This window comes from Columba livia, unplaced genomic scaffold (genome assembly GCF_036013475.1).
Source record: "Columba livia isolate bColLiv1 breed racing homer unplaced genomic scaffold, bColLiv1.pat.W.v2 Scaffold_133, whole genome shotgun sequence".
Taxonomy (NCBI): domain Eukaryota; kingdom Metazoa; phylum Chordata; class Aves; order Columbiformes; family Columbidae; genus Columba; species Columba livia.
The window spans coordinates 57,676-127,798 of record NW_027043029.1 but is presented as its reverse complement, the minus strand read 5'-3'; the positions used below and the strand labels follow the sequence as shown (position 1 = coordinate 127,798).

General features: G+C 54.4%; 2 protein-coding genes across 2 annotated transcripts; both read right to left on the bottom strand.

The window, feature by feature from the left end:
- Nucleotides 1-43,929: 43,929 nt before the first annotated feature.
- LOC135577670 (cilia- and flagella-associated protein 52-like) lies at nucleotides 43,930-53,389 on the bottom strand. The gene is made up of 6 exons (XM_065047798.1): nucleotides 53,340-53,389; nucleotides 52,748-52,847; nucleotides 52,176-52,292; nucleotides 45,650-45,750; nucleotides 44,530-44,700; nucleotides 43,930-44,113 (listed from the first exon to the last, which is right to left on the bottom strand). Exons 1-6 carry the CDS (start codon nucleotides 53,387-53,389, stop codon nucleotides 43,930-43,932), a joined length of 723 nt encoding a protein of 240 aa, XP_064903870.1.
- A 362-nt stretch (nucleotides 53,390-53,751) lies between these two features.
- Nucleotides 53,752-67,426, bottom strand: LOC135577682 (cilia- and flagella-associated protein 52-like). The gene is made up of 5 exons (XM_065047805.1): nucleotides 67,053-67,426; nucleotides 60,225-60,255; nucleotides 55,274-55,534; nucleotides 54,406-54,542; nucleotides 53,752-53,884 (listed from the first exon to the last, which is right to left on the bottom strand). Exons 1-5 carry the CDS (start codon nucleotides 67,424-67,426, stop codon nucleotides 53,752-53,754), a joined length of 936 nt encoding a protein of 311 aa, XP_064903877.1.
- Between the last annotated feature and the right edge of the window lie 2,697 nt (nucleotides 67,427-70,123).

The following is a 70,123-nucleotide window of genomic DNA, read 5'->3' as shown; positions in this document are numbered from 1 at the left end:
GGGCACAGAGAGGCAAACAAACCCGACCAAACAGAAAAAAACACCCCAAACTTGCAGCCTTTGCTTTGAATTTCCTCCCTTCGGGTGGTTTTCTGCATCTGCCATGAACTGCCACCTGATTTTAATTTTATTTAACCTGTCTAAACAAGATGTTAAAAATGAGAAGCGAGTCCGTGGCTCATGTTGTTTGAAGGCCATCGGGGGTGGCCTTGCTCCTTCTGCTGCCAGGAGAGCGGGGCTGGGACAGGCGAGGTGGTGGCCAGAGGGGTCTTGGCTCTGGGGGGTCCCGGGGGTGCTGGAGCTCTGAGCCCTGCCCTGACGTGCTGGTTTGTGCTTTCTCTGTTGGCTCTGAGCAGCTGCTGCCAGCCCAGGCTTGGAGACAGGTCCTTGGGGAGCCCAAGCTCTGCCTTTTGGGGAGCTCCATGGGGAGATGGGGGCAGAATGCTCTGGGGAACCCTGTCAGCAGCTGGGGACGCCCTGAGGGGCTGGGGGGAAGGAGGAGAGGGGACAAGGAGGGGGCAGCCTCGGGGAGGGGGAGCTGGCAGGGCTTTGGGTGGAGGGGCAGAGCTTGGCAGGGCAGGCAGCACCCCAGCACTGTGTGGCAGAATGCAAACCCCCCTCCCTCCTTCAGTACGGCACATCTCCCCCTTTTCTCTGCTACTTGAGGCTAACAGCTTCTTTTGTTTGGCCCGGAGCACCCTGGCTCCTGGGCCATTGGGAGAGGGGAGTGCCGAGCCGCTGGGCGCCAGCGGCCAGGGTAAGGCTTCAGGGGCACCTGCAGCCAGTGTGGGGGTGCAGAGCAGCTTCTAGAGTGCCTACAGTCAGATCTGATCAGATAAAAACGGGACGCTCGTCGAGACCCGGCCCCATTTTGTGTGGGGGTCTCTCGGAGTACGAGCTCAGCCACTGCCGCCAGGAGAGCCCCCTCCCTGGGATGGAGACTCCGCTTGCCTCGCCGCTGTTCTAGTTGAATTGAGTTTTGTGGGCTGGGCTGTGTTTCTGATTCTGTAGACCATATCCAGGATTCCTACCTTATCGTAAAAGCTCTGCGAGTTGTATACGAGCTCATATTGTAGAGAACTGAAAATTAGTCCTGTTAGTTCTCAGTAAGTTCTTATCTTATCTTGAAAGTGCTGAGAAGGTACATTTGCTATCATCCAAGAATTTGTATAATTTTATACGAAGTGCGCATGTGCAGTGACGAAAGGTGAAAAGTACACTAGTGATGAAGACTACTTACTTCATCCTGAAGACCCCCTGAACGACCACCAGAGGACACTGCGCATGCTTAGAGTAGTTCCAAGGTGTTGCAACTGATATTGTGAAATAATTGTGTAACCTAATGAATATGCAATATACACGTTGTAACTTCAATGAATATGTATGTAACCAAATTGTATAGAATGGTGAAGTTTGAATCAGTGGTCGGAACCAGCTTTGGGTGCGAGCCCCTGGTTTCCCAGCGCTGAAATAAAGCACCGCATATAACTACGCCCGTGGTTCTGTGTCCTGAATGCTGACACCGCCACGGGTGTAAGTAAAACTTCTCGCAGGATTGCGAGTATATTTATACTTTCCGTGCACATATGCACGTATAACTTTCCGCGCTCCATTTGAGCACGTATAAATTGACCCTCGCCGAATCGCGGGTGTATTTTCCTCCTGTGCACATATGCACGAGTAACTTTCCGTGCGCATTTGCACGCGTACTTTATCTCTTTAAAATAATCCCGCACCGTGTTAGGCAAGTGTGTACTTCTCCGGGACTCAGGGCCAGCTCCGGCATTTGTTTTGAGTGAAGCCCCGTGTGTGCACGCTGTGCACCGCCTGATTGGTTGTATCAGTTGCTGCCCCTCAAATAATTTTCCTCAGCTGATATCCGAACCTTTATTTAAGTCACTTTGGAGTGCTAAAACCCTGTTCCTCGCCGGTTTAATGAAAGTTGTTTTGGACTCTGTTGTCCCTTAAATGAAGCTGCGAGGACTCTCCGTGACACACCGCCCTTGGGGGCCTGGTGGGAACCCCCTGGCACGTGGCTCCATCAGGGACATGTCTGGTCCACTCCCCGGTCTCAGCTGCTCCGCTTCAGTTGGAGAGTGCAGAGTGCCAGCTCTGCTGGGCTGAGCATCCCCGGTTTTGGGATGCAGGAGGTTTGCTCAGGGGCTTTCCTCCTGCCTGTGCAGGCAGGGCAGGCAGGGCTGGCAGCTCCCCTGCCCACGGGCCACACTTTTGCTTGGCTCTATGAACAGCCCTTGTCTCTTGTAGGGCCTTGGGTGGCTGGGCTGGCACCGCCGGCATCGCCTGGCTGGGGAAACTGAGCGCCCAGCAACTCGAGCTGCCCGGTGCTTTCCTGCGACTGCAAAGCGCTGCGACACGGCGGCTGTGGGCACCCCGGGGCGGGGCACGAAGCTGCTGCGTCCCCCCAGTTCTGGATCCCCCGACCCAGAGCAAAGCGCTCCCCTCCTCCGGCTGCCGACAGCCAGCCCGGCTTCTTGCACAGCCCTCTGGCTCCCCCCTCACCCCGTCCCCCCAGTTAGTGCCAGGGGGTGCTTCTGAAGCCCATGGACACCTCAGCCCCAGCCGGGGTGCAGGATGGGCCTCTGCTGGCTCTGCCCTGGTGCCCACTGGTTTGCTCCCCGTGCTCCCTCTGGGGACCCTGGATACCACTGGATCCACCTGGGCACCCCAAAGCGCCTTTTTAGCACTTATTTTTCTCCTGGAAAAGCAAACACAGGGGGCTTTCTGCCATCCTGCCCCAGGGACCCCCACTCAGACCACAGCGGCGCTTGGTTGCCCATCGCCATTTATTGCAGCCGCTGCCTGCTCAGCGCCCGGGGCGGTGGGACCGGGGCCGGGACCCCCGTCCTGCCCGGCTGTCAGGGGGTTGTTTCGCTGCGGGGGGGCTGGATGGGCGGCAGCAGCTTCGGTGCCTGGGTGAGGCGTCCGGGAGATGAGGCTGGTCGGCGCTTCAGCACGGCTAACAGCAGCGGGGAGGCGGTGCCTGGGGGCGAGGGGCAGGGTCAGCCACAGACACCCACCAACAGGGTCCTGCCCCCACCCTGAAGCACACAGGCTGTTGTCCCACACTGCCCAGCACCACCCCACATGTCCCCCCAGCTCCCTCCAGCTCCACCACAGGGACCGGCTGCCCCAGCAGCCAGTGCTGCCCCCACAGCCCAGCCCAGAGCCCAGACCCCCGTCCAACCCTGCCCAGCTGTGGGCACAGACCCGTCCCCCCAGACAGCGGGGTGTCCTCTGCCCCCCGGTGCCCTGACAGGGCCATACTTTTCTGGCTCGTTGAGGTCTCTGGGGTGGCCGTTGGTGTTGTGGGCAGCTGAGAGCCCCCCATCATGGAGAGCTGCTCGTCCTGCCGCTTCCCATCAGTGCCGTCCTGGCCCGACAGCTGCATCGCGTCCTTCTGGGAAGGGGAGAGCGTGTGACCCAAACACGGGGCCCCGTTCCGCATCCCCCAGCAACCCTCCCCCAGCCAGCTCTCCCCGGGGAAACTGAGGCACAGATCCCCCCGCAGGCTCAGCATCCCCCTCCCCACCTCTGTCATCCCTACCTTGTTGGGGCGGCGGGCGCTGGATGTGGACGGCCGTGGGGTGCTGGGCGGTTGGGGCTGGAAGCGCGGGGGCGTGACGGTGTGTGGGCCCCCGCAGCTCCGCGGAACAGTGGGGTATCTGCACTCGCCCGTCCGCTCCCTGTGGGACAGGACATGGGGGTGCTCAGGGCCCGGCAGGTGGCACCCCATGTGTCACTCGACGCCAGGGAGGGGTCGGGGGGTGCTCCCTGTTCGGGGGGCAGTTACTCACGGTCCAGGCGCCAGCATGTTGAGGGGCCGGTCACAGGACAGGCAATGGAAACCAGGCAGCAGCTGCCTGGAGGGGGGAGAAAAGGGCTGGGGAGCTCCTGGGGGGCACAGCCCCACCTGCACACCAGCCACAAAAAGCCTCTGCACCCACCCCCCAAGACTGGTTGAGGAGGGCTCCTCCCACACGTGCCCCTCATTGTGCCGCCTCTATCGCTGCGAAGCTGCAGCTGGCAGGAGCACAAGGCACAGCCACTTGCTCAGCATCCCCAGGGGCGCTGCCCACATGGCTCCCACGCCAGGTACCACACCGGCACGAGCCGGGACAGCCAGCAGGAACAGGGCCAGCACTGCCAAAGCCGCCACTGTCCCCATGGCACTCACTTCCTAATCCCAGCGGCATTGTCACGCTCTGCCTGCAGCGCCTGCTCCTGGAGCTGCCCGCTGAGGCTCTTCCACCGCTCCTCCTGCTGCTTCCGGAACGCCCCCAGCTCCCGGCGGTCCAGCTGTGGACGGGTGACACCCTCAGCCAGCTACCCCAGGATGGGACATGGCGGTCCCCGGGGGCACAGCCGGGAGGGGGGACCCTCGCAAGGATGCTGCCTTAGGCTGCCAGGCCCCAAGGTGCCAGTGCTGCGTGGAGGGGACGAGCCCTCACCTTGCAGTCCATCTGTCTCTGCAGCTCTTTCTGGAACTGGAGCCAGCCGTTCTCCTGGCCCGTCACCCGGCTCGTCACCTCCTCCATCATCTTGGTCAGCCGCTCCACGCACGCCTCAAGCTGGCTGCGACTGACTTTGTCAGCCAGGGCGGCTTTGTCTGCTTTCTAGCAACAGGGAAAGGCAGGAGAGCGGTGGGGACAGGATGCAGAGACAACAGGAGAGGGGAAGTGGCTACGTGGTCCTGTTCACCCCATCACCCCCGTGGCGTTGGACCCACCAGCCGAAGGGACTCGGGGTCACAGAGGGACCTGGCAAGGGACCTGCAGCCGGGCTAGAAATCCTCCCTCCCCCTGGCTGGTTCTGCCAGCCGGCACCCAAGGGTCAAGGGGTGTTTGTCACCCTGCCCGGGACACCCTTGACTGGCACCGGGGCCCCTTGAGCCCGTACCTCATCGATTCCCAGCACCAGCAGCTCCTCCTTGTCTGCTTGCTTCTTCTCCAGCCTCCCCAGGGCCTGGGACAGAGCCTTCCAAGGCAGACAGCAGCCCGTGATGCCACGGCAGGGTCGGAGCTGCCCCCGGCCAGCCGAGCACCCCCTGCCTCCCCACCCCATCAGAAACCTCCAGGAAAGGCATGGGGAAGCTGTGCAGGGCTGCGAGCAGGTGGCAGGGGGACAGACCCCTTGGGGTCCCAGCCTGGGCTCTGCCTGCGCGTTACAGCCACCCACCTTGACGTCATTCTGCTCCTGCTGGCGATCCTGCTGCAGGTTTGCAAGGTCCGAGCTCAACTTCTCGTAGCCTTTTTGGAGCTGCACGATGCTGGTCTGGAGGCACTTGAGCTGCTCGTCCTGCTGCAGGGACTAAGAGGACAAGGCGGTGCTGAGCAAGGGGGTGGCTGCCCCACGGGGGCAGACCCAGGGTATTTTGGCTGATGGCCACGGGCCCTCAGTGCAAGCAGGACATTTGCTCCAAGCCTTTAATTCCCTTCCGTGCTGCTGACTCCGACAAGCCAATTAGGGGGGCAGCGAGGGGCTCCCCCACGTTAGAGCAAAGCAGAAATGCCTGGGGGGTCCTGGCAGCTCAAGCCCCCTACACCGCATCTCCTTACCTGTCTCCTCCACTTTGGATAACTGTCCACCTTGCCGCCCACCTTCTGGGCCAGGGACTCCACCTGCTCCTCGAGCTTCTCGCAGCGCTGGAGGAGCTTCCCCAGCAGCACCCTGGTGTCCGGGCTGCAGAAGTGGCACCCTGCGTGCTCGTGTCCCCCGCTCTGCACCGTCGCCCTCGGCTCGTCCGACTGCTGGCAGGGGAGGAGGAATCAGCTCTGAGCCGGGCTGGATGCCGCCCACAAGCCCAGGTGCCGTGGAGGCTCCATGGCCCCATCCAGCCAGGGGACGTGGCCGGGACCCCGCCAGGACTCCCCCCGAGCCAGCGGGGGCTGGGAGCGCTGCCCCCGGGCCTCACCTCTGCCTGCAGCTGCTGCGCTGTCTCCATCACCAACTTATTCACGTACTTGGCCGCAAACTGCTCCAGCTCGGCCTGGGTCGGCTCCGGCTGCTTCCCCATCTCCTTCCGCTCTGCCTTGACCTTCTGTCCCTTGGGCCTGGACAGCGAGACAGGGGCAGGGGCAGGCTTAGCCTTCGTGGGGGTGTCCCTCGGCCCCCAAACTGGGATGCTCCCAGACCCCAGGATCCCTCGCAGCCCTGCGGGGTAGGAAACCCTCTCCCATCCTTTTACCGTGGCTGTCGGGTCATCTGGCCGCTGCCGGCTGCTTTTCTGCCGGCTCCAGCCCCCCTCGTCTTTCTGGGAGCATCCTCCACCTTGCTGATCTGGGAACGGCAGTGGGGGCGGTGAGGGCACAGCCCCCTGTGTCATTCCGGCACGGGGACCCTTCGGCTGCCCCCTCCCTGCCCAAACTGGCATCCCCGCAGCCCCTCGGGGACTGCTGCCGGCTCACCTTCTCCTCCTCCCCGTGCAGGGCCCTGGCCATGTCTTGTAGGAAGGACACCTGGCACCTGAGGTCGGCCAGGATGCTGGTGATGCTCTCCCGGCCTAGAGGGACATGGTGCAAGGGGATGTGCTGTCGGTGAGGGGGTCTCTGAGCATGACGAGCCCCTGACCCAGGGTGACCCCACGCCAAACAACCCCCGCCAGTCCTCCCGTGCTCTCACCTCCCTTCGGGAAGAGCCGGCGCAAGTTCTCAAGATCCGCATGTTCTGCTTTGGTAGATTTAAGCTGCTCCACCTGCTCCTTCAGACCAGTGCAGAGGTGGCCGAGCTGCCCAACCTGGGAGAGAACCTCCCGCATCTCCGACTCGTAGCTGGAGGTGCTGGTGGAGCCCCAGGGCTTGGCCGGCTCTTGGGCATCCCCTGGGATGGTGGCTTGGGAGCTGGAGGACCCAGGCTGCACCCCAGGGGTGCTGGTGTGGGTCCCAGGGGATCCTGGCTGCATCCCCGAGGTGCTGGCCTGGGCATCAGGGGCCCCTGGCTGTGTCCCCAGGCAGGTCCTGGCCTGGGTGCCTCGGGATCCTGGTTCCAGCCCCGAGGTGCTGGCCTGGGTGCCCCGGGATCCTGCCTGCATCCCCGCGGTGGTGGTGCCGGCACCAATAGACCTCGTGTGATCAGAGGGAGTGCCTGACAACTTCACAGGGGTCGCTGGTTCCCCCTGTGTCCCTGCTCGCATCCCCAGGGAGCCAGACCCTGCAGTCCCCTTGCCGGTCTCCATCCCAGGCCGTGTCCCACGTCCCTTCGGCCCCAGTGCTGAGCTCTTCCTGGCCTGGCTGTCCATGGCCACCTGGGTGGGCTCAGCAGGGGCAGACTGGCCCCCACCGCCCTCCTGGGAAGAAGAGGCAAAGGGCAGCAGGTTTACTGGCAGCTGGGCAGCCGTGAGGACAGACCCCAGAACCCCCCGCCATGTCCCCAGTCCCTGTCCCCAAACCACCATCTCACAGGGCCAAACTCGTGTTGAACATGAGAGCCCAAATGCAAAGGGATCACGGGGTCAGCCCAGCCATGGAGCTGGGGGGATGGGACACCCAGGGATGGGACCCGCAGCATCACTGCCCAGCACCCCACCCCACAGGCTGTGCCCCGAGGCAGGAGGGCTGGTGTCCCCGAGGGAGCGGGGGACGCAGCCGCCTCCTGTCCCTGCGCAGCCCGGCAGCGTCCTGGGGCTTCCCCTGGAGCTGGGCGAGGAGAGGGACACCCGTTCAGATGTGGGAGCGGGATTTAAAGAGTATCCCCAAATGAACTGGGGCAGGAGACAGAGGGACGCTGGGCAGGGCTGTGCCTGGGGGCCGTGGCTGAATTGCACGGGCAGAGCTTTATCTCCCCTCCTTCCCCTCCCCTGGATCTGTTTTGAGGGCTCTCTAGTTCAAAAGTGCCTTAGCGACTCCTGGGACACCCTTCCCACTCTTCCCTCCTGCTGCCCTTCACGCTGCTGACACCGATGGCCGTGGGGCACGGGCACAGTGTGACAGGGCAGCAGGAGCGGGGAGGGACGAGGGCCCAGCTCCCTCCCGGGGCACCAGGGGATGCTCACCAGGCCAAGCGTCTCCTGGATCTCCTGGATGTCCTCGGCCAGGCCGGAATGCGCCTCCTGCAGGGCATGCATGTCCTCTGCCAGGCCGACATGCGCCTCCTTCATCTCCTGGATGTCCTGGGCCATTCCAGAATGCGCCTTTCGCATGGCCTCCTGCATCTCCCGCATGTCCTGTGCCATTCCAGAATGCGCCTTCTGCATGGCCTCCTGCATCTCCCGCATGTCCTCTGCCATGCCAGAGTGCGCCTTCTGCATGGCCCGCACGTCCTCTGCCAGGCCGCACTGCGCCTCCTTAAACTTGTTGATCTCCTCCCACAGGTGCTGGAGCGAAGCCCTTTTCTGGGAGAGCGGGTGGGGGGTGAGCCCAGGGGAGGGTCCCTGGGGACCTGGGCCCCGCTGTGCTCTGCTGCGGGAGCTCGGGCTTAACCCAGCCCTTGGGCTGAGGGCGGCACGACGGCAGCGCGGAGCCCGGAGGAGGGGGCGTCTCGTGGGGGAGCACCCAGGGACCAGCAAGAGCATCTACCTTGGAGACGGCTCTCTCCTCCTCTTCGGTTGTTGTTGGCATCAGCTCCTTGGCCATGGAGGAGACCTCGGAGTTGCTCCCGGTCCCCTCCAGCTGCTCCTCTGGTTTCCAGAGCTGCTGCCCTGTGCCCAGGGCTCCGTCCTCCTCCTTCTCCTGGCCAGGCTGGTCCTTGCTGTCCTGGTCCTTTGCCAGGCCGGGGGCCGGGCTCTGCCCTGGCTCCAGGACAGACAGCTGCTGCTGGCCCAGCTGCCCGATGATGGCCTCGAGCAACTTGTGAAGCGCCACGAAGTCAACAACCCCCAAATTGGGTGTCCCGATGGCGGCGTTCAGCATCTCCAGCAGACCGAGTGTGGCCATCGCTGCTGCTCTGCCGGAAAACACGGAGCCTGATGTGGGAAGACGGGAGCTTTTCTGTCCGGAGGTGATCTTGGAGGGATGGGCAGCCAGCAGCCTTTCTCCTGCTCCTTCTTGCCACAGAAAGCAATCAGTCACCAAAACAGATCCAAGTGCCGAAAGCAATCCGAGTGATGAAAGCGATCCAGTCACCAAAGCGATCCGAGTGCCGAAAGTGATCAAACCACCAAAAGCGGTTCAACCACCAAAAGCGATTCCACCACCAAAAGTGATCCCACCACCAGAAGTGATGCAACCACCAAAAGCGATCAAACCACCAAAAGTGATGCAACCACCAGTAGTGATCCCACCACCAAAAGCGATCCAACTGCCAAAATGAGTCCACCACCACAGTGATCCCACCACGGCAAGTGATCCCACCACGGCCAGTGACCAAATGGGCGAGGGGCACAGGTGACAGGGGACAATATAGTGTCTCTGTTGCCCGGCAACAGCCGCCCCAGGAGCCAGCGGGCGCCGCCCTGGTCCTTTGTGATGAAGTCATCCACGGGATGGGAGATGCTGAGGCCAAGTTTGGAGCAGCGCTGTCACACATGAGCTGCGAGTCACACAAGGAAGAGTTCCAGAGGACGGAGCGTGTCCCCAGGTGGCTTTTGCCAGCGCTGACTGAGGAAGAGGCGTCCTGTCCAGGGACCTCTGCAGAGACATCTCCAGGCAGAGCAAGACACTGGGGGGCAACAGCCCCTCTCAAACCCCAGTTTTGCACCCCAAGTGGCCGCACGGCAATGGGCAAGCCTTCATCCCGGGCCAGAGATGCTGGCTCCAGAAGTCATGGCTTGCTCCCGGGAGGGTCTTTTTGTGTCAGAACCTCCTGTGTTTCGCCACGCATTTTTCACGGTCAATGACTTTCAGTTCTTTTCCCTCTACGCTCTCCTCCGGTTTTGCCGTGGAGAGCAGATGCCAACAGTCTATTCCAGCCTTACGGGATCTTGCAGACTTCTCCTTTGCTGTCTGTGGTGCTGGTGATTGCCTTCTGCTGCCCCTGGTTCATGTTGAAGACTAATTCCTGGCAGACGTGGTTGGTGCTGCTGAGCAACACTCTTGGCTTTGTGCTAGTGCTCAGTAGGACACCGACAAGAAAGCAGGTGTCAAAAACCTCTCGGTTCTTGTGTTGAATGGTGTAGTGTATCCAGGAGTCTATTCCAGCAACCTTAATTGCGGTTAATGTGGTTAAGAGTACTTGATAGGGTCCGTCCCAATGTTCTTTTAAAGTTCCTTTATTCCAAGTTCTTGTATACACCGTGTCTCCATGCTCTGTATCATGTACCGGATTCTCAAGTGCTAGTGGGCGATTCCACACTAGTGCGGATCTGAGTTGATTCAGTGTCCTGCCGAGAGGCAAAACATAATTGTAGAAATCCTGATTACCTTTGACATGTACACTTGGATCTGGATCCGGTGCTTCATATGGCTTGCCATACAGAATTTCGTATGGACTTACTGACATTCCGCTCCTAGGTTTAATTCTAATACACAACAGCACTATTGGCAAGGCCTGAGCCCATTGAATTTTTGCTTCCTGACAAATCTTGCTAAGTTGCCTTTTTAGGATCTATAGGGCATGCCTGAGATTTGCATGCCTTGGACTTGGATGTATTAACCGAATAAAGCACAGGATCATACACGGCACAAACAGTAAACCCAGAAATGCACATGCTATCACGAACCCTGTTTTCTTCCACCAGGCTACCATTTCCAGACCAATATCCATCAGGTGGACCTGGGTACCAAGTGGGAGCAATAGAGGTATTTGATGAATTTACCCGCGACACTAGCTTACAAGAGGTTCATCCGATGTATCTGTCATTTGAGACCCCCCACATATCCAGCATGAGGTGACATTTAATTCCTGGCTATTTTCCATAAGATCTATAAGCAGGGTTTTCCCTCCTGTGGGTAATTGTAATCCCTTGTCTTTTTGCCTTATTTCTTCTCACCAATCTTTGCTTTTCTGTAGTGGCAGAGCCCCCCCGCCCCGGGGGGATGGGGCTGTCGCCAGCCTGGCTGAGAGGTGAAGCCAGAGACAGAAGAAACTAAAGGAGCGTTGTTGTAAGGCGCGTGGACAGGGCAGCTTTGCTATAGAGCCAGCCCGCTCCGGCAATAAAGCGAACTCTGTGAACATCACATTGCTGTGTCAGGTTCCGTGTCTCGCCTGGAAAGAGCAACATTTTGGTGACCCCGACGTGATACTTCGTATCGAAGCAAGATCGTTGGGACGTGAAGACGCCAGGAAAGGCACCTGGAGGGCGAAGTTAGCCCTGCGCTTGAAGAATAGCGGAAAGCAGGCCTACGGAGAAGCAGGTGGCGTGGGAAACACGGCATCCGCGGAAGAAAAAATCATAATGCAGAGTATTCTGCAGCTGGCTGCACGAACAGGAAGGTATTTTGAAACAGCCGCGTTAAAGCGCCTGCTGCGATTCGCCCAGCGGAAGGCGTGTGTCCCCTTCGACGACGGATTTTCTTCTCCCGGTACACGGGAGGACACAGGGACCGAACTGTGGGACGCAGTCACAAGGGGCAGCCGCGAGGCTTGCGACCTCGCCGGGCCGTGGCGGGAGGTCAGGCGGCTGATGCAGGAGGTCTCAGCGGAGCCGGAGCTGTGTGCCGTCCCCCCGGAGCCGCCCGCCGCGAGCTGCCCCCTCTCCGAGGACTCTGAACAATCGATACCGCTGGTATGTCCCGTGTCAGATTTGGATTTCTGGGGCGGAGAGCAAATTATACCCTCTGCGCCCTTTGAGCCATCGCCTGCCTGCGACGAGCAACGGCAGCAACCAGCAAGGTTCAACGAGCCCGGACAGGTTAATCCAGCTGAAGTGCCGTTGCCGGAGGACCCGGTGGAGCACGAGAATGCAGCACCGCAGAATCGCCCTGGCTTCCAGGAGGAGAGTGTGGGAAACTACAGCGGGCTGTGGAATCCTTGTCAGATGGGTCGGTCAGTTCATGGGACGGGAGCACAAGTGATATTTGCCTCAGTTCCTGTGCTAGCTGGGATGGATGAGGAACTAAATAAAGAGAGGAGCAGAAAAGCCCATCTTATCAACAGGTGGCTTAAGGATTGGTGTCACCGTCAAAATTTTGGGTTTTTTGACCATGGGCCAAGCTCCATGGTACCCAGTCTCCTCAAATCAGATGGGCTTCATCCTTCTAGGGAGAGCAAGAGGACTATAGCCCATAAGTTGGCAGGGCTGATCAGGAGGGCTTTAAACTAGGTTTGAAGGGGGAAGGGATTGAAACTGGGCTCTCCAAAAATCAGCCTACAGATGGAAAGCCCAAATTAAGAGGGAAATCAGCAGCCCACTTGAAGTGCATGTACGCTAATGCACGCAGTATGGGCAACAAACAAGAGGAGCTGGAAGCCATCGTGCAGCAGGAAAGCTATGACATGGTTGCCATCACAGAAACATGGTGGGATGACTCATATGACTGGAGTGCTGCTATGTGTGGCTACAAGCTCTTCAGAAAAGATAGGCAGGGTAGGAGAGGTGGAGGGGTGGCTTTATATGTTAGAGAGTCACTCGACTCTGTTAAACTTGAGGTCAGCAGTGACAAGGTTGAGTGCCTGTGGACCAGAATCAGAGGGAAGTCCAACAAGGCTGACATCCTCGTGGGTGTCTGTTACAGACCACCCAACCAGGACGATGAAGGAGATGAATTATTCTACAAGCAGCTGGCAGATGTCTCAAAATCGACGGCCCTTGTTCTTGTGGGTGACTTTAACCTGCCGGATATCTGCTGGGAGCTCAATACTGCACAGAAGAGGCAGTCTAGGAAGTTCCTAGAGTGTATAGAGGACAATTTCCTTCATCAGCTGGTAAATGAGCCCACCAGGGGCAAGACCCCGCTAGACCTACTGTTTACAAACAGAGAAGGGCTGGTGGGAGATGTAGTGGTTGGAGGCCGCCTGGGGCATAGCGACCATGAAATAATAGAATTTTCAATACTCAGAGATGCAGGGAGAACCATTAATAAAACCTCTACGCTGGACTTCCAGAGGGCAGATTTTTGCCTATTCAGAAGTCTAGTTCAGAGCATACCCTGGGAAACAATGCTTGAAAACAAGGGGGCCCAGGAGGGTTGGACATGCTTCAAGCAGGTGGTTTTGAGTGCACAGGAACAGGCGATACCAGTGTGCCGAAAGGCTAGCCGGCGGGGAAGACAACCGGCTTGGCTAAACAGGGAGATTTTGAATGAAATCAGAAATAAAAAGAGACTTTACCGACTGTGGAAAAAAGGGCTGGCTACTTATGAAGAATTTATGGAAATAGCTAGATCATGCAGAAAAAAGATCAGGGAAACAAAAGTGCAATTTGAAGTTAACTTGGCCAATTCTGTCAGGGATAATAAAAAGTCCTTCTTCAAATATGTTAATAACAAAAGGAGGGGCAAGGAAAACCTCCATTCTCTGTTGGACTCTGAAGGAAATATAGTTAACAAAGATGAGGAGAAAGCTGAGGTACTTAATACCTACTTTGCCTCAGTTTTTACCAGTAATACAGGTGGCCCTCAGGACAACTCATCTCTGGAGGTGGTTGACAGAGATAGGAAGCCAAATAGGCCCCTTGTATTCCAGGAGGAAATAGTTGGTGATTTACTGAGCCATCTGGATCCTCACAAGTCTATGGGACCAGATGGGATCCATCCTAGGGTGATGAGGGAGCTAGCAGAAGAACTTGCCAAGCCGCTCTCCATCATCTTCCAACAGTCCTGGCTCACTGGGGAGGTCCCATATGATTGGAAATTGGCCAACGTTACCCCAGTCCACAAAAAGGGCTGCAGAGCTGACCCTGGCAACTACAGGCCTGTCAGCCTGACCTCGGTGCCTGGCAGGGTTATGGAGCAGATCATCCTGAATGGAATCACACAGCACCTTCAGGATGGACAAGGGATCAGACCCAGCCAGCATGGGTTTAGGAGGGGCAGGTCCTGTCTGACCAACCTGATCTCCTTTTATGATCAGGTGACTCACCTGGTGGATGAGGGGAAAGCTGTGGATGTGGTCTATCTGGACTTCAGCAAGGCCTTTGACACTGTCTCCCATAACATACTCTTGCAAAAGCTGGTAGCCCATGGCTTGGACAAGTGTACTCTACGCTGGGTTAAGAACTGGCTGGAGGGCCGGGCCCAGAGAGTGCTGGTGAATGGGGCTGCATCCAGCTGGCGGCCAGTCACTAGTGGTGTTCCCCAGGGGTCAGGGTTGGGTCCCGTCCTGTTTAACATCTTTATTGATGATTTAGATGAGGGGATTGAGACCATCATCAGCAAATTTGCTGATGACACCAAGCTGGGAGGGAGTGTCGACCTGCTGGAAGGCAGGAGGGCTCTGCAGAGGGATCTGGATAGACTGGAAAAATGGGCTGATTCCAATGGGATGAAGTTCAATAAGGCCAAATGCCGGGTGCTGCACTTTGGTCACAACAACCCCCTGCAGCGCTCCAGGCTGGGCACAGAGTGGCTGGAGAGCAGTCAGGCAGAAAGGGACCTGGGGGTGCTAATTGACAGGAAGCTCAACATGAGCCAACAGTGTGCCCAGGTGGCCAAGAAGGCCAACGGTATCCTGTCCTGTATCAAAAACAGCGTGGTCAGCAGGACAAGGGAAGTGATCCTTCCCCTGTACTCTGCATTGGTGAGGCCACACCTGGAGTATTGTGTTCAGTTCTGGGCCCCTCAGTTCAGGAAAGACATTGAAGTGCTGGAGCGGGTCCAGAGAAGAGCAACACGACTGGTGAAGGGACTTGAACATAAGACCTATGAGGAGAGGCTGAGGGAGCTGGGCTTGTTTAGTCTGGAGAAGAGGAGGCTTAGAGGTGACCTCATCACTCTCTATAACTACCTGAAGGGAAGTTATAGCCAGGTGGGGATTGGTCTCTTCTCCCAGGCAGTTAGCAATAGGACAAGGGGGCATGGGCTTAAACTCTACCAGGGGAAATTTAGGCTGGATATTAGAAAGAAATTCTTTACAGAGAGAGTGATCAGGCATTGGAATGGCCTGCCCAGGGAGGTGGTGGACTCGCCGTCCCTAGAGGTTTTTAAACTGAGATTGGACATGGCACTTAGTGCCATGATCTAGTAAATGGACTAGAGTTGGACCAAGGGTTGGACTCGATGATCTCTGAGGTCTCTTCCAACCCAGTCGATTCTGTGTTTCTGTGTTTCTGTGTTTCTGTGTTAGGAGTCTTCGGAGGCACTTGCCAATCCCCACAAGGATACCCCTCTGCCTTGCCCTGGGCCTACTCTGTTGCTTCAGAGTAGCCGGGTAAGTTTTCTTCTCGGCAGCAGTTGTAGTCTTCAGGGGACTGCCTCCTGAATCCTCTCCTTGTTCTGTCACAACCCACTTTCCAATACTCAACCCAATAGGGCTATTTTCAAATACAAGGGTTTGGCCACTGTCCCGAATCCTCACAGGGTCTGGAACATTCCCGTATTTTTACTAAACGCTTCTTACACTTCCTCTTGGTTATTTCCCAAATGTCTGGACTTACGGGTCATACAGAAAGTACTGAATATTTTTACTACACTCTATGTTCTTAACTATAAGTTTCTCTCCTAACTGTGCAACAGTTCTGTACCAATCTCTTCTATAATGTCCGTATCTAGGCCAATTTTCCCGTCCAGTAATTTCCACAGTATTTCCACAGTATTTATGGTTTTTCCCCAACACTCATCACACCTTCGTTCAACATAAGGAAACTTTTCCCACTGCTGTATCCCGCACCCGCTACACACACGACATACCCAAGGATTACATTGTTTGCATACAGGACATGCGATATGTAACTTCTGCAATTCCTTACAATTGTCCATAAAAAGCCTAGTATCCAGGGCTATGCGTCACGTGTCTGTTTCCTCCTGAAGGTCAGCTTCAACTCATCCGGTTCCCCGGTGACTTCCCAGTCTGTATGTAGGATAGGACCTTTTACTCGACTAGCGTGTGTCCATCCTCTTTCTGCGGCGCGGACTGCGGTATCTGTGGTGAGTAAAACAAGGAAAGGTCCCTCCCAGCGAGGGGTTAACAATGATTCCTTCCATGTTTTTACGAGTACTTGATCTCCCGGCTTAATACTATGTATTGCTACATCTAAAGGTGGTCTTTGAACCACCAGGCCTCGCTTTAACAGTTCTTGCCTCCTCCTCGTGAGTTCTATAAGATATTCTTGTAACATCTTTTCTTCCACTTTAGGGTGTTCGATTGGCTTCTCCAAATCATAGGGCATTCCATATAACATTTCAAAGGAGGAAAGTCCTGTATCGGCCCTCGGTTGTGTCCTTATGTTCAAGAGGGCTAAGGGGAGGCACTTCACCCAGTTCATTCTGGTTTCTATCATTAATTTGGTCAGGTGCTTTTTAATTTCTCCGTTCATCCTTTCAACTTTTCCTGAACTCTGGGGGTGCCAAGGAGTGTGATACTCCCATTTGGTTCCCAGAGCTTCTAACGTTTCTTTAATTATTTTGGAAGTAAAATGGGGTCCTCTGTCCGAATCGATAACTGACATGATCCCATATCTAGGTATGATATGCTCTAATAATATTTTTACTACTGTCCTTGCAGTGGCCCGAGCTACCGGAAAGGCTTCGACAAAGTGAGTTAGGTGGTCTACCATAACTAGAAGGTATTTATATCTGCCTACCTTTGGTAACTCCGTAAAGTCTACCTGAATCCTTTCGAATGGCTTTTTGGCTAGTTGCCTCCCCCCAGGGATTCTCTCCCTAAGGTGCTGTTTATTTATCCTTTGACATGTTAAACATTCTCCAACAATTCCTTTTGCTAGATCACACACCCCCATAACCGTATATTTGTTAGCGAATTGATCTACCAGAGCCTGCACTCCCCAATGGGTTTGTCTATGAAACTCTCTCAGGACTTGCCAAGCCACTCCTTTCGGGAGCATTTCTCTCTCATCCGGTAGCCACCACTTCCCCTCTCGTTCGACTATTCCCATTTGCCCCAATTTCTCCTTTTCCTGATTTGTAAATCTCATAGCATACCTAGTTTGTACAGAGTCCTGTTCAACTGCTTTTATTACCAGTAACGCAGCTTTCTTAGCTTCTTCGTCGGCTAAATTATTTCCTCTTATTCGCGTGGAGGTTCCCTTCCGATGGCCCTTTACGTAAACTACTGCAATTTGTTTGGCCCCTCTTAATGCCTCCAGGGTTTGCTTTATTAAGGTCTCATGTTGTCGAGGGTTAAGATTGCGGGGTGACAATAAAACCCTGGCAGATGTATTGTTAACCCCCTCTCCCCCCCACTTCCCCCTTGTGCCCCTCCCTCTCCCCTTTTCCCACTCAGGACAGGCGATCGGGAGGGCAAGAAGGACAGAGAGAAGAGAGTTGGAAAAATTAAAGATGTTTTACTAATGCTACTAATAAGAATAGAGAAAATAATACAAAATATACAAAACCAATCTTGAAAGTCTCAGCAACTGCAGAGCCGGCACCCAAAGTCCTGGATTGGACTCTGCAGCCAACCGGAGCTGGATTCAGTCTGTCACTGGCCTCAGTTCGCAGGGACGACTAGCAAGGTCCTCTGCTAATGTCGGCCATAAGCAGAAGGGAAAAGCAAAGGCAAAAGGGAAAAGGGACGAGATCCTCGTGATCTCCCACTTTTATATGAAGTATTCACGTGAATGGAATGTTATACACAGTTGGTCAGTTTCTTGGTCACTTGTTTCTCGTCGCCCCTCTCGCGAGATGTCCATCCGTGCTTATCAATAAGTTTGCATTCCATTGCTAGGTTTACCAAAACATGTGTCTGGTTCTCCAGGAAAATGCAGTTAATATGAAGCTTTAGCTGACAGGCAAAATTCACTGAAAGAGAAACTTGTTTTTTAACAAAACCAGGACATTCCACCCCTTATAATATGCCATTCACTGAATGCTTAAACCTTATCAATACAATCTATCAATACAATCTAATTACTCACTACTGCTATATATATATATACATATGTACATATATACACAGGAGTAATTAGTCAGTGGACCATCCTTTAAAAAGTTCATTAAGTTCATTTGTCACGACAGTCTCCCAGGGCAGGAAAAATGGTACAAGTGCATCTCATGACCACTGTTTGTGGGTTAAAGACACCAACTTCGAAGAAGTTGTCAGGCGCCACTCGAAGAAGCTAGCTCTGGTTTCATCATCACTGTTTTGGTCTGAAAAACACTTATTAAACACTGTTAGCATGGCAATTCACATTATGCAGTTCAGTATTGCATATTTTCACCTAAACTCAAATCCCCTTGGGGTACACACCGAACTTCTCCATCCTTAAGCATCACCCACCAGGTGCTGCCAGGTCCCTGGGCAAAAACAATCCCACGAATGGGTTTGCCTTTGACTGAGGCAGGAGTAACCCAGACTGCCTTTCCTAACATGTTTTTCATGTGTACTACAGGGACTTTATCTCCTTCTACAGTCCGTAGAATTTCTGATTGGGCAGGCCCGGCTCGATTGGTTGATCCCCTGGTGTTGACCAACCAAGTGGCTTTTGCTAAATGTGAATCCCAGTTTTTAAAGGTTCCACCACCAAGTGCCTTTAGTGCAGTTTTAACAAACCATTGTACCTTTCAATTTTCCCAGAGGCTGGTGCATGATATGGAATATGATATACCCACTCAATACCATGTTCTTTGGCCCAATTGTCTATAATACTGTTTTTGAAATGAATACCGTTGTCTGATTCAATTCTTTCTGGCGTACCATGTCGCCAAAGGACTTGCTTTTCAAGGCCCAAGATGGTATTTCGGGCTGTAGCATGAGGTACGGCATATGTTTCCAACCATCCAGTGGTTGCTTCCACCATTGTAAGTACATAACGCTTACCTTGACGTGTTTGTGGAAGTGTAATATAATCAATCTGCCAAGCTTCTCCATACTTATACTTTAACCATCGCCCCCCATACTGTACAGGCTTTAACCGTTTCGCTTGTTTGATTTCGGCGCAAGTCTCACATTCATGAATAACCTGTGAAATAGTGTCCATAGTTAAATCCACCCCTCGATCGCGAGCCCATTTATATGTTGCATCTCTACCTTGATGCCCTGAAGCATCATGAGCCCATTGGGCTAGGAAAAGTTCACCTTTATGTTGCCAGTCCAAGTCCACCTCAGCTACTTTAATCTTAGCAGCTTGATCTGCTTGTTGGTGGTTTAGATGTTCCTCAGTGGCTCGACCTTTAGGCACATGAGCATCTACGTGCCGAACTTTCACAGGCAGGCTCTCTAGCCGAGCAGCAATGTCTTGCCACAGTGTGGCAGCCCAAATGGGTTTACCTCTGCGCTGCCAGTTGCTTTTCTTCCATTGCTGTAGCCACCCCCACAAGGCATTTGCCACCATCCATGAGTCAGTATAGAGATAAAGTATTGGCCGCTTCTCTCGTTCAGCAATGTCCAAAGCCAGCTGGATGGCTTTCACTTCTGCAAATTGACTAGATTCACCTTGTCCTTCAGTGGCTTCTGTAACTTGTCGTGTGGGACTCCACACAGCAGCTTTCCACCTTCGATGTTTTCCTACAAGACGACAGGATCCATCTGTGAACAGTGCACACTGCTTATCAGTCTATTATACTCTTATCAGAGTATTATACGGTGGTGCTTCTTCAGCACGTGTTACCTCCTCCTCATCTGGAGACATCCCAAAGTCTTTGCTTTCTGGCCAGTCTGTAATCACTTCTAAGATCCCTGGGCGATTGGGATTTCCAATTCGAGCTCGTTGCGTGATCAATGCAATCCATTTACTCCACGTAACTTCGGTTGCGTGATGTGGAGAGGGAACCGTCCCTTTGAACATGCAGCTCAGCACCGGCAGTCGAGGTGCCAGGAGGAGCTGTGCTTCAGTACCGATCACTTCTGAAGCAGCTCGAACTCCTTCCTATGCTGCTAGTATCTCTTTTTCAGTTGGAGTATAGTTGGCCTCAGATCCTTTGTATCCTCGACTCCAAAAACCTAAGGGTCGACCTCGGGTTTCTCCTGGTGCTTTCTGAGGCTCCAGGTAAGTCCATTATCTCCGGCTGCGGTGTAGAGCACATTTTTAACATCTAGTCCAGTCCGAACTGGTCCAAGGGCCACCGCATGAGTTATCTCACGCTTCATTTGTTCAAAGGCTTGTCGTTGTTCAGGGCCCCACTCAAACTGGTTCTATTTACGAGTCACTCGATAGAGAGGGCTCACAATCTGGCTGTAGTCAGGAATATGCATTCTCCAAAAACCTACAACGCCCAAGAAAGTCTGTGTCTCCTTTTTATTAGTAGGTGGAGACATTGCTGCGGTTTTGTTGATCACATCCATTGGGATCTGACGACGGCCGTCTTGCCATTTTATTCCTAAAACTGGATCTCTCGGGCAGGTCCCTTGACCTTGCTTCGTTTTATGGCAAAACCAGCATCCAAAAGAATCTGAATTATTCTCTCACCTTTCTCAAAGACTTCTTTCGCTGTGAATTATTCTCTCACCTTTCTCAAAGACTTCTTTCGCCGTGTCGCCCCATACGATGACGTCGTCAATATATTGCAGGTGTTCTGGAGCTTTACCTTGCTCCAGCGTGGTCTGGATCAGCCCATGGCAGATGGTAGGACTGCGTTTCCACCCCTGGGGCAAGCGATTCCACGTGTACTGGATGCCCCCCCAGGTGAAAGCGAACTGCGGCCTGCACTCTGCTGCTACAGGAACAGAGAAAAATGCATTAGCAATGCATTGCGAGATGTCCATCCGTGCTTATCAACAAGTTAGCATTCCATTGCTAGGTTTACCAAAACATGTGTCTGGTTCTCCAGGAAAATGCAGTTAATATGAAGCTTTAGCTGACAGGCAAAATCACTAAAAGAGAAACTGGTTTTTAACAAAACCAGGACAGAAGGGCTTCGGCCTTTCATCGCAGGCTTAAGTGCTGCAGCCAAGGCCGCAGCGTGGGCTTGAGCATGTAGTTTTGCCTTTTCTACCTCCTGTTGCGTGATCGGTACCCGTGTGCAAGCTTCCACCATCTCTGCTAGAGAAGCAGTTTTTCCCAAAGCGGCTCATATCTGTTGGCATTGGGTGTTTGCATTCATCATGGCCAAATCTTTCCCCACAGCAGCTTTTGCCTCTGGAATCAGGTTAGGAGAAGCATCTATAGCTTCTTTTAAACGGCCCACAAACTTCATATATGGTTCCCCAGGATCCTGCTTTATTGTAGAATAGGGTGGCACAGGGTTACCTATAATGGGTAACTCACTGCTGCCAGAGCAAGCCCTTGCGTTTGCTGCAAAACCCTTGGATTATCATTACTATCCCTGCTATACAATTCCCTTGTGCTTCCCTGTGGATCAGTAAGTCGACGCATATTTGCAAACCCATCTAACCCAGTCTCCAGCCCTTTTCCATACCACGATCTCAAATATTCATCTGCTCCTCTTACGGACCACATCCCACCTTCAACACATTGTCTAGCCCATTTTTGTGTTCGCTCCCTTTTAATACGGAGCTCCTCAGGAGTGAGGTCTAATTCCGCCCCCTCCCTTTCCTGTTTGCCCCGTTTTTCACATCCCCTGCCAGTTGCCTCCAGCCCGTCCTTCGTCGCATCTGACGCCTTTTGATATGCTCTTAACCACGAAGTTTTACTGTTACCGCCATCTAGTCGCCTCACGGCGTCTAGAACTTCTTGCATCTGGCTCTCCTGCCGTCTCAGTAAGTCCTTCGGGCTCTGCACGTGGCTCTCCTGTCGCGGTTGAGACGGACAAGCGACATGGACCGAGTTCTTTCAAGATGAAAGGAATGGATGCTATTGATTGCTGTAAGTGCATTTTTATACAATTCTACCAGTTCATGTGTCTTTTCACTATTGGTTACAAGTTACAGCACTAACATCTCACTGGTTAATTTTGCTGTCATCCATGTTATTCTTCTATCCCCTTCTCTCTCACGGGTCCATCTCTCCTTTCTCACGGGTACAACTCCATATCTCCGGATACTCCTTTACTCCCATCCTTCTCAAGGGTAAATCTTAATATCTCCAAGGCTGATCTCTGCTCCCATATTTTCTGACAAGGATTCCACAGACCCGCTGTAGTTTCCCACACTCTCCTCCTGGAAGCCAGGGCGATTCTGCGGTGCTGCATTCTCGTGCTCCACCGGGTCCTCCGGCAACGGCACTTCAGCTGGATTAACCTGTCCGGGCTCGTTGAACCTTGCTGGTTGCTGCCGTTGCTCGTCGGAGGCAGGCGATGGCTCAAAGGGCGCAGAGGGTATAATTTGCTCTCCGCCCCAGCAATCCAAATCTGACACGGGACATACCAGCGGTATCGATTGTTCAGAGTCCTCGGAGGGGGGGCAGCTCGCGGCGGGCGGCTCCGGGGGGACGGCACACAGCTCCGGCTCCGCTGAGACCTCCTGCATCAGCCGCCTGACCTCCCGCCACGGCCCGGCGAGGTCGCAAGCCTCGCGGCTGCCCCTTGTGACCGCGTCCCACAGTTCGGTCCCTGTGTCCTCCCGTGTACCGGGAGAAAAAAATCCGTCGTCGAAGGGGACACACGCCTTCCGCTGGGCGAATCGCAGCAGGCGCTTTAACGCGTCTGTTTCAAAATACCTTCCTGTTCGTGCAGCCAGCTGCAGAATACTTTGCATTATGATTTTTTCTTCCGCGGATGCCGTGTTTCCCACGCCACCTGCTTCTCCGCAGGCCTGCTTTCCGCTATTCTTCAAGCGCAGGGCTAACTTCGCCCTCCAGGTGCCTTTCCTGGCGTCTTCACGTCCCAACGATCTTGCTTCGATACGAAGTATCACGTCGGGGTCACCAAAATGTTGCTCTTTCCACGCGAGACACGGAACCTGACACAGCAATGTGATGTTCACAGAGTTCGCTTTATTGCCGGAGCGGGCTGGCTCTATAGCAAAGCTGCCCTGTCCACGCGCCTTACAACAACGCTCCTTTAGTTTCTTCTGTCTCTGGCTTCACCTCTCAGCCAGGCTGGCGACAGCCCCATCCCCCCGGGGCGGGGGGGCTCTGCCACTACAGAAAAGCAAAGATTGGTGAGAAGAAATAAGGCAAAAAGACAAGGGATTACAATTACCCACAGGAGGGAAAACCCTGCTTATAGATCTTATGGAAAATAGCCCAGGAATTCAATGTCACCTCATGCTGGATATGTGGGGGGTCTCAAATGACTGATACATCGGATGAACCTCTTGTAAGCTAGTGTCGCGGGTAAATTCATCAAATACCTCTATTGCTCCCACTTGGTACCAGTTCCAAGTTCCAAGTGTACATGTAAAAGGTAATCAGGATTTCTACAATTATGTGTTGCCTCTCGGCAGGACACTGAATCAACTCAGATCCGCACTAGTGTGGAATCGCCCACTAGCACTTGAGAATCCGGTACATGATACAGAGCATGGAGACACGGTGTATACAAGAACTTGGAATAAAGGAACTTTAAAAGAACGTTGGGACGGACCCTATCAAGTACTCTTAACCACATTAACCGCAATTAAGGTTGCTGGAATAGACTCCTGGATACACTACACCATTCAACACAAGAACCGAGAGGTTTTTGACACCTGCTTTCTTGTCGGTGTCCTACTGAGCACTAGCACAAAGCCAAGAGTGTTGCTCAGCAGCACCAACCACGTCTGCCAGGAATTAGTCTTCAACATGAACCAGGGGCAGCAGAAGGCAATCACCAGCACCACAGACAGCAAAGGAGAAGTCTGCAAGATCCCGTAAGGCTGGAATAGACTGTTGGCATCTGCTCTCCACGGCAAAACCGGAGGAGAGCGTAGAGGGAAAAGAAATGAAAGTCATTGACCGTGAGAAATGCGTGGCGAAACACAGGAGGTTCTGACACAAAAAGACCCTCCCGGGAGCAAGCCATGACTTCTGGATCCAGCATCTCTGGCCCGGGATGAAGGCTTGCCCATTGCCGTGCGGCCACTTGGGGTGCAAAACTGGGGTTTGAGAGGGGCTGTTGCCCCCCAGTGTCTTGCTCTGCCTGGAGATGTCTGTGCAGAGGTCCCTGGACAGGACGCCTCTTCCTCAGTCAGCGCTGGCAAAAGCCATCTGGGGACACGCTCCGTCCTCTGGAACTCTTCCTTGTGTGACTCGCAGCTCACGTGTGACAGCGCTGCTCCAAACTTGGCCATCTCCAAGGACCGGCTTTCTTTGGGATGTGGGGTTCACTCTCAGAGGAATCATGGCAGCCCTGCTTTCTGTGTTGGGGTCTCCCTTTCAGCGATGGAGCAGCTTCAGTTCTCCGTGCAAAAGGATCTTGCAATGGCTGTGTAGATAGCAGCAGCGTTTCTGAAGCATCAGAGGAGATGTCAGAGCCATCAGGCTGAGGGACGGGAATGCCAGCAAAAGATGGCCCGTGTTTCAAAAGGGAGGCAGCCGTGCCAGCTGGAGAACCTCTCTCGCAGCTCCATCCCCAGCAAAGAGCTGTCTCTAGAGCAGTTCGTGCTGCTTACAGGCAAGATCAGCCTTTGCATTTGAAACACCTCCTTGCACAGGTGACAGGAAACATACTCTGGTTTATGTCGTTCTAGCTGCAAAGGCCAGGACTGTGTTCATGAGGGAGCAAGCGATGAGCACATTTCCTGGTCGGCAGCCGCTGGCTCGTGCCAACGGTCAAGAGAGGCAGAAGAAATCCCTTCAGAACAGCTCCCTCTCAAAAGACATCCTTCTGCTTGATGAACCGCAGGGAAAGGCGTCCTAAACCAGGCACTTTGACCTTGTTTTCAGCCCAGGTTCCCAGTGCTGGTGCACTCGTGAGCCAGTCGCTGCACATCTGCCACCAAGGGGAATCGCCTCCGAGGCCAACTGTGCCGTGGGGAAAGGAAAGGGTGAAACGTGGGGAGAGTTTGATTTAGTGCACAACACGGATAAAGCCATTCTCTCTGCAATTAAAACTGAGGGTGTTTAATTCAGTGAAATGAGATTTCATTCCTTGTGACCTGTGCGATTGTCTTTTGAATCTGGGCACGGGCTGCAGTGACCTGCCACAACATTTGAGGTGTCACCAGCTGCACTGTGGGTGGTAAAGTGGGAAAGGCAGGAGGGAGCCTCAGCATCTCCCATCCCGTGGGTGACTTCATCACAAAGGACCAGGGCGGCGCCCGCTGGCTCCTGGGGCGGCTGTTGCCGGGCAACAGAGACACTATATTGTCCCCTGTCACCTGTGCCCCTCGCCCATTTGGTCACTGGCCGTGGTGGGATCACTTGCCGTGGTGGGATCACTGTGGTGGTGGACTCATTTTGGCAGTTGGATCGCTTTTGGTGGTGGGATCACTACTGGTGGTTGCATCACTTTTGGTGGTTTGATCGCTTTTGGTGGTTGCATCACTTCTGGTGGTGGGATCACTTTTGGTGGTGGAATCGCTTTTGGTGGTTGAACCGCTTTTGGTGGTTTGATCACTTTCGGCACTCGGATCGCTTTGGTGACTGGATCGCTTTCATCGCTCGGATTGCTTTCGGCACTTGGATCTGTTTTGGTGACTGATCGCTTTCTGTGGCAAGAAGGAGCAGGAGAAAGGCTGCTGGCTGCCCATCCCTCCAAGATCACCTCCGGACAGAAAAGCTCCCGTCTTCCCACATCAGGCTCCGTGTTTTCCGGCAGAGCAGCAGCGATGGCCACACTCGGTCTGCTGGAGATGCTGAACGCCGCCATCGGGACACCCAATTTGGGGGTTGTTGACTTCGTGGCGCTTCACAAGTTGCTCGAGGCCATCATCGGGCAGCTGGGCCAGCAGCAGCTGTCTGTCCTGGAGCCAGGGCAGAGCCCGGCCCCCGGCCTGGCAAAGGACCAGGACAGCAAGGACCAGCCTGGCCAGGAGAAGGAGGAGGACGGAGCCCTGGGCACAGGGCAGCAGCTCTGGAAACCAGAGGAGCAGCTGGAGGGGACCGGGAGCAACTCCGAGGTCTCCTCCATGGCCAAGGAGCTGATGCCAACGACAACCGAAGAGGAGGAGAGAGCCGTCTCCAAGGTAGATGCTCTTGCTGGTCCCTGGGTGCTCCCCCACGAGACACCCCCTCCTCCGGGCTCCGCGCTGCCGTCGTGCCGCCCTCAGCCCAAGGGCTGGGTTAAGCCCGAGCTCCCGCAGCAGAGCACAGCGGGGCCCAGGTCCCCAGGGACCCTCCCCTGGGCTCACCCCCCACCCGCTCTCCCAGAAAAGGGCTTCGCTCCAGCACCTGTGGGAGGAGATCAACAAGTTTAAGGAGGCGCAGCGCGGCCTGGCAGAGGACGTGCGGGCCATGCAGAAGGCGCACTCTGGCATGGCAGAGGACATGCGGGAGATGCAGGAGGCCATGCAGAAGGCGCATTCTGGAATGGCACAGGACATGCGGGAGATGCAAGAGGCCATGCAGAAGGCACATTCTGGAATGGCACAGGACATGCGGGAGATGCAGGAGGCCATGCAGAAGGCACATTCTGGAATGGCCCAGGACATCCAGGAGATGAAGGAGGCACATGTCGGCCTGGCAGAGGACATGCATGCCCTGCAGGAGGCGCATTCTGGCCTGGCCGAGGACATCCAGGAGATCCAGGAGATGCTTGGCCTGGTGAGCATCCCCTGGTGCCCTGGGAGGGAGCTGGGCCCTCGTCCCTCCCCGCTCCTGCTGCCCTGTCACACTGTGCCCGTGCCCCACGGCCATCGGTGTCAGCAGCGTGAAGGGCAGCAGGAGGGAAGAGTGGGAAGGGTGTCCCAGGAGTTGCTAAGGCATTTTTGAACTAGAGAGCCCTCAAAACAGATCCAGGGGAGGGGAGGAGGGGAGATAAAGCTCTGCCCGTGCAATTCAGCCACGGCCCCCAGGCACAGCCCTGCCCAGCGTCCCTCTGTCTCCTGCCCCAGTTCATTTGGGGATACTCTTTAAATCCCGCTCCCACATCTGAACGGGTGTCCCTCTCCTCGCCCAGCTCCAGGGGAAGCCCCAGGACGCTGCCGGGCTGCGCAGGGACAGGAGGCGGCTGCGTCCCCCGCTCCCTCGGGGACACCAGCCCTCCTGCCTCGGGGCACAGCCTGTGGGGTGGGGTGCTGGGCAGTGATGCTGTGGGTCCCATCCCTGGGTGTCCCATCCCCCCAGCTCCATGGCTGGGCTGACCCCGTGATCCCTTTGCATTTGGGCTCTCATGTTCAACACGAGTTTGGCCCTGTGAGATGGTGGTTTGGGGACAGGGACTGGGGACATGGCGGGGGGTTCTGGGGTCTGTCCTCACGGCTGCCCAGCTGCCACTAAACCTGCTGCCCTTTGCCTCTTCTTCCCAGGAGGGCGGTGGGGGCCAGTCTGCCCCTGCTGAGCCCACCCAGGTGGCCATGGACAGCCAGGCCAGGAAGAGCTCAGCACTGGGGCCGAAGGGACGTGGGACACGGCCTGGGATGGAGACCGGCAAGGGGACTGCAGGGTCTGGCTCCCCGGGGATGCGAGCAGGGACACAGGGGGAACCAGCGACCCCTGTGAAGTTGTCAGGCGCTCCCTCTGATCACACGAGGTCTATTGGTGCCGGCGCCACCACCCCGGGGATGCAGGCAGGATCCCGGGGCACCCAGGCCAGCACCTCGGGGCTGGAACCAGGATCATGGGGCACCCAGGCCAGGACCTGCCTGGGGACACAGCCAGGGGCCCCTGATGCCCAGGCCAGCACCTCGGGGATGCAGCCGGGATCCCCTGGGACCCACACCACCACCCCTGGGGTGCAGCCTGGGTCCTCCAGCTCCCAAGCCACCATCCCAGGGGATGCCCAAGAGCCGGCCAAGCCCTGGGGCTCCACCAGCACCTCCAGCTACGAGTCGGAGATGCGGGAGGTTCTCTCCCAGGTTGGGCAGCTCGGCCACCTCTGCACTGGTCTGAAAGAGCAGGTGGAGCAGCTTAAATCTACCAAAGCAGAACATGCGGATCTTGAGAACTTGCGCCGGCTCTTCCCGAAGGGAGGTGAGAGCACGGGAGGACTGGCGGGGGCTGTTTGGCGTGGGGTCACCCTGGGTCAGGGGCTCGTCATGCTCAGAGATCCCCTCACCGACAGCACATCCCCTTGCACCATGTCCCTCTAGGCCGGGAGAGCATCACCAGCATCCTGGCCGACCTCAGGTGCCAGGTGTCCTTCCTACAAGACATGGCCAGGGCCCTGCACGGGGAGGAGGAGAAGGTGAGCCGGCAGCAGTCCCCGAGGGGCTGCGGGGATGCCAGTTTGGGCAGGGAGGGGGCAGCCGAAGGGTCCCCGTGCCGGAATGACACAGGGGGCTGTGCCCTCACCGCCCCCACTGCCGTTCCCAGATCAGCAAGGTGGAGGATGCTCCCAGAAAGACGAGGGGGGCTGGAGCCGGCAGAAAAGCAGCCGGCAGCGGCCAGATGACCCGACAGCCACGGTAAAAGGATGGGAGAGGGTTTCCTACCCCGCAGGGCTGCGAGGGATCCTGGGGTCTGGGAGCATCCCAGTTTGGGGGCCAAGGGACACCCCCACGAAGGCTAAGCCTGCCCCTGCCCCCATCTCGCTGGCCAGGCCCAAGGGACAGAAGGTCAAGGCAGAGCGGAAGGAGCTGGGGAAGCAGCCGGAGCCGACCCAGGCCGAGCTGGAGCAGTTTGCGGCTGAGTACGTGAATAAGTTGGTGATGGAGTCAGCGCAGCAGCTGCAGGCAGAGGTGAGGCCCGGGGGCAGCGCTCCCAGCCCCCGCTGGCTCGGGGGGAGTCCTGGCGGGGTCCCGGCCACGTCCCCTGGCTGGATGGGGCCATGGAGCCTCCACGGCACCTGGGCTTGTGGGCGGCACCCAGCCCGGCTCAGAGCTGATTCCTCCTCCCCTGCCAGCAGGTGGACGAGCCGAGGGCGACGGTGCAGAGCGGGGGACACGAGCACGCAGGGTGCCACTTCTGCAGCCCGGACACCAGGGTGCTGCTGGGGAAGCTCCTCCAGCGCTGCGAGAAGCTCGAGGAGCAGGTGGAGTCCCTGGCCCAGAAGGCGGGCGGCAAGGTGGACAGTTATCCAAAGTGGAGGAGACAGGTAAGGAGATGCGGTGTAGGGGGCTTGAGCTGCCAGGACCCCCCAGGCATTTCTGCTTTGCTCTAGTGTGGGGGAGCCCCTCGCTGCCCCCCTAATTGGCTTGTCGGAGTCAGCAGCACGGAAGGGAATTAAAGCCTTGGAGCAAATGTCCTGCTTGCACTGAGGGCCCGTGGCCATCAGCCAAAATACCCTGGGTCTGCCCCCGTGGGGCAGCCACCCCCTTGCTCAGCACCGCCTTGTCCTCTTAGTCCCTGCAGCAGGATGAGCAGCTCAAGTGCCTCCAGACCAGCATCGTGCAGCTCCAAAAAGGCTACGAGAAGTTCAGCTCGGACCTTGCAAACCTGCAGCAGGATCGCCAGCAGGAGCAGAATGACGTCAAGGTGGGTGGCTGTGACGCGCAGGCAGAGCCCAGGCTGGGACCCCAAGGGGTCTGTCCCCCTGCCACCCTGCTCGCAGCCCTGCACAGCTTCCCCATGCCTTTCCTGGAGGTTTCTGATGGGGTGGGGAGGCAGGGGGTGCTCGGCTGGCCGGGGGCAGCTCCGACCCTGCCGTGGCATCACGGGCTGCTGTCTGCCTTGGAAGGCTCTGTCCCAGGCCCTGGGGAGGCTGGAGAAGAAGCAAGCAGACAAAGAGGAGCTGCTGGTGCTGGGAATCGATGAGGTACGGGCTCAAGGGGCCCCGGTGCCAGTCAAGGGTGTCCCGGGCAGGGTGACAAACACCCCTTGTCCCTTGGGTGCCGGCTGGCAGAAGCAGCCAGGGGGAGGGAGGATTTCTAGCCCGGCTGCAGGTCCCTTGCCAGGTCCCTCTGTGGCCCCGAGTCCCTTCGGCTGGTGGGACCAACGCCACGGGGGTGATGGGGTGAACAGGACCACGTAGCCACTTCCCCTCTCCTGTTGTCTCTGCATCCTGTCCCCACCGCTCTCCTGCCTTTCCCTGTTGCTAGAAAGCAGACAAAGCCGCGCTGGCTGACAAAGTCAGTCGCAGCCAGCTTGAGGCGTGCGTGGAGCGGCTGACCAAGATGATGGAGGAGGTGACGAGCCGGGTGACGGGCCAGGAGAACGGCTGGCTCCAGTTCCAGAAAGAGCTGCAGAGACAGATGGACTGCAAGGTGAGGGCTCGTCCCCTCCACGCAGCACTGGCACCTTGGGGCCTGGCAGCCTAAGGCAGCATCCTTGCGAGGGTCCCCCCTCCCGGCTGTGCCCCCGGGGACCGCCATGTCCCATCCTGGGGTAGCTGGCTGAGGGTGTCACCCGTCCACAGCTGGACCGCCGGGAGCTGGGGGCGTTCCGGAAGCAGCAGGAGGAGCGGTGGAAGAGCCTCAGCGGGCAGCTCCAGGAGCAGGCGCTGCAGGCAGAGCGTGACAATGCCGCTGGGATTAGGAAGTGAGTGCCATGGGGACAGTGGCGGCTTTGGCAGTGCTGGCCCTGTTCCTGCTGGCTGTCCCGGCTCGTGCCGGTGTGGTACCTGGCGTGGGAGCCATGTGGGCAGCGCCCCTGGGGATGCTGAGCAAGTGGCTGTGCCTTGTGCTCCTGCCAGCTGCAGCTTCGCAGCGATAGAGGCGGCACAATGAGGGGCACGTGTGGGAGGAGCCCTCCTCAACCAGTCTTGGGGGGTGGGTGCAGAGGCTTTTTGTGGCTGGTGTGCAGGTGGGGCTGTGCCCCCCAGGAGCTCCCCAGCCCTTTTCTCCCCCCTCCAGGCAGCTGCTGCCTGGTTTCCATTGCCTGTCCTGTGACCGGCCCCTCAACATGCTGGCGCCTGGACCGTGAGTAACTGCCCCCCGAACAGGGAGCACCCCCCGACCCCTCCCTGGCGTCGAGTGACACATGGGGTGCCACCTGCCGGGCCCTGAGCACCCCCATGTCCTGTCCCACAGGGAGCGGACGGGCGAGTGCAGATACCCCACTGTTCCGCGGAGCTGCGGGGGCCCACACACCGTCACGCCCCCGCGCTTCCAGCCCCAACCGCCCAGCACCCCACGGCCGTCCCCATCCAGCGCCCGCCGCCCCAACAAGGTAGGGATGACAGAGGTGGGGAGGGGGATGCTGAGCCTGCGGGGGGATCTGTGCCTCAGTTTTCCCAGGGAGAGCTGGCTGGGGGAGGGTTGCTGGGGGATGCGGAACGGGGCCCCGTGTTTGGGTCACACGCTCTCCCCTTCCCAGAAGGACGCGATGCAGCTGTCGGGCCAGGACGGCACTGATGGGAAGCGGCAGGACGAGCAGGTCTCCATGATGGGGGGCTCTCAGCTGCCCACAACACCAACGGCCACCCCAGAGACCTCGACCTCGAGGAGCCAGAAAAGTATGGCCCTGTCAGGGCACCGGGGGGCAGAGGACACCCCGCTGTCTGGGGGGACGGGTCTGTGCCCACAGCTGGGCAGGGTTGGACGGGGGTCTGGGCTCTGGGCTGGGCTGTGGGGGCAGCACTGGCTGCTGGGGCAGCCGGTCCCTGTGGTGGAGCTGGAGGGAGCTGGGGGCACATGGGGGGTGGTGCTGGGCAGTGGGGGACAACAGCCTGTGTGCTTCAGGGTGGGGGCAGGACCCTGTTGGTGGGTGTCTGTGGCTGACCCTGCCCCTCGCCCCCAGGCACCGCCTCCCCGCTGCTGTTAGCCGTGCTGAAGCGCCGACCAGCCTCATCTCCCGGACGCCTCACCCAGGCACCGAAGCTGCTGCCGCCCATCCAGCCCCCCCGCAGCGAAACAACCCCCTGACAGCCGGGCAGGACGGGGGTCCCGGCCCCGGTCCCACCGCCCCGGGCGCTGAGCAGGCAGCGGCTGCAATAAATGGCGATGGGCAACCAAGCGCCGGTGTGGTCTGAGTGGGGGTCCCTGGGGCAGGATGGCAGAAAGCCCCCTGTGTTTGCTTTTCCAGGAGAAAAATAAGTGCTAAAAAGGCGCTTTGGGGTGCCCAGGTGGATCCAGTGGTATCCAGGGTCCCCAGAGGGAGCACGGGGAGCAAACCAGTGGGCACCAGGGCAGAGCCAGCAGAGGCCCATCCTGCACCCCGGCTGGGGCTGAGGTGTCCATGGGCTTCAGAAGCACCCCCTGGCACTAACTGGGGGGACGGGGTGAGGGGGGAGCCAGGGGGCTGTGCAAGAAGCCGGGCTGGCTGTCGGCAGCCGGAGGAGGGGAGCGCTTTGCTCTGGGTCGGGGGATCCAGAACTGGGGGGATGCAGCAGCTTCGTGCCCCGCCCCGGGGTGCCCACAGCCGCCGTGTCGCAGCGCTTTGCAGTCGCAGGAAAGCACCGGGCAGCTCGAGTTGATGGGCGCTCAGTTTCCCCAGCCAGGCGATGCCGGCGGTGCCAGCCCAGCCACCCAAGGCCCTACAAGAGACAAGGGCTGTTCATACAGCCAAGCAAAAGTGTGGCCCGTGGGCAGGGGAGCTGCCAGCCCTGCCTGCCCTGCCTGCACAGGCAGGAGGAAAGCCCCTGAGCAAACCTCCTGCATCCCAAAACCGGGGATGCTCAGCCCAGCAGAGCTGGCACTCTGCACTCTCCAACTGAAGCGGAGCAGCTGAGACCGGGGAGTGGACCAGACATGTCCCTGATGGAGCCACGTGCCAGGGGGTTCCCACCAGCCCCCCAAGGGCAGTGTGTCACGGAGAGTCCTCGCAGCTTCATTTAAGGGACAACAGAGTCCAAAACAACTTTCATTAAACCGGCGAGGAACAGGGTTTTAGCACTCCAAAGTGACTTAAATAAAGGTTCGGATATCAGCTGAGGAAAATTATTTGAGGGGCAGCAACTGATACAACCAATCAGGCGGTGCACAGCGTGCACACACGGGGCTTCACTCAAAACAAATGCCGGAGCTGGCCCTGAGTCCCGGAGAAGTACACACTTGCCTAACACGGTGCGGGATTGTTTTAAAGAGATAAAGTACGCGTGCAAATGCGCACGGAAAGTTACTCGTGCATATGTGCACGGGAGGAAAATACACCCGCGATTCGGCGAGGGTCAATTTATACGCGCTCAAATGGAGCGCGGAAAGTTATACGTGCATATGTGCACGGAAAGTATAAATATACTCGCAATCCTGCGAGAAGTTTTACTTACACCCGTGGCGGTGTCAGCATTCAGGACACAGAACCACGGGCGTAGTTATATGCGGTGCTTTATTTCAGCGCTGGGAAACCAGCACCCAAAGCTGGTTCCGACCACTGATTCAAACTTCACCATTTTATACAATTTGGTTACATACATATTCATTGAAGTTACAACGTGTATATTGCATATTCATTAGGTTACACAATTATTTCACAGTATCAGTTGCAACACCTTGGAACTACTCTAAGCATGCGCAGTGTCCTCTGGTGGTCGTTCAGGGGGTCTTCAGGATGAAGTAAGTAGTCTTCATCACTAGTGTACTTTCCACCTTTCCTCACAGCACATGCGCACTTCGTATAAAATTATACAAATTCTTGGATGATAGCAAATGTACCTTCTCAGCACTTTCAAGATAAGATAAGAACTTACTACAATATGAGCTCATATACAACTTGCAGAGCTTTTACGATAAGGTAGGAATCCTGGATATGGTCTACAGAATCAGAAACACAGCCCAGCCCACAAAACTCAATTCAACTAGAACAGCGGCGAGGCAAGCGGAGTCTCCATCCCAGGGAGGGGGCTCTCCTGGCGGCAGTGGCTGAGCTCGTACTCCGAGAGACCCCCACACAAAATGGGGCCGGGTCTCGACGAGCGTCCCGTTTTTATCTGATCAGATCTGACTGTAGGCACTCTAGAAGCTTCTCTGCACCCCCCACACTGGCTGCGGGTGCCCCTGAAGCCTTACCCTGGCCGCTGGCGCCCAGCGGCTCGGCACTCCCCTCTCCCAATGGCCCAGGAGCCAGGGTGCTCCGGGCCAAACAAAAGAAGCTGTTAGCCTCAAGTAGCAGAGAAAAGGGGGAGATGTGCCGTACTGAAGGAGGGAGGGGGGTTTGCATTCTGCCACACAGTGCTGGGGTGCTGCCTGCCCTGCCAAGCTCTGCCCCTCCACCCAAAGCCCTGCCAGCTCCCCCTCCCCGAGGCTGCCCCCTCCTTGTCCCCTCTCCTCCTTCCCCCCAGCCCCTCAGGGCGTCCCCAGCTGCTGACAGGGTTCCCCAGAGCATTCTGCCCCCATCTCCCCATGGAGCTCCCCAAAAGGCAGAGCTTGGGCTCCCCAAGGACCTGTCTCCAAGCCTGGGCTGGCAGCAGCTGCTCAGAGCCAACAGAGAAAGCACAAACCAGCACGTCAGGGCAGGGCTCAGAGCTCCAGCACCCCCGGGACCCCCCAGAGCCAAGACCCCTCTGGCCACCACCTCGCCTGTCCCAGCCCCGCTCTCCTGGCAGCAGAAGGAGCAAGGCCACCCCCGATGGCCTTCAAACAACATGAGCCACGGACTCGCTTCTCATTTTTAACATCTTGTTTAGACAGGTTAAATAAAATTAAAATCAGGTGGCAGTTCATGGCAGATGCAGAAAACCACCCGAAGGGAGGAAATTCAAAGCAAAGGCTGCAAGTTTGGGGTGTTTTTTTCTGTTTGGTCGGGTTTGTTTGCCTCTCTGTGCCCAAGGAACCTGCGTGTTTGGGAGCAGAGGGCATGGAAATCCTGTGCGCAGTGCTGCAAGAGCTGGGGACTTTGCTACAGGGAAATTAAAGGCAATGAGCTCCCCCAGCAGCGCCAGAAACCCTGACCAGGGCAGGTCCAGCCCCTCAGCAGCTCCTCTGAGCGCTTTGCAAAGTTTCATGGCAGCAGCAGTTTAATTGCAGCAGCAAGTCCCTGGGGAAATGTCACCCCACAGGCGTGTGTCCCTGAGCACAGGGGGCTGCCACGCCAGGATCAAAGTGCTGTCCTGTCCTTGTCCCTAAAATGGATGCAGGTCCGCAGCACACTGGCCTGTGCCCTGCAGGGATGTGACATGCACTCAGCCACAGGGCCTGAGGCCACTGGGTTGGGCTCCCATGGCACCATCCCCTGGTGGCACCATCCCCTGGTGGCACCACCAAGACCAGCACGGCGCTCACTCTTGGGCTCCGTGAGGGTGGCCGGGACAGTGAGTTCGCCCACCCAAGGGAGGTCAGAGCTCAGCTGAAGGCAGGAGGTGGGTGACGGCAGTGGGGCTGGAGGGACAGCGGGGCTGGGGGCATTTGGCAGGGCAGAGCAAGGCCCATGGGGAGGACGTGGCACAGGAGAGGGTGCTGGGAGCTGGGGGTGCTGGGAGCAGCAGGGGGTCCCAGTGAGTGTGGGGGGCACAGGGTGCAGGTGGGATGTGCGGGGCAGGGGGTGCGGTGGGTGCGGAAGAAGCCGGTGGCTGAGGGAGGTGCCGGTGGGTGCTGGAGGTGCCGGTGGGTGCTGGAGATGCCGGTGGGTGCGGGAGATGCCTGTGGGTACTGGAGATGCCGATGGGTGCGGGAGATGCCGGTGGGTGCTGGAGGTGCCGGTGGGTGCGGGAGATGCCGGTGGGTGCTGGAGGTGCCGGTGGGTGCGGGAGGTGCCGGTGGGTGCTGGAGGTGCCGCTGAGGCACTGCAGCACCGCGTTCATGCAGCAGGTGTTCCCGTGGTTCCGCAGCCCCTGCGCGCTCATGGCCCCGGGCGGGCGCTGGGCACCCCCCGCCGCCGGTGCCGGTGCCGCTGCGGGGCCGGAGGGGCCGGCCGGGCGGTTTGGTGCGCGGCCGGCTCCTCCCCCGGCCGGGCTGGGGCTGCGAGCGGGGAGAGGGACGGGAGGAGGAGGACGAGGAGGATGAGGGAGCGGGAGCGGGGGCTGCCCCGGTGTCCCCAGCATCACCGCGGGTACCCCAGCCTGATGTCCCCAGCATCACCCCAGGGTGTCACAGCATCGCTGTGGGGTGCCCTGATCCTGCCACCTCGGGGTGCTCTTAGCTGGGACAGTGGCACAGTGGCCACCTCTGCACCCTCCACACTGAGGTTTTGAGACCTAACGAAGCTCCCTCCACAAAGAGCCACAGAACAAGGGTGGCCACCCCAGCGCTGGCACAGCCCGGAGGCTTTGGCTGCCTCCTGCCCACCCCACACCAGCTGGCCCCACGTGTGGGTGCTCGTTTGGGATCCGGCAGAGCTTGGCTGGGGAGGGACAGTGTCACCTTCCCCCCGCCGCAGGGATCAGCCCCTGAGCCTTCCCTATGTGCCCGGGGGGACACAGGATGGCTGAGGCCACTGGGTCAGCTCCTCCTCCCCACCTGCAGCGCCGCCAGCAGGGGAAACCCACTCTGGTTCTGACAAGCAGTTTTCAACCGGATCAGTCCCATGGTCCAGCTGGATCCGTCCCACAGCACCACGCATGTGGCACCGGCTGTTTCTGCAGCAACTCCCCTGGACGGCAACCCGGTGGCAACGTGTGGTTCTTCACACAGCTCTGAGAGACTCGCAGCCCCAACCAAGTCCAGCCGTGTGAGGCTGGGACCCGCCTGTCTGTGCCAACAACCTGGAGGTGAACCCTGGCCCGGGTTGCTTTGACAGCTGCCAGCACTGCTGAGATAACAGCCCCAGCGCTGCCCTGTGCCCGGGAGCCTGGGCACATCTCGGGCAGAGCTGTCCTTAACCAGGGCCAAGGGGCTGGCAAGGGATGGAGTGGGAAGGAGGTCCCTGTGCCAGGCACGGGTGCCACTGAGTGTCACCTCGCTGCAGGGCAGGGGGTGTTGCAGAGGCCCCATTGCGGCGTGTGGCTCTTCTCTCCCCGGGGAGCTGCAGAGGCTGATGATGATGTTGGGGGGGCTCCCAGGGGATCTGAGCTTGGCTGTGGGTGCTGCGGACTCTCTTCCATCCCTGCATCTGCCTTTCCCCCCGGAAGGGACAGCTGTGCCAGGCAGGCTCTGCAGCGCCTTCCCTGCCCCACAGACACCCTGGCCATGGGGATGTGCTGCAAGCCTGGCCCTGGATGCAGCTGGAGGTGATGTGGGTTCCGAAGAGATGGGGCAAAGTGGTGGAGGAAGGGCCAGGTGGTGCTGCTGGATGTCACAATCCCTCCTCCCATGGGGCAGGGTGTTGGTGGCAGGGACACAGTGACCTCCCCGGGGATGCCAGGCTGGTGGCCGCCAGCGGAACCTGAGCGGGGCTTAATGCTGGATTGAGTGGAACCAGAAATCCAAAGCAGTTTGTCAATGAAAGCAGGAAAAGCCTGAAGAAAAAGCGAGGGGAGCCGGACAGTGAAAGATGCAGGAGCCAGACTGAGAGATCAGAAACCAGCATTTGTTGGAAGGAGGTTGGTAGAAAGCAAGACCCGATGGACACAGGAAAGGGAAATAGTCTAAAATGCGACAGTGAAACAGGCACGTCCCAAAGCTCCAAACCTGCCTGAATTAGGAAGTGTTAGATAACGGCAGTGGCTCTGCCGGGTCCCCAGCAATGTGCCACAAAGTGCAGCAGGTAACAGCAGCGAGAGCCTCTGAACGCCCTGCCACGCTGATGCGGGGAAGAAAACCAGCTCCCATCAGCCAAGGACCTAAAACCCTGCTGGGGTTCTTCTTGAGCAGCATCTTCCCAAGCGCCGGGGCGCAGGCAGCGATTCCTTTCTGACAGGTACCGCCAGTCCATTCCAATCCAAAGCGTTTGCAGGTTGGAGCGGGCGCCAGGAATGCTCGCTATGCTGATCTGCCTTTCAACAAGATCGTGTGTGCGACCTTCCCCCTTCGAACCGCTCTGAACGCGATGCCTTCCTGTTCAGGCTGAATCCAACATCCATCGGCGCTGCAGCACGCTGCAGACTTGGGAGCAAATTTGGGGTGGGGAAAATGAAAACGTCCAATGCAAGCAGGGGGGGAAAAGGCTTGCTCGCTATTCTGGAAAATTCCGTGTTGTTATGGCACGAACTGTCCCGGTGCCTCGGGCACCAGACAGCTGGGGTGGATATTAAAGACACGGAGAGTTTTGGTTTGATCAGGGAGACACGGTGACAGGACAGTGTTGGAAACGTCTCCTCTGCCTGGGCAAGAGTCTCTGCCCCAGGGAGGCACTTGGGTGTCAGGATAAGCTCCAGAAAAAAGCCTGAGCAGGTCTGAGCTGAGCTGTTCCAGGCCCGGCAGAAATCCATTGTCATGCTGCCAATCACAATAACAATAAAAACAAAGGGAAAACGTGGTCCCCACTGTCTGGGCTTTGCCATCGGACAATGTTTTCTGTATTGGAACCGCTCCCGTCCCTTGGCACAGGCTGGAACACCCGTGCGGCCGAGGGGAAATGTGCTTTCAGACACCCCGTCCCACTGCCGCGGGTTGTACCCGGGGCTGAGCTGGGGAGAACCGGTGGGGCTGGGAGACTGGGCATGGTCCAGCTCTGCCTGTGCTCTGCCTTTGCGCTGCCCGTGCGCCGCCCGTGCGCTGCCTGTGCGCTGCCCGTGCGCTGCCTGTGCGCTGCCTGTGCGCTGCCTGTGCGCTGCCCGTGCGCTGCCTGTGCTCCGCATGTGCGCTGCCTGTGCGCTGCCCGTGCGCTGCCCGTGCTCTGCCCGTGAACTGCCCGTGCGGTGCCTGTGCTCTTGCCTGCACCACTGTCTACACGCCTGTCTGCACCACTGCCTGCACTGCTGTCTGCACTAAACACAGCAGACTGAATTGAAACAACAAGTTATTCATTAAATAAGAGACAGGAGAGTGCAGAGAAGAGAGAGACCATGTGAAAGCAAGAGAGAGCCCACAAATGAGTAGACGTACAAGGCAGATGATGCTGAGACGGGCAGGAAAGGCGGCAGGAACAACGCAAACTGTTACAACAACTGCCAAGGTGATTTTCGGAAGTGATGAATCCAAAACAAGCAGCAAATTCTTAGCTCCCCTGAAAAAAATTGAGCTAGAAAGGGTATCTAAGGACCTGGTAAATGCATACCAGGGAGCAGAAATATACTGTTTACTCTAAGAGAACAAACGATTGACAACAAACTGAGTGGTAAGAAAAGAGCATTTCCAGGGCCGGCCGGGGAAGCAGCAGCCCAGCAGCTCCGGCACCGGCTGTCAGCCCGAGCTGGGCTGTTTCCAGATGAGGACGGCACCGTCCGCGCTCACGCTCACCATGTACTTGTTCGCGGGGCAGATCTTGAGGCGGGTGATGTTGCCGCTGTGGCCCACTCCCACGTGAGTCACCGTGCCCTCCTTATAGTCCCACAGCTTCACCAGATGGTCGTCACCACCTGCGTCAGGCACAGAGGAAGAACAAACGATTACAATGACAGGACAAGGGGTAATGGGACCAAGCTGGAACACAAGAGGTTCCACTTAAATTTGAGAAGAAACTTCTTCTCAGTGAGGGTGCCAGAGCACTGAACAGGCTGCCCAGGGGGTGTGGAGTCTCCTTCTCTGCAGACATTCAAAACCCGCCTGGACATGTTCCTGTGCGACCTCACCTGGGCGTTCCTGCTCCATGGGGGGATTGGACTGGATGATCTTCTGAGGTCCCTTCCCATCCCAAACATCCTGTGATACTGTGATACACCGAGTTCTGCTGCTTTTTGTTCCCCGCTCCCAGGCAGGGGAACGCTTCGGTGTTCCTAGGAAGAGCAGGATATGTTTTCTTGGGCATTGTGGCAAAAACTGCTTCTGTTCTGCTGGGGTCAGTGTCCAGTGAAGGGCTCAAGACCTTCACCAGCAGATCCCAGTGAGCTACAGCAGCATCTTCCCAGTCTGAACTACAGCCTGAACCACAGTATTTTTCTTCGGTGATTCATGTTCTTTTCCCCTTTAGCTGACCCCTTTTTTCAGCTTTTTCGCACTGTACTGAGATCCTTGGTTCACTGCCTTGCTTTTCCTGGTCTTAATACGACCTCCTTTCTCCAGCTCCAACCACGCACTCGCCTGTGACAAAGGACGCCCCGTCCGATGTGATGTCCATCCCGTTGATGGAGCTCGACAGAGAGCCTTGCACTTCTCTGATTGCGGAGCCATCGAGCACTTCCCAGTACACGATCTAGAGAGCAGAGCAGAGCGGGGCGCTCAGCTGGCCGTGAGCAGCACACGGGTTTCAGCACCGCCCTGGGACACAACCTGCTGTGCAGGGACAGGAGTTTCACCCCAGAACCAGCGCCAGACAGTGTGTTGTGCACTGCAGAGTTCCTGCAGCTTTGCTCACCTTTCTGTCTGTTCCACTGGTGATGATCTGGTACTCTCCGCGATGGTAACACACGCATTTGAACAATGTGTTGTCTAGGATCATTTGTTTTCTCACGTAACGCCTGCAAAACACCCCAAAATGAGACAGCGCAACAGCGTCTAAACCCAAACTTTGCCTGCCTGGAATGTCTCTGCCTGTGCTGTACATCAGATCTCTCTCCTTGGATATTCTCAGGCACTGCTCTGAGTTCAGGGTTCCATGAAGCCCGTGAGGCTATCAGTTCTGTTTCCATCACAGCTGCCCTGTAGGACTCTTGATCTGCTGTCGTACGAAATGAAATGTTTAAACCCAGAATGCTTTCCAGGTGCTGTTCCCTGTGCCAAGGTGTCCTCGGCCTTACCCCAGTGCAGAAAGTCTGCAGATCCGCAAGAGCTCGACACGAGTCACAAAGTTCTGGAAAACAGAGCTAGTGGCAAACTTGGGAACTCACCCGCTCCACCTTGGCCAAGCAGGATCCCGCACAGGAAAACAACCGCAGACAAAGGTTTGTCTGAGCTTTTCTGAAAAGCTTCTCGAACTGGAGGTTCTACATTCCCTGACCCGATTGTTCTTTCTAGAAGTTTTTATCTCTTAATGCTCTTTATCCCCTCCTCCTCGCTATGTGGTGTCCCAAACCGGGCACAGTGACCCTACAGATATTACCAGCACTCCAAGTGCCTTCGCAATACTAATCTGTCGCCTTACTCAAGATCCCAGATGACGCACGTTCCGTCCAGGCTGGCTGTGACACCCTCTTTGTCGTTCTTATTAGTCTTGATGCAGGACACGGCACCTCTGTGCTCCTTCAGAACTCCCCTCAGCTCCTGGGTTTTCTCACCAATATTCCAGATCCTCACCTGAAAATCAGCAACACACATCTGCTCTGGTACCAGCTGGTCCTGCCGGAGCTCAGGAGGAGCTTTCCTGAACTCTGCCTTTCTCTGCCAACAAGTACAGCAGCTCAGTCCCAACCGTCTCCATTGGCCTGTGGGTTATTGGTGCAGCTGACCTGTGAAGCTCAACGGAGTTCTCCACAGTGTAATCCACTTGCTTCAGGAATTCGTGGCCATCAACCCCAGGCCTTGGTTTTGCCAAGTGCCCGCTCTCCCATGCTTCATTTTACACAGCTCTTGATCAGGAAAAACCACCCAGTCCACGATCTATTGCCAGTGGTGCTTTCAAGATCAAAGCACAAAGCTGCTGCAATGGAATAGAAAGGAGCTACCCGCTATTTGTCCTACAGAGAATGCCAGGAAGGAAATACAAAACAGCTCTTTAAAGCTTCGATGTGAAACACGTGCCTGAAAGCACCTCTTTTCCCTGTGCTGGTAACAGCCAAAATCTTTCTGCTTTGAGGCCTTGATCCTTCACACCTTGCACGTCCTGTCCCACTAGTGCCAAACATTGCAATGTCTGTTCACCTCGACATTCCACTAAGGCCAAATCCCAGGGAAAATTTAGACATTTAAGACACGGGCATCAAAGGCAGAGAAGAGCTGACCTTCCACGCTTTCGAGGCTGATGCCGAGTTCCCGAAGGGATCTGGATGTCCAGTTGCCACTTGCTCAAAGCTCAGAGCATCCCGATCCCTTCAGCAACCCTGAAGTCACAGCTTCCTGAGGACTGATTCTGACAGAACCATTGGCATCGCAGAGCAGCTTTTTTGTGTTCCCAACGAGTACTGCAAGTGCGCCCCTGCGGTTCTCCTTTCTGCTTCACCAACCTTTAGTTGTAATTCTGTCTCAGCTGCACAAATACAGCCAAATAGAGGGGAGAGACAAATGAACAAAAAGGATGAAGAGCATATTCTGCATTAGAAGGATTTCCAAAACTGCCATGCCAGAAGAAATCGGGGCACTGTTTTACATGATGCCCTCTGAGAACAACAGCACATCTCAAAAGCTGATCTCTTTGAACTCAGCCCTTGGCTCAAGCGGCAGCTCAGAACAGCTCCCGTTCTGACTGAGCACTTCCAGGCAATTCGCAGGCCATGTGATGAGCGCACGAAGCTGCTCCAGGTTTTGAAGCACAAATTACCTGCCCGTCACCTCCTCCGCTAATGATCTGTTTGCAGTCGCTGGTCGCAGCAATTGCCGTCACTCCCAGGTGATGGGCGTTGTTGATCTCGTACATTGGCTCTCCCGTAGCGGGCACGAAGGCGCGGATTTTCCCGTCATTCCAAGCTGATGAACAGAAAGAAAGAGACTGCCCGGGCGCACAGACTTTCCTCACACTGTTGTCGCTCTTTCCTTTCCAAACCAACCCCTTTTTATAAAGAAGTTCCCACATAAGGCCCACGCTGTTAGATCACCAGCATACCCGTGAAAACCACTGTACTGCAGATGAGCCCGCAGAGCTACGGTCCCAACCACACTGTTGAAATGGAATTGCTTTTGGATTCTGGCTGTGGACAAAGTGGTTTGGTAACCATGGGGAGGCTGCACGGCTGCTCCAGGACTGCAGGAGTCCCTGTGTCAGCAACTTGCACATGGCGATGGACGGCGGCTTTGTGCAAATGTGCTCTACATACATCACAGGTGAAGCTGCTGCACACAACAAGGTTGATATTTTAGAATTAGGTAATTTAAATAAGACTGAACCGCATTCTGGATTGCCGGAATTCACTGATCCAAAGCAAGGTCTCCAGCCCTTGCCTTCTACCCTCACCGCAACTGCAGCACCAGGACAGCGGGGCTGCCAGCAAAGTCCATCGCACCAGCTGCAAGCAAAGAGGCCTTTGGGTGTCGCCATGAACTCCATTTAAACGCTTTCCCAATTTAATCTTCTCTTCGTTTTAACATACTGATGTTTATTAAGTTGAGCAACCACGGCTCTGGACTGACCATCACCTGAAACGATGACCATGCCGTCCCTCGTCACCTCAACCGCGTGGCGGGTGACGTTGGGGACGGTGATTCGCAGCCGCTCCAGACGTTCCGGCGTGTACCACACTCGAATGTCGTTTGTGGAGCAGGTAACGAACAAGTCCCAATGTCCCCTGGAGAGTTCAGAGAGGAGAGGGAACGAGGAGGGGCACACAGAAACGCTCCTTGCTTGGTCACAGCTCAAATCGGCCTCCAAAGCTCGGCTTTGCTAACCTGCAGCTGGGATCTGCCCCACAGGGATCCCCATGGCTAAGACAAAGGCCTTTTTTGGAGGATCACCTTTCTCACATGGAATTCCCCTGGTTTGGGTTCTCTTCAAAGATTCATTTTAAGGAACAGTTAAAGTTAAACTAAAAGAACTCTTTCTGCTGAAGCTGTGATGTTTATTCCCCATATTCAATCTCTAAACAACTTCATGTGTTATATAGAATAGACACAAAAGTGGGTGTAAAAGTGCTGACTGCCCAGGTTTAACATCAGCCACTAACAGCAGCCTCACATTGTAAAGATGTCATTTGTTATCTTGCTTACTGGATGATTCCCATTCAACAGCGCTGAAGGCAATAGAAATGATGGCAAAGTCTGTTCATAATATACTTGTTATAAATGTTGGAATAAAACAAGACCTGCAGCATTTCAAAAGCCATGGGACACAGTGCTTTGAAATAAGCTCTAAGCCACTCGTCCTAGGGATGCAACAGAAAGTGACATCTAGAAAGGTACCGCGAGCTTTTGTTCAACAGCACCATCAATGCCCAGAAAGATGAACCAGGACAGAGAAAACCGGCACAACACAAGTGTGGCCTCTTTCAAGCCCAGCTTGCACGGGTGCTTTATCAACCAGGATAACATCAGCAAGTGAAGGATTCTGAAATAAGCCAGAGCAGGGAAATTAAGCCCGTATTTCCCCATCAGCAATAGGCTTTGTTCAAGAGCAGGCAACAGATAAGAAGTTCAAACATCTACGCAAGGATGTAGTCCTGTAGTCCTTACAGTCAGCACTAATGGCTGTGACACAGGCGTGTCAATCAGCAGTATCAGCAGCACATCACCCTAAAGCTCCACCTGATTTTCTCATTAAATGAGAAGATGTGGGTTTGAGGCTGGCGGCAGGCAGGGAGGAGCGCTTCCTGCACCCTGCACTCCCTGCACCTCGGTGACATCTGATCCTTTGTGCTGGGCCGAGAAGCGAAGCAATAAAAATACGCCAAAAATGTTCATTTGGATCAAAATCCCATTTTCCATCTGGAGAGATGATCCACTGTGGGTTTAAAAAAACAAAAGAAAGAGTCGCGATGCTACTACCCAGGAAGGGAACATTTGCTGTGCGTTCACAAGACAAATGCAGAGCGACCCTGGGACAAAAGGGGGAGGCTGCCATCCCTGCCGCTGCCCAAACATCAATAATTCAGGTCTTTTTACTTATCATCCTTTCTGCAGATCAGTGATTTTTCCAGTGCTCCAACTGAACTGCTGCCTTCTGCTTTGAAGCAGCTGCTCACCGTCACCCCGGCGTTTTTTGGGCAGGTGACAGCATCGCCCGTATCAATCATCCCAACAGATGGTACCAGGCTCTGGGTTCCTGTGGTAAAAGCTGCGCACACAGGCACCCTGACCTCAGCGGCAGCTCCTCAAGCTTCTGCACCAGCCAAATACAGCCCAGCCCGTTATACTCACTCAGGAAAAACAATGTCGTTGACGGCTTCGGTGTGACAGACGGCGACCAGCTCCTCTTTAAATGTAGCGTAGGCACTGCGGTGCATCTGGCCTTTATTTGTCCCTAGAAAGAACTGGTCGTCCCGACCTCTACACGTCAGGGAAGTGACAGCACCTTCAACTCGCATTCTCCTGTGCAAAGAAAGCAAAGGTTTGGCCCGACATTGACCTCGAGGAACTTTCATTTTCCAGCTTCTCGAGAATTCGACTGTCGCTGTTTCCCCAAAAAGCTCCACACTAGGCTGTGATATCAAGATGCAAGAGCATGGGCAGGACTAACATTCCATTCCCAGTCACGTTTCCTACTTCCCATGATCTTGCCCGTCCCACCTGCTGCTCTGCCAGGGCTGGCACAGGCAGCGCTTTGGAGACTTGATTTCCTGCACCAGGGCCTAAGGTAACAACAGCTTTGTTGATATTCTTGCTCAAGTGCACTTCAATATCCCACTTTCAAGGATATTTCCAGACAGTTTAGACCTTCTGGGAATAGTTTCAGTCGTACAAAGCTAAGCTTGCAGAACTGTACACTTGAAGGGGATATTCAAGCAATGCCAAATGAGTAGGTGTGAGCCCAATTTTCAAATCACGTATGGGGAAATGACGCCTGCAGCTTTCTATCTGGTATGCAGAAAAAAGCCTTGCAAATACTCCAGCACTTCCAGACACGTGCCTATAAAATTAGCAGAGCCCTGCTTTACAATCCCATGACCCCCAACAAACCCTTTTGGAGATGGCAACTACTACTCTTTCTCACCCGGCGTAAATAAGCATCATTCTATTGACTTCAACAAATCTGTCTGGCTTGGCATCAATGTAGGATCTGACTCCTACTGCTCCAAAGGAAACAACAGTCATTTACAAGGAAGGATCAGAGGGCACTTCCCTGCAAACGCACGCAGTCATTTTCAGTTTGCTCCAACCTCATGACGCTGGAACCAGACCGTGTATTGTGTCTGCAGGACTGAAAAACTGAGACTGACTTGGATTATGCCTTTCCATAGAAATGATTGGTTCTCATACCGTGACCCTTTTGGAGGAATTGTCACCTCTCCCCTCCTGATTCTTCCATCTACAAACTCACTTCTTTACTTGGCAGTCTGAGCCTGTACAGAGAGCTACAGTCCCTTCTCCGGTGCCGACTATTAAACCTCCTGTCTTCGGCAAAAGCAAAGCTGTGACTCCCTAGGAGAAAACAGGATGAAAACGCAATCGGATGGGAGCAGAGGCTCCTTGCTGCTGCAGCCACGCTGAACAGCACAACGGAGTCTCTACCGGGCTCCCGACGGCGGTGCTTATCTCACTCCAATATGGCTTTGTCAGTATTTTGGCACTGACCTGGGCTAAAGAGTGGCTCTCTAGAGGGAGAAGGGAGAAAAGAGTTATTAATTGCAGGTCTAGATGAACTAATACAGTACAAGGAGCGAGCAAACAGCATTATCTTGGATTCTTCAGAGCAGCTGGGACCACGTACAGAGCCTGACCTCATCGCAGCAAGCGATACCCACATCGTGGAGCGGCACTCGCGCTTTTCCTTCCGCGTGTCCTTCATCCAACAGCCACGAAAACAACAGAGGATACAACTCAGCTTCAATTGTCTTTCCTACAGCTCTTTTTAGGATGATCCTCTGCGTCTCAGGCCTCTCTCTCTGCCTGAAAGATGCAATCCCATCTCCCACCTATTAGTAATCAAATACGTTTGTCACAGGAAAGCTTTGGAAATGAGTCAGCCCATGGTCAACACGGGTTTCTGCTGTTACTGAGCAGAGCAGATCAACGGGAGGCCAGCCACTGGAAAAGGAGAAATGCTGTTCGGTGGATAAAGTACCAGGCTACAGGAAAAAAATGCATGACAACAAAATCAACAAAAAACACCCAAACAAATGAAAACAGTCCTCAGCCTTCCACAAAATACAAGTGTAAGAAGAGTCAGATCTGCTTCAGTTCTGCCTCCTGTGAAGTAATATTACTGTTCCATGTACAACAGATTCATTCTTGAAAATCACCAAGAGACTCCAAGATAGGCTGCCAGAGGAGTGAAATGACTTCTGTGGGGTTAAATCACAGTATCACAGTATCACAGTATGTTTGGGATGGGAAGGGACCTCAGAAGATCATCCAGTCCAATCCCCCCATGGAGCAGGAACGCCCAGGTGAGGTCGCACAGGAACATGTCCAGGCGGGTTTTGAATGTCTGCAGAGAAGGAGACTCCACACCCCCCTGGGCAGCCTGTTCAGTGCTCTGGCACCCTCACTGAGAAGAAGTTTCTTCTCAAATTTAAGTGGAACCTCTTGTGTTCCAGCTTGGTCCCATTACCCCTTGTCCTGTCATTGTTTGCCACTGAGAAGAGCCTGGCTCTGTCCTCGTGGCACTCTCCCTTATATATTTATAGACATTAATAAGGTCCCCCCTTAGCCTCCTCTTCTCCAAACTAGAGAGACCCAGCTCCCTCAGCCTTTCTTCATAAGGGAGGTGCTCCACTCCCTTCATCATCTTTGTTGCCCTACGCTGGACTCTCCTGATATTCTAACTTGGGAAAATATCCCTACGAGCTTGGGCGAACTTCTGCATGAGTGAAATGGAAAGGACAAAACCATGAAATAAAGGAGCTTTGTGCCACCAAACTGGAACTGAAAACGAAGTTCCCGTCCCAGAGGCGCCTGCAGAACCTGTGGCCGGCGGCTGTTCCGCCCAGACAGACCCGCAGGGACGGGCAGGAGCTGCTGGACTGACACCGTAAGTCACAGTCCAGACTCCAGCAGCATTTGCCGCTCCCAGGTTCATAAGCACCATTGCCAGCCCTTGGGATCCCACCAGCAGGTTCGCAACGTTCAGATTGTTTCTCCTTTAAGCCCGAGCCATTATGGGAAAACAACAATTTCTGTTTGGTGGTGGCTCTTCGGGGAAAAAAAAAGCCCAGCTCCAGCATTTAGTGTTGTGAAAGCACCAAGAAGTCAATTCTCAAAGAGCGACCAAGAGGCGACTCAGAGTAATTCTGTATTGATTCCCCAGGAAGAAACCCCTGTCGTGGGCTTGACTTGTGACTGGGGAACACACACAGATGTCGCTGCTTTAGGATTCAAAGTCTGACATCTAAGCAGCACCCCCAGCCTTCCTGTGCTTCTGAAGCATTAATCTGGCCTAAGCCCGGGAAATGTTCAGCATTTAACACCTTCAGAGGGTTTAGAAAAACCAAAGCCACAAAGTGTTGGTTTTGTTCACGGGAAGGACTGAAGGTCTAAGGAAGGAGAGAGAAGAAGTGAAGAAAGAAGAGAAAACAAAATGGACATCTGAGCTGTTTAGACCCAGAAAGGACACGGAAAAAGCCACAGGCGAGCTCTGATGAATCTGGGAAAATTCCTTTGCTTCGATTATCCACGCAAATAGAAGCAATTGGTTGTTTTTAAAGGCTTGCTTATGCGTTTTAAAGGAAAAAACCCCAAATCACCAGAAGCGTTACTGTGCATTCCAGCGCTGGCAATGCAGGCAGCCTCACACCTACCTACGCATCGGCTTAAAGACGATTTAACTTGAGGATCAAACAACCATGGGCTGCAGAAAAGAACCTGACACACGCTCTCCCGCTCTGTGATTCACCAGCACTGAGTTCCCCGTTCGCCGGCTCCAGCAGCAGCACATCCGCAGTCTCCTGATGGGTGACAAACACGACCTGCGGAGAGGATCTTCTGCCACATTCTCACAGCGGCAGCGGCGCCGGGTTTCGTGCAAATATTCTCAGCAAACGCACAAGAACAAAGGGATTCTTTTGCATTAGAAAGACGATCCACAAGCAGAGCGGTTTCTGAGCAATGCTTCTGGAAACTTCCTCCGAGGCGCTGGCAGCGTTTGGCGAGTCCCCTGTTATCACGGGCCCATCACCTGGCTGCTGAGCTCCTGGTCTGCGGTTTTGCCTGTAAAATCTTCCACCTCAGACGCCCTTTGGGTTCAGCGTTATGGCAGGTGGCAGCATTACAAATGCAACCTATGACTACGGAGTTTATCTGATTACAGCTGCCAGTGCTCTTGTAGGTGAAATGCAGAGTCTAACGTAGGAGGTTAAAAATATCTCCATTCATTATTGACTGCTCACCCAAAGAAACCAGCGCTTTCACGTACGACTATAAATAAAAACCCCATCAGAACTGCAGCCTGCCCGGTCCCTTCCTGCAGGGATTCCTGCTCTTTGTCCCACTCGGATCTCTTGCAAAGTTCTCGAGCGCTCTGTGAACTCTTCCAGCGCATCTCCTGTCAATATTTATTTCTTTTTACAATGCAAATCACTCCAACTACTTCTGAAAATGCGTTTGCAATTGCACATCCCTCTTCACATTCCAACGGGTGCCTTACAGCTCCTCAGGCCCGCGGCAGGGAGCAAAATTAATGCTGCTGTTTATTCCAGTCTTTATACACCTTAGAGACAGGCACTTGAACTTCATTCCAGGTAGATGGAAAACAAGTTGCTTCATCTTAACAAACTATTTTGCCACTCCTCTTCAAAACAGAAACCAAGAAATCTTCAGATCGTGTCTATACAATCAACACGTTCTTATGTATCTAAAGGCAAAGTTCCTTTAAGGGTGCCCCACCTTGTTTTCAACAGAATCGCCTCCTCACCCCGCAGTATCTAAACCCTTTACAGATGTGCTCGGCGTGGGGTGGCTGTGGACTCCAGGTTTGCAGTTTCATGCTTTGCCACCGGATCGTAATTCCCCGGTGCAACTGGTGAACACGGGTTGCAGAGGTTTGTTCTCAAACACAGACAGCATTGCAATGCGTGGCTCCGGAGGGGAGAAGTTTTGGTACAAGTGCTAATGCAAGGTACATTTTCAAGAAAGACACACAAGATGTCTTGGTTAGCAACGGGATGGACTAAATTGTGTGGAAACAAGGATGCAAATAGTTTTGTTTTGATAAACGCTGTGGTTTTGACTCGAAAAAACATCTGCAAAATACCTCTTTTGGCACTGGAGGTGAGGCTACAACTGGAAATTTCTGCCGTAAAACACGAGATCCTACGTGTGTCCAGCGAGCACTTGTTGACAGTCCAGTGACAAGGCGTGATTTGTGTGCAGAGATGTGCAGGGGGTGGGCGGAAAGGGAATCACAGCACGGAGCTGGGAAAGAGAGCTGGAAAGTATGAGAGGGGATCTGTGGCCGAGGCACTGACAGTAACTGCAGAGAAAAACGTCCCAGCGCCTTCCCAGTGACGGCAGCAACACGGGTTTGCCCTGGTGCATTCCCCTCCTCGGGCACAAGGGAAGCGCATTGGGAAGAGCGAGGGAGAGAGCAAGAGGAGAAGGGGTGACGGGGCTGAGCGCGTCTGACCGAAAAGCCTGTGAACAGGAACGCCTGTTTGAAGCGGGAGGGGAAAGGAGCAGACCGGGAGGACTCCTCGCTATTTCCATCCAACGGGAATGTCTCCTTTTCTCTCCCGGCTCCCCCAACGACCAGTGCCACATCCTAAGAAGCTGCCACCACATTACAGTCACAAACCCAAGCTGAAGCCAGATTAGCGCCTACCAGCTCAGGGCTCGTCCACAAGGCTGGCAGGCGGCTGTGATGAGACCCACTTCTGGATCTTCCCTTCTCCTCAACACCTTGTCAGCCTCTTGCACAGTCAAGGGGCCTGTTTTCCATCAGCTTTTCACTCTCAGAAGCCATGTCAGCTGAAGCTCATGATGCTCCAAAGGTCTCTGCCACAAACTGCCGTTCCTATGGATCTGCCTTACGATAAAACCCCTCACAGTACGCACTGGACTGTGCTCTGGCTTTGAGCCTTGGCTTTTTCTTTTGGACCCCCAAACGGCACAGCATCCTGCTCGTGACCCTGCCTGACGGCTTCTTTAGCAGTGCTCTCAGAAGTGTATTTTTGGTGAAGTTTTGTTTCAAGTGCATTTGGCACCTTTCCCTCAGCCCTGAGGACACGGGAGTTCAGGCCCTCGGGTGGCTTCAACCAGGGGCTCTGGGCGAGGTGCACGTGCTGCGAGATGGAGAAGGACTCAAAGCACGCAGGCATTGCAAGGGGAGGTGACAGTCACCAAGACCTCGGCCTAAGAGACAGCACAGAGCAGCCACGGGTCCTGCGTGGACGCAAAGCCCTGCAGGGGGGCAGCCGGACAAGGGGCTCAACCGCGGCCAGTGCGGGTGTCCCCACACGGGGACACACCTGCAGCGAACTTACCATTGCCAGCAGGAAAACAAAACACATCCATTCCTGTCCTTTAAGAGGGACACAGAGAAAAACTACTTGCATTCCTACAATATAAGTGGGAAAAACAAGTAATAACTTCTCCACCCTTCTGGAACAGATAAACATTGAACTGTATTTCAAAGGATTCAGTGGGTCCAAGTTATCCCGGAGACACCGGCCTGCATTTGTAACGCAATAAATATTTCATCTGGAAGGGGCACGTACATGGTTTGGATGCCCCTGTCCAAGCAAAGTTCAGGAGGTTGAGAGAAACAAGCCCAGAGGAGCGTTTTCTTTGGGGCTGACTGCTGAACTGCTCTTACAGCCCCTGTGGGCTTGTGCTGCTCTCAGAGCAGATCTGCTGCCCCGCAGGACAGCGGCCCCGCGGCATCCCCACCAGCACAGCCGGCCCTCCCGCGGCAGCGCTGCCCCTGCTGCTCGCTGCTGGGCGTGCTGCTAACGCAGTCGCAAAACACATCCCAGCTTAGGCAAGGGATAGACCGAGACGCTACAAGAAGCCTTTTCTAGCACCAAATAACGAGAAATCAACAACAAGTGTTCTAGCTGGTGCCGATTGTTTTATCATTACAGCTGCCTGCATGCAGAATTCTTGTACGACCACAGGTCAGAAGCTCCTTATTCAGGAGATAACTCCTGTTTGAGGATGCTCAGACCCACGAGTCCCAATTAGAGACAAAAAAAAGCTCAGTTAAAAAAACCCTTGGGGTTATGAAGTCAAGAACTCAGAAGTTAAAAAGCAATAGAATCAATGTACCCTGTGCAACTTTGTTTTGTCCAAATTGTGCATAAGCATTACAATAAACTCTTGAATTACATGATTTATACTGCCTTTTTCAGTAAGATCTCTGCCTCATCAGTGGCAGAATCAGAACAGCAAAAAGACGAAGGGAAGTGGGGGAATGGGATGGGGAACAAACACAAAAAGAAAAGTTCAGTCCAGACAGTTTAACACATTTGTGAGATCTGACTATAGGACCTTACAGCAGTAAGTGCGGGAAAGCCTCTCAAACAAGCGCTTCCACCAGCCTTCCCAGGAACGTCCTCTGTCTCACTCCAGCTCGTATCTTCTTAAAAGAAGCAAAAAAGTCAGGAACTACTCCATTTCTGTTACTGCTTTTCACTTTCTGTGACGTTTACCAGATTAATTGTACAAGAGTTTGTGGGATGACACACGAGATTCAAGTAAAACCCAAATTCTGAGCCAAATGAAGCTCAACGAAGGCGGGACAATGGGCTCAGCCTTCAGCATCAAGACCGAGACACAAGGAACTGACAGCGCAGGAAAAGCGTTAGTCTGAGAATCCGCTTTGGGATGGTTCTCCCGCAGGTTGCTCTACCTTCAGTCACTAACAAAGAGCAGGACAAGGACAGAACTGGAGTCACAGAGCTGCTACTCACCATGCTCAACTTCTTCTTCTGGGGCCCACAGGCAGTCAGCACCTTGCTGCTTGTGTTCACTTTCAGGACATCTCCACTCGTCGTGCCAAGATGAAAATCACCATCATCGTCTGTCATCTATAAGAAAGCATAAAGAAAAAGAGATCACGGTCTGGATACTGAGACCCGTGTCCCACGCCTGACACTGGGCTGCACCAACAGCTTTAGTTCAGTGGATTGCCAAGAGTTCACCTGGGGGAACCCAGCCAATGTTTCTGTTCCATCACACGCACAGATCCAGAACACTGCTGAGCGCCAGACACTTTCTAACCAAATCTAGATCATATTTGGAAGCATAAAAATACGGGTGCCGGAGCCCGTGACCGTAACACGTGCTGCTTCTCTTGAGGAGCATCCAGAACACTCTTTCCCAGAGGCCGTGGGAGATCAACTGCCATGGCCAATGCTGAGGAACTTCACTGCCGTCACGCGCTTGGGACCAACATTTCCAGCATTATTAGAGAAACTCGTGGTTTTTCTCTAGTCTGTACAGAGTTTCTTAGTTTAGCAAAGTCATCTTGGCTGAAACGTACCTGAACACACACGCTGATTCCTCTCAGTTGCCCCGCGTAGCATTCAGATGGATGGATTGTTTTAGTTGCTGTGTCGAGTTCCCACACTCGAATGGTGAAACTATAAGAACAAATAGAGTGGGATCAAATCCACAGATGCAGAAACCTCCAAGGTTTTTCAGTACTACAAGAAGTAAAAAGCCTTCACAAGGCTCCATTATTCTGATCTTTCAATACGGAGAAAAAGAACAATATCAGAGAAGTCTCTTATGGAAACTTTTTCCGGGTAAATCAAAAATCTTAAGGCTTTAGCAAAAACATATGTGAGGACACTTTCAACTCTTTTCTAGTGCAATTTAATTGACGATGTCAGAGACGATGTCATATCTTTAAGCAGAGTCACCCTTACATTTCCCAAAGTGCTAAAATTGCAAAGGCGAGCACTCATAAGTGCGAGTGCAGCCAAGAGCATCCAAAGCCGTCCCTGATGCACAGGGAGGTGCAGGCCCTCAACGCGTTTAAACGTCAGCCTGGATATATGGGCGCTGCCGCAAATCCTTGCAAAACGCGACGTTTTGTACAACTTTTGTTACAAGCCAGTGACCAACTGTACATCACATCTGGTGAGGACAGGAGATCATCCAACGACCGGCAAGACATCATTGTTTCGACATTAATTAGCCATTGTTCAGGGGCACTCATTGACTGCTTTTCTTGTGTAAACACTGGCAACTCAATATGTTAAACACTGCACGGGGAATGCTGAGTACAAAATCCTGCTATCAGGAGCAGAAGTGACGCACGTGGGCCCCTGTGTGCTGCTCTGAAAACATATTGTCACATGGAGAACAAGCAGAAATGCCTTAAAGCTACAACCTGACGGGTATTCATGAGTCCATTCAGAGTAAAAAGAAACAACACAAGCACACAGTTGCTTAAGTTTCCTTGTAGTTCAATAAAGACTCTTTGTCAAAGGAAATAGGGCCAGGGGTTCTCTCGCTCTGCTCGTTCCTCTCCACAAACCCTTACTTTCCAGCAGTGACAAACATCTCGTCCCTGCAGCTGGAGCACATGACGACGTTGGCATTGCCGGCGCTGCGCGGCGAGGCCGGGCTCCCGCACACAGCCTCTCTCTTACTGACGTCCCACACCATCACCCTGCAGGAGAAGAAAGCCTTGAAACAGCTTCGCTTTTTGACACTGCTTGGAAGTCAGTTACTAAAAAACAAAAGCAAGACAAAGCCTATTGTCCTGCAGTCTGTTCCTACCAGGACACACAACAGAAGTAACTTTGTAGAGATTCTACCCAAGAAAAAACTTGTCACCAAAGTGTGGAATTGCAGTTTACATCCCCTGCTCCTGAAGCAAGGCTACGTGGATTTATCAGATTCCTTCTGCGGAGCACGACTCACATCATACAGAATCACAGAACAGCTTGGGTTGGAGGGACCTTCCCAGCTCCCCAGTGCCCCCCTGCCATGACAGGGACATCTTCAGCAGCTCAGGGTGCTCAGAGCCCCGTCCAGCCTGGCCTGGGATGTCTCCAGGGATGGTTCAGCCACCACCTCTCTGGCCAACCCGGGACAGGCTCTCACCACCCTCCCTGGAAAAACGTCTCAGGCCGCCCATAGAATCTGATTCTTGTCAAAAATCTTGTGCCAAGAAGCGGAAATCCTTACCTGCCGTCGTCCTGGCCTCCCAGGGACACAAGATAAATGCCTCTGGGCGAGAACGAGAGTCCCTCGACTTTGCCCTCGTGCAGCGAGAGCCGAGCAAGTAACTCCTGCTTTGGGAAATCCCAGAGGATGACGTCTGCCTGCGGGGCAAAGCAGAAGGGGGGGATGGCAGAGCATGAGCTGTAACTCGCAGGATCAGGGAGAACAACGTTCTCTGGCAGGAAAGTTGTTCGAAGGAGCCCAGCCCAAGCTTCTCTGCAGCCCTGGGCACCCCTGACACAAAGAGGCTTCAGACTGGGTGCTGTAAGAAGCATTATTCCAGCTGAGCACTTGAGTAGCTCTGCTTCATTTCAGCACCTACATTGACCCTGAGACACTGAGTATTTGACTTAGGTTTTAAAATACTGAAAGCACTAAAACCTGATCCCTTCCAAGTGTCTTGAGGTCTTTCAAATAGGCAAAAATAAAACGAAAAGAACTTGAGAGGTCTGGAAATGCAGGTAGGTACCTGTCAAGGGCTTTTGAAAGTCCTAAGCAGCTCTGGAACTCAGGTCTCACTTGAAATAAACCAGCATTTATTAATTAATGTCTAATGAGATTTTGGCTGCCACACGCCCACAACACTTTGGATAAAAAGGACTGGAACTAAAAATCCCTCAATCCTAGGGAGACTGCTTCATGTTTTACAAAAACATAAAGGCACATCCAGCAATGGAGTAACTATAATTTCCCATTCCCTTCAACATCTTCCCATTGCAGATATTTATTTTCCAACAAAAGAAAAAATAAACGAAAGGTGTTCCCACCACTGGCAAGCCAACTCCAATTTCTCTGGTCAATACTAAGCGGTTAAAATCAGAGCATTACCCACCTTGAATCCAATGCAGGTGACTTGTCCTGAAGCGACGTACATCCCATCCCTGGACACGACAACGCAGGACACGTTATCGGCGTGGCCATGCAAGAAACTCTGTTTCTTAGTGTCCAGGTGCTGAATCAGCACCGTACAGCCCAGGGGGTACAGGATGTGCTCCCTGTCGGGGTGGCAGATGAGGCCACAGGGAACATGTCCTGCAAGAGAAACGGGTGAAAGATCCGCTGGCTGCCAACAGTTCAGGGGCTGCAGAAACCACTGGCTCCCCACGGTTTACCTCACAAGGCGAGGGGGGGAAAGGAAAAGAACCTTCCAGTTCTCCCCAGAGCTGTTCAGCAGAACAACCCCGTGTCGAACAGCACGGTCACCCTTGGAATAAGTGATGGCCAAAATTGTTAATGTTGAGCAAATCGAGTAGGATTCAATTATATTATGCGTATTGTTGTAAGCAGTAACTGCGCTTGTGCAAGTCTGATTATGTTTTGTAGAACCTTGTAGTAGTAGTTAAGCCAATGCCTGGATTGCCTGGATGGTGCCACAGATAACAGGACTCCCGGATGGTGCCACAGGTAACAGGACTCCCGGATGGTGCCACAGGTAACAGGACTCCCGGATGGTGCCACAGGTAACAGGACTCCCGGATGGTGCCACAGGTAACAGGACTCCCGGATGGTGCCACAGATAACAAAGTCCCAGAGACGGAAATTCCCAGCGTGTGAACGAGCGTATAACATATATAAGCACACACAAAAAGTTGAGTGCTGTGCCTGTTGGCGGAACTGAGCTTCCCCCGGTCACCCAGCGCTGTTTTGCCTAATTACCGCTTGCTAAATAAAATCGATTGATTGACTCAGAATCGATTTATTGGCTCTTATTTATAACAAATTTTGGTGCCGTGACTCGGATTAAGGATCTCTGGGAGGGACTCCTAAACTTCAGGGAGGCGCCCCATCCCGTTTTCAGACGGCCCTGGAGTGGACGGAGGATCGCCCTGAAACCTTAACCTCCGAACCCTAAATTTAGGTAATTAGGCAAAAGAATTGAACCCCGTAAACCTTTGTGCACGAAGAACCGGACGAAGACCCCGGGGAGGGTAAGTATAGAAAGCAATTCCGTTCGGTTGGGGTGGGTATCCTGGAGTGTGCATGAACGAGACGCCCCCCCGCTTGGGGAGGAAGCGAAGTGAGTGTGGACCCTGCCGTAAGGCAGGGCGGGACTCTCTAGTAGTGCGGTTCTCATAGCCCGCGAGGGCGTGAGCCACGAACGAGGGGTGCGTGTGTGTGTGTGAAAGAAGACACTCCGGAAGATGGGACAGAGGAAGAGCAAGCCTTCTGATCCCATGGGGAAGGGACCCAAGGAGAGGTTACCGGATATTCCCCGAGATTCCCCATTGGGCCTTATGCTCAAGAACTGGGAAGGTGCAGCTTACACACGAAACAAAGGTAGGGAAAAAATGGTTTACTATTGCATGCATGTCTGGGGAAACCAGCAGATTAGACCAGATCGTTTATTTTGGCCAATTTTTGGGTCATATGAGAATTGGATTTGTCAGGCCCTAAATCTTTACCAACGGCACCAACAAGGGCCGGGCGCTGACATTAAGTGGCCACAGCAGCGCCCTAACTGGGATAATCAAAACCCGGAACACAGGGGCCATATGGGAGATCTCCGCACTATGATCGTCCAAGGGATTAAGGAATCTGTCCCTCGAGGGCAGAACATAAATAAAGCCTTTAATGAACAACAAAAGAAAGATGAGACTCCCACAGAATGGTTAGAAAGACTAAGAAAGAGCTTGCAGCTTTACTCCGGGATAGACCCTATGACACCGGTCGGGCAAGCTCTTTTAAAAACACAGTTTGTGGCGAAGTCATGGCCGGATATTAGAAAGAAGTTAGAAAAGTTGGAAGATTGGCAAGAGAAAGGGTTGGATGAGTTGCTAAGGGAAGCGCAGAAGGTTTATGTGAGAAGGGAGGAAGAGACCCAGAGGAGACAAGCTAAAATGTTAGTAGCGGCAGTTGGAGAGGGACAGAGGACGGCTCCACAGAAGGGAGGGCCACCACGCATAGGTGGGAACGGGCCACCTCAGGGAAGTCAAGTCGGACTGAAGGATTTGAGGGAAATCGAATGTTTTTACTGTCAGAGGAAGGGACATATGCGAAGGAGCTGTAGGAAACGTATACAGGATGAGAAAATGTATTTTGCTGAGTAGGGGTGTCAGGGGCTCTATCTGCTGGGGACTTCTAAAACAACAGAGCCCTTGATAAAATTGAAATCAGGTCCCCAGCACCAGGAGATGGAATTCCTGGTAGATTCAGGGGCAGAAAGATCTACTGTCCAAACTGTGCCCTGGGGATGCACTCCATCCTTGGAGAAAGTACAAGTAATAGGGGCAAAAGGAGAACCCTTTTCTGTACCCATAATTAAAGGAGTAGAAGTAGAATCCCCATCCCGGATAGGGGTAGGGTCCTTTTTATTAGTATCTGAAGCTGAATATAACCTATTAGGAAGGGATTTAATCGTCGAATTGGGAATTAGTTTGGAGGTAAAAGATCGAGAATTGAAAGTAAAACTGTACGCTTTAACAACCGCAGACGAAGCTAAGATCAATCCTGAAGTATGGTACACTCCCGAGTCGGTTGGAAAATTAGATATTCCACCAATTACAGTGACAAGTAACGGATCCGGAAGTACCGATACGTGTTAAACAATACCCTATATCACAGGATGGGAGACGCGGGCTGCAACCAGTAATTGATCCATTGTTACAACAAGGGTTACTAGAACCATGCGTGTCGCCCCACAATACCCCCATCTTACCTGTAAAGAAATCAGATGGGTCCTATCGTCTAGTACAAGACCTCCGTGAAGTAAATAAAAGAACAGTAACTAGATTTCCGGTGGTGGCCAACCCTTATAACCTATTAAGCCAAGTGTCCCCAGAATTGACCTGGTATAGTGTAACAGACCTAAAGGATGCCTTCTGGGCCTGTCCTTTGAGAAAAGAATGTCGTGACTATTTTGCCTTGGAGTGGGAGAACCCTGATACCCATCGGAAGCAACAACTTAGATGGACGGTTCTTCCACAGGGATTTGCTGAATCTCCAAACCTCTTTGGGCCCTGGAACAAGTCTTGGAGAATTTTGAACTGGAACCTGGAGTAGTTTTAGTACAATATGTAGATGACCTATTAATAGCTGGAAAAAGCCAAGATAGTGTGCGAAGCACCCGCATTAAGTTATTGAATTTCTTGAGTCTAACGGGTTTAAAGGTATCAAGATCTAAACTGCAATTTACCGAGGAAGAGGTAAAATATTTAGGGCACTGGTTGAGCGAAGGGACTAAGAGACTAGATCCAGATCAAGTAAATGCTATTTTATCCCTCCAGCCTCCCAAGAATAAAAGGCAGGTGCGACAACTTTTAGGTCTTTTCGGCTACTGTAGACAATGGATTGAAAATTACAGTAACAAGGTTTAGTTCTTATATCAGAAGTTAGTGGGGGAAGGTCTGATGAAATGGAGTACAGAAGATGATCAACAATTAGACAACTTAAAAGCTGATTTAGTAAATGCCCCAGTACTGAGTCTGGTGGATGCCCGAAGACCTTTTTACTTATTTGTTAACACGGAGGGTGGAACGGCCTTTGGGGTCCTAAGGCAAGAATGGGCAGGTAAAAAGAAACCCGTAGGATATTATTCCAAGTTATTAGATCCAGTTTGTCGCGGTTGGCCTACCTGTTTACAGGCCATAGTTGCTACTGCTCTCCTCGTTGAAGAAGCTGGAAAAATAACTATGGGAGGGGAATTAAAGGTATACACACCTCATAATATACGAGGGGTATTGCAGCAGAAAGCTGACAAATGGATTACGGATGCTAGGTTATTGAAATATGAAGGGATCCTATTGCACTCTCCTAAGTTAGAGCTTGAAACCACTAACTTGCAGAATCCAGCCCAATTTTTGTATGGGGAACCGAGCGAATCTCTTTCCCATGATTGTATCAGGGTAATAGAATATCAAGTCAAAATAAGAGAGGATTTAGAAGAAGAGGAGTTGCTATGTGGAGAGAAACTGTTTGGAGATGGATCATCGCGGGTAGTGGACGGAAAGAGGAAATCAGGATACGCCATAACAGATGGAAATAGCTGGACAACTAAGGAGTCGGGTCCCCTTAACTCAGGATGGTCGGCGCAGGCTTGTGAGCTGTTCGCAGTATTGAGGGCGTTACAGTTGTTAAAAGATAAGAGAGGAACAATATTTACAGATTCTAAATATGCATTTGGGGTGGTTCACACGTTTGGAAAAATTTGGGAAGAGAGGGGACTAATGAATTCTCAGGGTAAAGGATTAATACATGAGACCTTAATACAGCAAACTTTGGAGGCATTAAGAGGGCCCAAACAAATCGCGGTAGTTTATGTAAAGGGCCATCGGAAGGGAACCTCCACGCAAATAAGAGGGAATAATTTCGCAGATGAGGAAGCTAAGAAAGCTGCGTTACTGGTAATAAAAGCAGTTGAAGAGGACTCTGTACAAACTAGGTATGCTATGAGATTTACAAATCAGGAAAAGGAGAAATTGGGGCAAATGGGAATAGTCGAACAAGAGGGGAAGTGGTGGCTACCTGATGAGAGAGAAATGCTCCCGAAAGGAGCAGCTTGGCGAGTTTTAAGAGAATTTCATAGGCAAACCCATTGGGGAGTACAGGCCCTGGTAGATCAGTTCGCTAATAAATATATGACCCTGGGAGTGTATGATTTAGCAAAAAGAATCGTTGGAGAATGTTTAACCTGTCAAAGGATAAATAAACAGTGTCTTAGGGAAAGAGTCCCTGGGGGGAGGCAACTGGCCAAGAAGCCATTTGAAAGGATTCAGGTAGACTTTACGGAGTTACCAAAGGTAGGCAGATATAAATACCTTCTAGTTATGGTAGACCACCTAACTCACTTTGTCGAAGCCTTTCCGGTAGTTCGGGGCACTGCAAGGACAGTATTAAGAATATTATTAGAGCATATCATACCTAGATATGGGATCATGTCAGTTATTGATTCGGACAGAGGACCCCATTTTACTTCCAAAATAATTAGAGAAACGTTAGAAGCTCTGGGAACCAAGTGGGAGTATCACACTCCTTGGCACCCCCAGAGTTCAGGAAAAGTTGAAAGGATGAACGGAGAAATTAAAAAGCACCTGACCAAATTAATGATAGAAACCAGAATGAACTGGGTAAAGTGCCTCCCCTTAGCCCTCTTGAACATAAGGACACAACCGAGGGCTGATACAGGACTTTCCTCCTTTGAAATGTTATATGGAATGCCCTATGATTTGGAGAAGCCAATCGAACACCCTAAAGTGGAAGAAAAGATGTTACAAGAATATCTTATAGAACTCATGAGAAGGAGGCAAGAACTGTTAAAGCGAGGCCTGGTGGTTCAAAGACCACCTTTAGATGTAGCAATACATAGTATTAAGCCGGGAGATCAAGTACTCGTAAAAACATGGAAGGAATCATCGTTAACCCCTCGCTGGGAGGGACCTTTCCTTGTTTTACTCACCACAGATACCGCAGTCCGCGCCGCAGAAAGAGGATGGACACACGCTAGCCGAGTAAAAGGTCCTGTCCTACATACAGACTGGGAAGTCACCGGGGAACCGGATGAGTTGAAGCTGACCTTCAGGAGGAAACAGACACGTGACGTATAGCCGTAGATATTAAGCTTCTTATGGACAACTGTAAGGAATTGCGGAAGTTACATATCGCATGTCCTGTATGCAAACAATGTAATCCTTGGGTATGTCGTGTGTGTAGCGGGTGCAGGATACAGCAGTGGGAAAAGTTTCCTTATGTTGAACGATGGTGTGATGAGTGTTTGGGAAAAACCATAAATACTGTGGAAATACTGTGGAAATTACTGGACGGGAAAATTGGCCTAGATACGGACATTATAGAAGAGATTGGTACAGAACTGTTGCACAGTTAGGAGAGGAACTTATAGTTAAGAACATAGCGTGTAGTAAAAATATTCAGTACTTTCTGTATGACCCATAAGTCCAGACATTTGGGAAATAACCAAGAGGAAGTGTAAGAAGCGTTTTGGTAAGAAAAGATACAGGAAGTGTTCCAGACCCTGTGAGGATTCGGGACAGTGGCCAAACCCTTGTATTTGAAAATAGCCCTGTTGGGTTGAGTATTGGAAAGTGGGTTGTGACAGAACAAGGAGAGGATTCAGGAGGCAGTCCCTGAAGACTACAACTGCTGCCGAGAAGAAAACTTACCCGGCTACTCTGAAGCAACAGAGTAGGCCCAGGGCAAGGCAGAGGGGTATCCTTGTGGGGACTGGCAAGTGCCTCCGAAGACTCCTAAAATAAAGCAGCTCCGTTAAGCAGAACAACCCTCAACAAAATGAACCTCCACTGGCTGATTTTCAGCCAACCAGGGGCCGGGTCGCTCTCCCTAATCCTCCTTACCTTACCGGTAATGATAGCAATAAAGCAGGGGAGTTCTCACCAACCTTTTAAATGGACCCTCTATCGATGGGAGGACCAAACGATCATACAACAACAGAGCACATCAGGGTCACCTTCTTTTACTGCAACCTTCTGCCAATTAGTTCAGATTGAGCCATGCCTTAACAAAATGGGGTTTTATATGTGCCCCAGCACAGGGCCCTCGTATTGTAATACCCCAGGACACTATTACTGCGCTTACTGGGGGTGTGAAACGATTGCCTCAAGCTGGCCAATTCCTCCGGCAAATACTGATAAGTTCTTAAAGGTTGGATGGGGACCTGTAGGATGCATTCCTCCTTCGGGAGTCGTGAACCAAGGCCGCCGACTAAAACTCGGTTATCCTCGCAACCGAAACGAGCGGGACAGTGATGGCGAGTATGAATAAATATTCCTTAACATAACAAACCCTGAACATAGTGGATGGCTTGTTGGGAAAACCTGGGGAATGCGGTATTATGAACCGGGTGATGATAGGGGAGGCATGTTCTTCATAAAGAAGGAAGAAGTTAAACCGACCCCTCGAGCGATAGGTCCCAATCCAGTAGTAAAATCCCCTCCCCCTCTGGGTAAGGAGACAAGGACAGTAGAGAAGGAGAATATAATAGTAAAAGAGGAAACTGTCACTGAAGCCTTGAAATCTCTGAATACTGAAGCCTCGCAATCTTTGAATCCTCTATGGGAAATTATCCGGGCTACTTATCAAACCCTAAACTATACTCAACCCAACTTAACCACTGGTTGCTGGTTGTGTTATAATGTTAATCCACCCTTTTATGAAGCTATAGGGGATAATCGTCGGTATACCATAAACAAGGAGTCTGTGCCTATCCAATGTCCTTGGGAAAAGCAGAAAAGAGGGATAACTATGCAACATGGAACTGGGATAGGGACTTGTATAGGGAAAGTACCAAACTCCAAGAGACCACTTTGTGGGAATATCGTACCGAGCCTTAACGAAACCACAGGATATATTATTCCCCCGAATGGAACAAAATGGATATGTTCTAGGACGGGACTTACTCCATGTGTGTCTTTAAAGGTGTTCAACAGTTCCCGAGAGTATTGCATGTTAGTTACCATCATCCCAAGGATATTGTATCATCAAGAAAATGTAATGTATGATATTTGGGATACAGGACTCCATCGTACCAAACGGGAACCCATTACAGCCATTACTATAGCCACGTTGCTAGGGTTAGGGGCAGCCGGAGCAGGAACAGGGAGAGCTTCACTTGTTCAACAAAATCAAGGATTCAGTTCCTTGAAGACTGCGATAGATGAGGACCTAGAGAGAATTGAAAACTCCATAACCGCCTTAGAGAGATCTCTAACCTCGCTATCTGAAGTGGTGTGGCAAAACAGGAGAGGGATGGATCTCCTTTTCTTACAGCAAGGTGGACTATGCGCAGCCTTGAAGGAAGAGTGTTGTTTTTATGCAGATCACACAGGGGTAGTCCGAGACTCGATGGCGAAATTAAGGGAGAGACTGGAACAGAGAAAAAGGGAAAGAGAAGCTGCAAAAGGGTGGTACGAGTCTTGGTTTATTCAGTCCCCGTGGCTAACTACATTGCTATCCACAGTAGCTGGACCCTTGATGATATTATTACTCACCCTAACCTTTGGACCCTGTATATTAAATCGACTTATTGGACTAGTTAAAAACCGTGTAGAGCGGGTACACCTTATGCTGCTACAGAAACATGGAACTGATGAGGAAGCTGAAATGACCTTACTAGCCCGAAAAGCGGTAATTCGATTTGATCAACAAATAAATGACTAAAAAAAAAAAAGGGGGGGGAATTGTAATAAGTGATGGTCAAAATTGTTAATGTTGAACAAATCGAGTAGGATTCAATTATATTATGCATATTGTTGTAAGCAGTAACTGCGCTTGTGCAAGTTTGATTATGTTTTGTAGAACCTTGTAGTAGTAGTTAAGCCAATGCCTGGATTGCCTGGATGGTGCCACAGACAACAGGACTCCCGGATGGTGCCACAGGTAACAGGACTCCCGGATGGTGCCACAGATAACAGGACTCCCGGATGGTGCCACAGGTAACAGGACTCCCGGATGGTGCCACAGGTAACAGGACTCCCGGATGGTGCCACAGATAACAGGACTCCCGGATGGTGCCACAGGTAACAGGACTCCCGGATGGTGCCACAGGTAACAGGACTCCCGGATGGTGCCACAGATAACAGGACTCCCGGATGGTGCCACAGGTAACAGGACTCCCGGATGGTGCCACAGGTAACAGGACTCCCGGATGGTGCCACAGGTAACAAAGTTCCAGAGACGGAAATTCCCAGCGTGTGAACGAGCGTATAACATATATAAGCACACACGAAAAGTTGAGTGGTGTGCCTGTTGGCGGAACTGAGCTTCCCCCGGTCACCCAGCGCTGTTTTGCCTAATTACCGCTTGCTAAATAAAATCGATTGATTGACTCAGAATCGATTCATTGGCTCTTATTTATAACAAATGTGATCTGTGTGTGGCGCAGGAGCTTCCCGTCCACTTGCTCCTCCATTCAGTCAGGTGCTGCAAGAGAGGGACAGAGAAAGAAACAGTCAGGACCGGATTAACAACCTCGTCATCCCTGTCCCCAAACCTGCAGGCGGCCTAGGAGGCCTGATCTAAGTTTGGCTCTTCTCCCTCTCTTTGCTGGAATCCTTCATTGCACAAATTTCTGTCATGAACACTCTCTGAACCAACCTGATGTGTTCATAGTTCCCAGCCCAGCGTCCATTCCTCAAGGTACCTCAGCATTTCCCTTTGAAACCACACCTGAGTGCCATCCCGTCCTGAGCTACCTCAGCATTGCCCACTGCAGCCTCCCCGACGCCATCTCCTCCCTGAGCTCCCTCAGCCTTTCCCGCCAAAGCCTCCCCGATATCACCCCTCCCTGAGCTCCCTCAGCCTTTCCCGCCAAAGCCTCCCCGATGTCACCCCTCCCTGAGCTCCCTCAGCCTTTCCCGCCAAAGCCTCCCCGATGTCACCCCTCCCTGAGCTCCCTCAGCCTTTCCCGCCAAAGCCTCCCCGATGTCACCCCTCCCTGAGCTCCCTCAGCCTTTCCCGCCCAAGCTCCTTCCGCGCCGTCCCGCCCTCAGGCTCCTCCGCCGCTCCCGCCGCTCCCCCCGTTCCCGGCCCCTCCCCGCGGCAGCGCCGCCCCCGCCCCTCGCGCCCCCTGGCGCCCCCACGGCGGCCCCGGCCCCGCCTGCGCCGCTCCCGACCCGGCGCTGCCCCCTCCCGCTCGCTTTCCTCCCTCTGCCCTGCGGCACCGCGGGCTCCCCCCTCCGCCCCACGGCCCCGCCCGAGCCCCGCGCAGCGCTCAGCCCGGGGCTCCCTTCCCTCACAGCCGCCCGCGTGTTTCCCCCTCGCCCCTTGCCCGGCCCGGCCCGGGGCCGCGCTCTTGCGGCTGGCTGCCCCTCGCCTTCCTCCTGCCGAACCCAGCCCGTCCCTCCCCCTCCAGCCTCCCCCCTCAGCCGGGACCGGGGCGGCCCCGTCCAGTCTCCCCGCTGTCCGCCCGCCCCTCGCTCACCGCCGGCCCCGCCGCTCCTCGCGCGCTGCTCCCGCCGCCGCACGGGCGGAACGCGCTCCTCGGCCCGCGCGCTTCTGCAGCGTGGCCCCGCCCACCCCGCGCAGGAGCCAATCCCGTCCGCGCCCGCCACCGGGCCCCGCCCCCCCTCCCGGCCCGGAGCCGCCGGCGGCCGCAGAGCGGCGCTGTCCGCCCGCAGCGCGGCCCCGGCCCCGGCGGGTCAGCGGCAGCGGGGCCGGGAGCGCTCGGGCTGCGCCCGCCCGGGACGGCCCGGGACCGAGGGCTCCGCCGCTGCAGCCCGTTTCGTGCCGTTTGCACCCCGGCTTACACGGCTGCAGCCTTCCTGCTGCTGCAGCTCACACATCTTTCTTCCTTCTTACCGCACAGCAGGTCACACTCACAAACGTTCCGTGCTCGGTGGCATAAGAACATCTGCAGAAGAATCTACAAACCTTACACAGATATACCACCGACCACAGCTTTCTGAGCTTTCAGGTTACAGTTCCTGTAGATACCCATGTTTCAATCAAACAGACACCACCAGCAGAGCTGCTGCCTCTGCCGTCTTTGCTCAGAAAGCAGTGACAACACCAGAAAACACATTGGCAGCCGGTGCTTTGAGCAGTGAAGGTGGGATCTACAAAAGTCTGATTAAACCAAACAGCCTGAGGTCTTTATCAAGCTGCACATCTGCCAGGAATGCTGAAATGCAAGAGTTTACTCCTGCAATATTCCACAATGGAACAGCCACTGCATATCCAATAGCATCTCGAAGTTCCAAACCAGTACATTAAAAAGCTGTCACTAGGTATTAGAAGACCACTGCAAGATCTTATTGCTTTTTGAATTAAATCATATTTTTTCAATAAACCAAAAGCCAAACAGTTTCTGCAGTCTGTTGCTCATCCTCCTGTTCATTCATTAGCACTGCAGCAATCAGTTTTCATACGACGTGTCAACACAGGCGATTGAAAAACCCCAAACAAAACTTACTCTATCTAGTGGTATATCTAGGATGCTGTATCTGGGATGCTGTATCTGGGATGCTGTATCTATGATGCTGTATCTAGGATGCTGTATCTATGATGCTGTGTTTAGGATGCTGTATCCTGTTCATTCATGAGCACTGCAGAAATCAGTTTTTATACGACGTGTCAACAGAGGCGATTGAGAAACCCCAAACAAAACTTATTGAAGCCCACGGACCCCCCGCCCTCCCTGCCCCCCCTCACCCTGAGCCCCACGATCAGCACCTGGTGCGGGAGAGGAGCAGAACTCGACAGACAGAACCAGAAATGCGACTGCAGGGAGAAGGAAACACCAAGGGAGTTACAGCTGCCTTAACGTTCCAAATACGATGTCTTCCAAACCAAAGATTGCGAGCGGGGGAGGAAAAAGCTGAGACGACTCAATGTGAGTGACAGAGCACAGTTGACTTTATTGGTCCAGGGTACACATATTTATACAGATAACCTAGATAAAGCATCTGAGATACAGCGTCCCAGATACAGCATCCCGTATACAGCTTACTAGATACAGCATCCCAGATACAACATCCTAGATACAGCATCCCAGATACAGCATCCTGGATACAGCATTGACGAGGGACCCAGGCGTCCAGGCCCCATAGATTGCGCTGCGGAGGGACCCAGGCGTCCGGGCCCCATAGATTTGACTGAGGAAGGACCCAGGCGTCCGGACCCCATAGATCGCAATGAGGACGTACCCAGGTGTCCGGGACCCATAGATTTGACAGAGGAGGGACCCAGGCGTCCGGGCCCCATAGATTTGACCGAGGAGGGACCCAGGCGTCCGGGCCCCATAGATTTGACTGAGGTGGAACCCAGGCGTCCGGGCCCCACAGATTGCACTGACGAGGGACCCAGGCGTCCGGGCCCCATAGATTTGACCGAGGAGGGACCCAGGCGTCCGGGCCCCGTAGATTTCACCGAGGAGGGACCCAGGCGTCCGGGCCCCATAGACTGCACTGAGGAGGGACCCAGGCGTCCGGGCCCCATAGATTGCACTGAGGAGGGACCCAGGCGTCCGGGCCCCATAGATTTGACCGAGGAGGGACCCAGGCGTCCGAGCCCCATACATTGCACTAAGGAGGGACCCAGGCGTCCGGGCCCCATAGATTTGACCGAGGAGGGACCCAGGCGTCCGGGCCCCATAGATTGCACTGAGAAGGGACCCAGGTGTCCGGGCCCCATAGATTGCACTGAGGAGGGACCCAGGCGTCCGGGCCCCATAGATTGCACCGAGGAGGGACCCAGGCGTCCGGGCCCCATAGATTTGACTGAGGAGGGACCCAGGCGTCCGGGCCCCATAGATTTGACCGAGGAGGGACCCAGGCGTCCGGGCCCCATAGACTGCACTGAGGAGGGACCCAGGCGTCCGGGCCCCATAGATTGCACTGAGGAGGGACCCAGGCGTCCGGGCCCCATAGATCTGACCGAGGAGGGACCCAGGCGTCCGGGCCCCATAGATTGCACTGAGGAGGGACCCAGGCATCCGGGCCCCATAGATTTGACCGAGGAGGGACCCAGGCGTCCGGGCCCCATAGATTGCGCTGAAGAGGGACCCAGGCGTCCGGGCCCCATAGATTTCACTGAGGAGGGACCCAGGCGTCCGGGCCCCATAGATTTCACTGAGGAGGGACCCAGGCGTCCGGGCCCCATAGATTGCACTGAAGAGGGACCCAGGCGTCCGGGCCCCATAGATTGCACTGAGGAGGGGCCCAGGCGTCCGGGCCCCATAGATTGCGCTGGGGAGGGACCCAGGTGTCCGGGCCCCATGGATTTGACCGAGGAGGGACCCAGGCGTCCGGGCCCCATAGATTTGACCGAGGAGGGACCCAGGCGTCCGGGCCCCATAGATTTGACCGAGGAGGGACCCAGGCGTCCGGGCCCCATAGATTTGACTGAGGTGGAACCCAGGCGTCCGGGCCCCATAGATTGCACTGAGGAGGGACCCAGGCGTCCGGGCCCCATAGATTGCACTGAGGAGAGACCCAGGCGTCCGGGCCCCATAGATTTGACAGAGGAGGGACCCAGGCGTCCGGGCCCCATAGATTTGACCGAGGAGGGACCCAGGCGTCCGGGCCTCATAGATTAAAAAGAGGAGGGACCCAGGCGTCCGGGCCCCATAGATTTGACCGAGGAGGGACCCAGGCGTCCGGGCCCCATAGATCTGACCGAGGAGGGACCCAGGAGTCCGGGCCCCATAGATTGCACTGAGGAGGGACCCAGGCATCCGGGCCCCATAGATTTGACCGAGGAGGGACCCAGGCGTCCGGGCCCCATAGATTGCACTGAAGAGGGACCCAGGCGTCCGGGCCCCATAGATTTCACTGAGGAGGGACCCAGGCGTCCGGGCCCCATAGATTTCACTGAGGAGGGACCCAGGCGTCCGGGCCCCATAGATTGCACTGAAGAGGGACCCAGGCGTCCGGGCCCCATAGATTGCACTGAGGAGGGACCCAGGCGTCCGGGCCCCATAGATTTCACTGAGGAGGGACCCAGGCATCCGGGCCCCATAGATTTGACCGAGGAGGGACCCAGGCGTCCGGGCCCCATAGATTGCACTGAGAAGGGACCCAGGTGTCCGGGCCCCATAGATTGCACTGAGGAGGGACCCAGGCGTCCGGGCCCCATAGATTGCACCGAGGAGGGACCCAGGCGTCCGGGCCCCATAGATTTGACTGAGGAGGGACCCAGGCGTCCGGGCCCCATAGATTTGACTGAGGAGGGACCCAGGCGTCCGGGCCCCATAGATTGCACTGAGGAGGGACCCAGGCATCCGGGCCCCATAGATTTGACAGAGGAGGGACCCAGGCGTCCGGGCCCCATAGATTTGACCGAGGAGGGACCCAGGCGTCCGGGCCTCATAGATTAAAAAGAGGAGGGACCCAGGCGTCCGGGCCCCATAGATTTGACCGAGGAGGGACCCAGGCGTCCGGGCCCCATAGATCTGACCGAGGAGGGACCCAGGAGTCCGGGCCCCATAGATTGCACTGAGGAGGGACCCAGGCATCCGGGCCCCATAGATTTGACCGAGGAGGGACCCAGGCGTCCGGGCCCCATAGATTGCACTGAAGAGGGACCCAGGCGTCCGGGCCCCATAGATTTCACTGAGGAGGGACCCAGGCGTCCGGGCCCCATAGATTTCACTGAGGAGGGACCCAGGCGTCCGGGCCCCATAGATTGCACTGAAGAGGGACCCAGGCGTCCGGGCCCCATAGATTGCACTGAGGAGGGACCCAGGCGTCCGGGCCCCATAGATTTCACTGAGGAGGGACCCAGGCATCCGGGCCCCATAGATTGCACTGAGGATGGACCCAGGCGTCCGGGCCCCATAGATTGCGCTGGGGAGGGACCCAGGTGTCCGGGCCCCATAGATTTGACCGAGGAGGGACCCAGGCGTCCGGGCCCCATAGATTGCGCTGAAGAGGGACCCAGGCGTCCGGGCACCATAGATTGCAGTGAGGAGGGACCCAGGCGTCCGGGTCCCATACATTTCAACGAGGAGGGACCCAGGCGTTCGGGCCCCATAGATTGCACTGAGGAGGGACCCAGGCATCCGGGCCCCATAGATTTGACCGAGGAGGGACCCAGGCGTCCGGGCCCCATAGATTTCACCGAGGAGGGACCCAGGCGTCCGGGCCCCATATAGATGACCGAGGAGGGACCCAGGCGTCCGGGCCCCATAGACTGGACTGAGGAGGGACCCAGGCGTCCGGGCCCCATAGACTGCACTGAGGAGGGACCCAGGCGTCCGGGCCCCATAGACTGGACT

Excerpts from the sequence above, each read along its gene's own strand:
- LOC135577670 (XM_065047798.1), bottom strand. The coding sequence starts at position 53,389 with ATGATGTCTTGCCGGTCGTTGGATGATCTCCTGTCCTCACCAGATGTG. Across the intron at positions 52,848-53,339 it reads CTGTCCTCACCAGATGTGAT|TTTCACCATTCGAGTGTGGG; the intron begins GTACAGTTGGTC and ends TTGTTCTTATAG. Across the intron at positions 45,751-52,175 it reads AGAAGAAGAAGTTGAGCATG|GGAGTCACAGCTTTGCTTTT; the intron begins GTGAGTAGCAGC and ends GTTTTCTCCTAG.
- LOC135577682 (XM_065047805.1), bottom strand. The coding sequence starts at position 67,426 with ATGTATGGGGCTCGGACGCCTGGGTCCCTCCTCGGTCAAATCTATGGG. Across the intron at positions 55,535-60,224 it reads ACCGGAAAGGCTTCGACAAA|TGGTTTCTGCAGCCCCTGAA; the intron begins GTGAGTTAGGTG and ends GTGGGGAGCCAG. Across the intron at positions 53,885-54,405 it reads GGAGGCCAGGACGACGGCAG|GGTGATGGTGTGGGACGTCA; the intron begins GTAAGGATTTCC and ends CTTCTCCTGCAG.